Raw genomic sequence first — 72,089 nt, 5'->3', positions numbered from 1 at the left:
AAGCTTAAAGTATAAAATACAATAACACACAAGGGTTACGTGGTTCAACCTAACGGCCTACATCCACGAAAGAAACCCTAAAGTACTACATCAATAATATATTATAGTGTAGTACAAATCCTGTGTTACAATGAATCATAGCATGTGTATATATACTAGACTAAACCCTAGACTAATAGACTTCTAGTACAAGTAGAAGACTTGGCTTACACACAAAATAGAATGGCGCCTGTTAAATATTAGTATTGATACACTATGTTGAATATGCTAATATGGATACGGATGCAAAAGCATGAAGTATAGAACATAATAATACACGAGAGTTACGTGGTTCAACCTAACAACCTACATCCACGAAGGAAACCCTAAAGGGCTATATCAATAATATATTATAGTGTAGTACAAATCCTGTGTTACAATGAATCATAATATGTGTATATATAGTAGACTAAACCCTAGACTAATAAACTTCTAATACAAGTAGGAGACTTGGCTTGCACACAAAGTAGAATTAGGTTTGGGCCTATGCTAATGGGCTAATATACTTCTAACAGCCCACCCCAGACGAGTTCGTGTTCGCAAATATTGCGGCATCGAAATTTAGTTTGAACACTAAACCTGTGGGTGGTCTCCACTGCTGGACAAACTCCGTAGACACCAAGGTAGCAAGCAAAGCTTGTTTGTCCTTGTAGTCGGCCAAGAATTCTCTTGTTCGCTGAGTGAGAATAGAAGGGTGTTGTAGTTTTCCTCCATGCATGGCCTAGTTCCGTTGATTCCAAATTGTCCAGCATTGTACCCAAAATAGCTCCAGCTCCTCCTCTGTCAGTCTTTGTGTCAATTTAACAACCAACGGGGTGAAATCCGAGTGCCTAGTGATGCTCTTCTGTATCTTCCTAATACTCCTTGCCCATATGTCTTGCGCTACCCCCACACTACCACAACACATGAGCCACCGATTCGGATTCCAACTTGCAAGCCTCACACCGTCCATCTTCCACTACTTTACAACAAGCCAAGTTTTCTCGGGTTGGCAAAGCATTTTGACATGCTCTCCACCCAATTACCTTGATCTTATTTGGAACCTTCATTTTCCACAAATGCCGCCAAACCAACCCATCCAAACCTGCCCTTGAGCTTTCCCCCTTATTACTTTCCTGTCTTGAGATTTCTCTAGCAACATGGTAACCTGACCTCATAGATTACTCCTCGTTCTTCGTGTGCAGCTAGATAATTAGATCAGAGGCTTGTCTTTGACTTAATGGCATGCAAAGGATTGCATTCGCATCATCTCTATGGAATTTGACCTCAGTTAATTCCCTATCCGATTCCTTAATTCTCCAATCAATAATATCAGAAACCCTCCACTCCCATTCCTCCTCCAATGGTGGGTGGATAACCATGTTAGTTGGATTGTTTAAAATCCACTTGTCTTTGGTTACCCTTATTGAAGAACCATCTCCCACCTGCCAACAACAACCTCTTATAAGTAAAGTTTAAGCTGCCATTAAACTTTTCCATACAAAAAAGCTATTTGGGGTATCCGAAGCTTCTAAAAAGTTGCATCGTGGGAAGTAACGTGCCTTGAAACATCTATACATTAATGAGTCTTGTTCTTGTAGCAATCTCCACCCTTGCTTTGCTAGCGTTGCCAAGTTAAAACTCCTCAAATCTCTAAAGCCCATACCCCCTTCCTTCTTAGGTTGAGACAACACATTCCAACTCTTCCAATGGATTTTTTTTCTCGTTCCCAATTTGACCCCACCAAAACTTTGCACACATTGCATTTAATTTGTTACATAGCTTGACTGGCAATTGGAAAACTCCCATTGTATAAGTTGGGATGGATTGGGCCACCGCCTTAATCAACACTTCCTTTCCTGCTCTAGAGAGTAGTTTCCCCTTACACCCTTGAATCTTCTTCCAAACTCTATCCTTTATGAAGGAAAAGGTACGATATTTTGCATGTCCCACCAATGTAGGTAGTCCCAAATAAGACTCAAAATGATCTACCGCCTTCACCCCCAACTCACTTTTGATAACCTCTCTTTGTACCCCCATTGTGTTGCTGCTAAAATAAACAGAGAACTTCTCAAAATTGATGCATTGACCAGAAGATGCTGCATACAATTGTAAGATGTCTGAAATACACCGCACCTCCTCCTAAGTAGCTCGGCAAAACAACAATGAATCATCAGCAAATAAAAGATGGGAAATTGTAGGTGCACTCCTTCCAATAGAAGCCCCATGAATTCTCGCTTCCGCCTCTGCTTTAGCCAGCAAAGCAATAAACCCCTCTGCACATAATAGGAATAAATATGGAGATAAGAAGTCTCCTTGATGAAGCCCCTTTGATGGTGTGATATTACCAAATGCCTTGCCATTTATACAGACAGAATAGGATGGGGTAGAAACACAGGTCATAACCTGCTCAATCCATGCATCCGAAAACCCCAATTTGGCCATCATTTTTCTGAGAAATTCCCACTCAACCCTATCATAAGCTTTACTGATATCCAGTTTCAGTGCTAGCATCCCTTTCTTCCCTATTTTCCTGCAATGCATAGAATGAAGCGTCTTATACGCCACAAGCGCATTGTCCATTATGAGGCGTCCCGGAACAAAGGCACTTTGTGTATGAGAGATTAGTTGAGGGAGTATCTGTTTCAACCTGTTAACCATAACATTGGAAATGATTTTGTAAATAACATTACATAGGCTAATAGGTCTATAATCTGACATTTTTTCAGGCGACTTAACTTTTGGAATAAGTACAATATGAGTATAGTTTAATCAGAGTTCATATTACCAGTAGTCAAAAAATCTAGAACAGCAGCAACAACATCATCACCAACAATATGCCAATTTTTTTGGTAGAAAATAGCATTCATACCATCTGGTCCAGGAGCCTTTGTTGGTCCCATTTGGAACAGCGCCGCTTTGATTTCATCAACACTGTACTCCCTAGATAATATCTCCTGCATCTCCACATTCACCTTGTGTTGCACTGCTTCTAGGCATTCATCCAATCTTTTCACATGCACCTGATTTAAAAATATTCTCAAAGTACTCCGTCGCCACACCAGGAATATCCTTAATTTCTTCCACCCAATTATTATGCTGGTCCTTGACACCTTGAATCATATTCCTCCTCCGCCATTGTGAAGCTTTGGAGTGAAAATATTTGGTGTTTTTATCTCCATGTTTCAACCACGATATCTGTGATCGTTGGGGCCAATATATTTCCTACTTAAGCAATAAATCATCAAGTTTCTTGCTAGCTTCCAAAATACTCTCACCATTCCCTTCTGTTGCCTCTTCCATGCTGAGTTGTTCAAGCTTCTTTTGTAGTTTCTTAATTTCCTCAGCCTCGGGTTGAGTTTTGGTGGACCCCCAGGCAGCCAATTCCTCCCCACACTTATTGATCTTTTCCTTTGCTCTGTTTAAATCCGTATGGGTCCCTCCTGCATTATGCTATGCTTCCATAATTGTTCTTTCACAATCTTCCCAAAGAAGCCACGACTCTTCAAACTTGAATGCCCGTGACATCCTACTCTTATTTCTCCAATCCTTCTTTATTTGTAAGTCAATGGACGGTGGTCTAATACATGAGAGAAAAAATGAGTCATCGTGCCTGTCGGAAATTCACCTCGCCATCCAGCATTTGCCACTACCCTGTCCAATCTCTCCCTTGTGTTTGCTGCCCCTGGCTGTTTATTGTTCCGTGTGTATTTGTATCCAATAAAGCCCAAGTCAACAAGGTTGCAAGATTACAGTGTCTTGCAAAACTCATCCATTTGTTTGAATGAAGGTGGGAACCTGCTTTGTTTTTCCGAAAAATGTAGTATTGCATTAAAGTCGCCAATACAACACCAAGGGCCCTGCACTAGTGAAGAAAGATGAGACAACATCGCCCAATTCTTGTGTTTTTGGCTTGCCTCTGGCCAACCATAGCAGCACGTTAACGTCCATGCGAACCCATTCTCTTCAACCACCTTTGCGAGAATATGGTTTTCCGTATAGTTTATTATGTCGAGTTGAACCTGTGTCGTCCACAAAAGCACCAACCCACCCCCAGAATTCGGTTTCTTCACTATCACCTTATTTTGAAATGGTAAATCACCACACTTCTTATCAAAACCTTCTCTGTCAAGCCGTGTCTCTATCAAAAAGCACACGGTAGGAGCTTGATCCCGCACTAGTTTGTGGAGGCTACAAACTGTCCAAGGGTTCCCAAACCCTTGGCAGTTCCATGATAATAGCCCCATTGTGCTCGGCAAGGGTGCTCCAACACCCCCGCCGTTTCACTCATCTGTATCTCAGTCTGTCCTCTACCTCTCTTGTTTTCCTTACTTTCATCTGTATCACAGTGTTTTAACACCACATGAAACATTGTAATTTATCGCTTTTTAATTTAAACGTGGCTGAATTTTAGATAAACATTTTTCTTAACGTGGCAGCACCTCCTTAAAGGCTTTGCTATTATATATAGTACTAGTCGCTAACCCGTGCGATGCATGGGATAGTTAAACAAAATTTATACACATTCACTTTTATTGGTACAATCATTTGAAAATAATTCTAACTAATACCCAAATGTAAGAGACACATTTTTTTTTTGAGAAACCGGAAAGAAACTTGTCATTAAACATGCATGGAAATCCTGTCTGCATTTACAAGCTCTGTTACACTACAATGAATTTCCTCTAACCATACTTGTGGTTCATACAAATTTTTCGCTAGCTTAGCGAGTTTGTCTGCAACTTTGTTTCCCTGGCGCTTGGTGTGAGTGAAGGTAGCCGACCTGAATACTGCTGCTAGGGATCGTGATTCATCAATAATGTGTCCAAATCCTGCCATGCAAGGTTGCTCTGCTGTGAGGAGTTTAAAGACAACCTCTGAATCGCCTTCGAAAACCACATCCTGCAGCCCAAGTTCCCTTGCAAAAACGATTGATCTTCTGCAAGCCAACGCTTCCAAAGCTGCTACCGTTGGAGGCAAGTGGATTCGTTCTGATAGCGCTGCAATGACTAAACCCTCTGAATCGCGTATAACCACACCCAGACCAGCAGCAGCGATGTCCAGAAAAGTGGCGCCATCGAAATTTACCTTATAGACTGAGGGCGACGGTGGCAGCCAGTGAGTTGGGTGATGCACCGGTAACTGAGGTCTCGGATCTTCTTGGACTGAATGAAACTCCCTTAAGCGCTCCACGGCGACTCTGTAAATTTTCTCAGTTGGCAGAGAAGGTGAGCCCAACCTCCTTGCGTTTCGATCATGCCAAATACTCCACCCGATAAAGGCAAATAGCTCAGCGAAATTCGGAATTTTCTGGGCAAGGATTCCTTGCAGCAAGTCATGGAAACTAGCAAATTTTTCGTTCAAGAATTCTCTGCATTTTTCCAGCTCCCACCAAACTTGTTTGATCATTTGGCAGCCCCATATTGCATGGATTCCATCTTCAATTTCACCTCCACAACGTTCGCAAGTTGTGTCTTGAATGATGTTCCTCTTCAGCAGGTTCTTTTTTGTTGGAAGGGAGTCGTTTGCCGCGCGCCACAAGAAGTGACGAATTTTGTTTGGCACATTCAGTGACCAAAGCTCCTGCCAGAAAGGCTTCTGATCAGCTGGATTTGAAGTGCCAGGAGCCGCTGCCTCTGCTACCTGTAAAAGTAGTCGGTATGCTGACTTCGTGGTGTAATAACCATTCGCCGTTTCAGCCCATATCAACCTGTCCTCTTTGCCGTTAAAACTCAAAGGTAGACTAAGGATTGCTTCAGCTTCATGTGGCAGAAATTCCTCACGTATCCGATCCTCCATCCAGCATCTATTTTCCTCGTCAATAAGAGCACATACTCGAGTGTTGTTTGGGAAATTTTTCTGTGGAGACACCACTCGGCTAGAGAACAAATCAGGTAGCCACTTGTCCCCACGGATCCTGACAGAATGTCCATCTCCAATTCTCCATTTTGATCCCATCCTCACCACCCCTCGTGCTTTTAGAATGCTTTGCCAAGCATATGAACCATTCTCCTTTACCCCCTCATCCAGAATTGAACAATTGGGGAAAAATTTGGCCTTAAACACCTTGTAGAATAGAGAGTCTTTGTTATGGATCAATCTCCAAACTTGCTTGCCTAGCATAGCAATATTGAAGAGTTCAATATCCTTGAATCCCAACCCTCCATGGCTCTTTGACTTGCATAATTTTTTCCATCCCACCCAATGAATTTTTCGTGCTTCCCCCTTATAACCCCACCAAAATTTCTGTATTAAGGATTCAATATCCTTGCAAAGACTTTTTGGGATTTTGAAGCATCCCATGGTGAAAGTGGGCATAGCTTGAAGGACCGCTTTAATTAACACTTCTCTCCCGCCTTGTGATAGTAACCTTTCTTTCCACCCTTGCATCTTATGCCAAATCCTCTCCCTAATGTAGCCAAAACTTTGTTTTTTTCCTCTCCCCATAAAAGAGGGTAAACCGAGATATTTTTCATAATTAGTAGTGGTTGCCACTCCTAGCAAAGTCTTGATTTCCTCTTGCACATGTGGATCCGTATTGGGGCTAAAGAAGAGTTGAGTTTTTTCTCGGTTTATTTGTTGCCCTGATGCTTCTTCATACTGTTTCAAAATCTCCATGATAGAACTAGCCTCTTGTGAATTTGCCCTACAAAAGAGCAAGCTATCATCGGCAAAGAACAAGTGTGAAACTTTTGGACCTGTACTACAAAGGGAGACTCCTTTGATTGTGCCTGAAATTTCTGCTTGTTGGATAAGTGAATGTAACCCTTCTGCACACAAGAGAAACAAATAAGGTGACAGTGGATCTCCTTGACGGAGTCCCCTATTAGGAGTGAAATTACCATGGGGTTCACCATTAACCAACACAGAGAAGGAGACAGATCGAATGCAGGAACTAACAAGTGTAATCCACCTATTATCAAAGCCCAATTTTTCCATTACTTTTTCTAGGAATGCCCATTCCACTCTGTCATATGCTTTGCTCATATCGAGCTTAATGGCCATGAATCCGGATTTCCCTTTTGTTTTTGTCTTAAGGTGATGAAGGGTTTCAAAGGCTACAAGGATGTTGTCTGATATAAGTCTATCTGACATGAATGCACTTTGGGATTCTGACACCAATTTGGGGAGAAGTTTCTTTAAGCGATTGGCTATGGTTTTAGAGACAATTTTGTATAATACATTGCAAAGACTTATTGGCCTAAAATCAGTGGCTTTTTCTGGAGATTTTATTTTTGGAATGAGTGATATGTAAGTATGATTGAGACTAGCAGGCATATTACCCGAATTTAGAATTGCTAGGGAAGCATCAATGACATCATGACCAATAAAATTTACACATTGATTTACTATTTAAAGTAGCCTTTTGAAAAATTTACACATATTGTGCAACTGAGCCTTAATATCTCATCAAAAATAAAAACATGGAAATTCAAAACATGGAAAGAAAATAAAAATTACAATAATTAATTCCATTATCTTTTATGCAATACTTTGTAATTGTACGGAATTAAGTCAACTCAATTTAAGTAGTTGTAATAAAATTGGCTTCTACTATTCTCTATTCTATAGAGATATGAACATATTGGATTTCTCAAACAATTACCGGTATTGCAATAAAATGATTTATTATTGAAAATAAGAAATAAAGAAAATCTGTCTATAGCTTAAGAAACACAATATACTAAAATTAAAGAGATAAAATTTTTAGAGGACAAAATATTATAGATAATTTTAGAAACAGATTATACACTTAAAAGGGTTAGTAATTTATAACACTTACCCCCCACTATTAGTATACAGACACCAAGTGCAGTCGTCGTAACCTTTTGAAAGAACCTTCCCCAATTGGACCCTATCAAAAAAAAAAAAAAAAAACACCCAATTAACAAAATTGATCCAAAAGGGTCTAAATCCCACACAAAATCAATTCAAAAAACAAAAATATGAGACAAAGTAATTACTTTCCGCTGCCAATGAAATCGTCTTTTGTATTGCTGTTCCAAATTGTAACACTTATCTCTCTAAGGCCTTCAATTAACGAAAACACAAACTTCTCTTGGAATACCGGAGTATTATGACCATCTATACACACACACACACACAAAAACAAAATCAGCATAACTCACTATTACTCTATATAAGCCTAAAAAATATAAAGAAAAATTAAAGGGGTTGAATTTTTACGTTTGGAGAGAGAGAGTTTGCAGAAACTGTGACTTTATATTTCTTAACTTGAGAAAGAGGTAAGATTGCTAGGGTTTTGAGGTGTTATAATGTTTTTATTTTTATTTTTTATTTTTTAAATATTGTGTTGACGTGAAAAATTGTGGTACCAGCAGAGACTTCGGTTATATATATATATATATATATATATATAGATTAGATTAGATTAGATCTCTTCTTATTCTTTCTTACATTGGGTTTTTTTTCTATAAATCATTTGAACAAAAATGGCTAAAGGTATGTTTTATTTTCTTAATCTGCTTTAGATTTTTTGCCCCCAAAAAAAAAAAAAAAAATTCAAATTTGGTTCTCAGGTGGCCATGGAGGCTCGGTCCTACATAGCCCCCAATCTTGCTAAATTCAAAACACCTGTTTCATTTTATAACAAACCCAATCAATGCTATTCATAGATAGAAAAATAACAGGTGATATTGCTAGCAGATTTACAGTTATTTACCATTGTTCAGTTCTCTATATGTGTATTCGCCAGTTGAAAGTAAATGGTAGTCGCCTGTAATTTAGATGCAGTTCTCATAGTATTAGTAAACATGGGGTTGGTCTACACATCTCTTTTTTTACGAGCTCTACATATCTTCAATTATCTGTTATATTACAATTTTCTTTTCTTTTTTTTTGGAGAATCTATTATATATTACATTAGATGTCAGAAGTCTACTTACAACATACTGTAGTTGGATTTCGTAGCAAAATAAATTGTTCAGTTTAAAGTAAGTTTACATACAAATTTGTGTGTAACAAACATAGAAACTGAATCACATATGGGCCCAAAAGAGCTCTGACCCCCTAACTTGTATAACTGGATCCCTCCGTCCAAAATCAACCCAAACAGATCTACATTCTGCACAAAGCATAAACTGCACTGACTGGTTGAGCAGCGTTGATGTTTTGAAAGTTGAAAGACACATAGAGAGTGACTGTTACTGTAGGACTAAATGAAATTTAGAAAGAAGAAGAAGATGGAAATGGAACGAAGAAAGAGATCATAAAGTGGAGATGAAGAGGGGGGAATCAATAGTAGCTTTTTTTTTTTTTTTAGAAGAAAGCATACAAGAATTATACCTTCAAAAAGAGTAAGCATTTCAAATTCCTAACTAAATAAGGGTGGCCTAAGTCTAAACTAAAACTTTAAATTTAAATATTAGGAACTGAGATACCATGCACATGATTCAATCAAATTCAACGAAAATTTCACCAATTTATTTGTACTTATCCAAGGGCACTATCCTGATTTTCTTAAACGTTTGGAAAAGAAAACCTTAAGTTTTTGCAGGAAGTTGTCTCATTTCTTATGTTCAATATGCGTGAAGTTCATGTAGTTTCTCTATTACTTCAGACATTTAGCATAATGTTCATCTCCATTTAGCATAATAGGCAAATGGGGGAGAGGTACCAACTCCCTGATTTTCAAGAAGGTTAAACACCAAAAAATCCAAAGAAAAAATTTAATTATCTTCATTCATCACTTCTGATCTCTTCTTTAGATGAGCCTAAGATGAAACTAGTTCGGAACAATATCACAGTATTGATATGTGGGATTCGTCCATTGAAAGACTTCTTTTGTTACTAATGTTACAATTACCATTCATATTATAATAAGTCTTTTGTCAAAATCTAGTTGATTATTTGTTATATATAATTACCATTAACATTAAGGTATTTTTTTGGTAACTCTAATTGATAGCTTTGATGAAATATGTATCTTAATTATTATATAACAAAGTTGATAGTAAATTATAGCTAAGCCAAAAAAATTAGTTATTATTTTTGTTGTTGTTAAATATTTGTTTTTTATGTTTAGAAGTCATTTTGCATATTCAAGCATTAAAATAGGGTTAAAATTACATATAAATTTTATTCTATAATACTTTCAACATTTTTAGCTTTTTTCTATCGTACTTTCAGCAAAAAGCTAAAAATAATGTTCTGAATTCCAAACAGTCCGTATGAAACGAACCCTTAATATAGTAGTCAAAATTAGCCATTCAAGAACGGATTTCGTACTTCAGCAAAAAGCTAAAAATAATGTTCTGAATTCCAAACAGTCCGTATGAAACGAACCCTTAATATAGTAGTCAAAATTAGCCATTCAAGAACGGATTTCGTACTTTCAGCAAAAAGCTAAAAATAATGTTCTGAATTCCAAACAGTCCGTATGAAACGAACCCTTAATATAGTAGTCAAAATTAGCCATTCAAGAACGGATTTATCGCAATAAATCATCCTAGAACGTAACATATGAACATTAGAATTTGACTTCGTGTTTTTAATTACGTTTCTCACGGTTTAACAACATCCAAAAAAAAAAAAAAGTGGTACCCATAAATGCGTACATATTGTGCCTATTTTACCCATAAATGAGGAAGCTCTAGTCTTTAAAGCTCTCAAAAGTTTTATTTTACACAAACACATTGTGTAAGATGAGTGTCAATATCTTTTGTAACACCAATCGCAAATTCAAGCATTGTGTTTGATTCAGGATCATCGACATTCAGTTTCTCATATTCCAAAGTCCAGCGGACCAAGCTCCCCTCACCCTTTGGAGTGGCTTGAACAACGAATTTGAAACTCTTGTACAACTCCATGAGTATTCCTCCAATCACCTTGAAAGTGACTGAATGGTTTTTGTCATCAATGGCTTCCATTACCTCCTTAGACATTACAGCTTTCCCATCTGCCACCGACTCAAACAAAAACAATCAATTGTACAAACATCAAAAAAAGAAAGACAAGATATAAACACCACCCTCTTCATTATAGTTTACTAATTATATTTTACTGTTTTCTGTCTTATCACACGGGAGACATTTTTTTATTTTACCTGGAAGGAAAAGCATGTATTTACAAACAAACAACATTACAAAAGCACGTATCTCTTGGTAGTTGACAAGTGAGAACACAAAATTCTCAAAAACCCACTTGGCCAGACAATGAGCAACAAAGTTCCTTTCCCTAGGAAACCTAAACAAAACTACTTTACAATCTGACTTCTGTCAATCAGTGCTTTAACGTCCTCTACTAGCTGCAGATTTTTCCAATTTACCTACTTGATTCGCCCATTTTCTGTCTCAATTTAAGTTTTTGCATCTTCTCAAACACTACTTGTAAATGCATTGTCGAGACTCGAAAGTAAACTAGTAAGTTAAGTGGGGATGGGAGAAACAAGTATGGAGAAGAGAAGTTTTAGTAATGGGCCAGCCTAGTGGGGTTTAGGAGAAGTGAGTGTGGACACAATAGTAGTGAAAAATGTGGAGAAGGGTGGAACTAGCTAGGTTCATGCTAAGTTAAAACAGGAGAGGAAGGATTGGCTTTCCAGGATTGTCAGTTGAAGAAACGAGCTTTTGGTAAAGATGGTGGAAGGCTCAGAATGGAGAACATATAGTGGATTAATTCAAATAAGTTGCTTGCTTTCTCTCTCCCTGGATGGATTGATTCAATTGAGTTTCTTGATTCAAAATATCTTGTTGGGGCAGGCCTAATCATATTCTGCTCCTCGTTAAAGAAGTAACATACTATAATTGATATAGTATAAAATATAACACATAGGTGAGAGTAATTCTTATATTTTAAAATGATACATTGATACTAATTAGTATCAAAAATATTATATTATCCTTGAGCAAAGTAATTCATATATTTTCATGCATTTAATTCCAAAGGCAAAAAATAAAGATTAAAGAAAAATCCTTGAGAACAAAAAAAAAGGATTAATCGATGACTACTAAGGCAGTGAGAGAAAAATATAATATTGATAAAATGTACACGAATAGTGTTTCTTATTAGTCTTTATCAAAACTATTCAATATTATGCTTTACTCACCGAAAATACCAACAAACAAATGGCCCTCTGATTTCTTTTTTCTTTTTTTTACTAATATTATTATTGATAAAATTAGTAAATTAACTTGGAAAATATAAAAGAAATAATATGTTATCCAACCATAAAGTTTAAGAATTTTATAATTAAGAATGCATAATTATTAATAAGTTTAATCCAAATATTTATTTACACAGAACGAGAGAGAGAGAGCCTTGGACCTAGTTGATTTCATTGGGTAGCATTGAGGATCTAGATGCAGTATTGCATCAAGTTGATAACTGTTATAGGTAATGCCTTCAATATGGTAGCAGCACTTGAGTTGGCATATTAATCAACTAAAATTTTCTTCCTTTTTAAAAGAGGGTTATAGTATGGGCTAGTTGACTATTTTCATTTTTTTATGTCTTTTGGTCAATTTAATTTTTGAGATGAAATTAACTGTAATTTTTTAAATTTAACTTCAAATAATAACTACATAATATAAAAATTTTACAAATATATATATATATAATAAAAAAAAATTAGGGGCCAAGGGGCATAGCCCCTATTGTTCCAAATGTAATTTTGTCCTTGTATTTATGGTTGAACTCTATTGCACATTCAGATTTAATTAATTAAAATTTTAATAAAAAAATTTCCTCTCTCTTTTCCAATGGATTCTAGAGTTCTTCTTAGGGATTCAAAGGTTATTCTCTTAGAGAGAGAGAGAGAGAATCATCTTTTAATCAACCACGGGATTTTTTTAAGAGAAAAAAATATTTGGAGTTGTTATAATGCTCCCTTCTTCAACAGAGTTATTATAGAAACTATAAAAAAAATAGAGTTAGAAAGGTTGTTGGAGGGTAATTTTTGTGTGTTTACTCTCTAATAATGGCTTTAAGGAACTTATTGGATATGCTCTTGTGCAGCCGTGGAATTTTTTAAGAAGAGAAAATGGGTCAAGAGAGGAACTTTAGTAACTCTAAATTACTTTTTACATTTTGGAGAGACTATTAGAGCTGATTTTTGTGAGTTTGTTCTTCAACAAGTTGACAATGACTTCTTTCTCCAAAAAAAAAAAAAATTGACAATGACTTTAAAGAGTATAATTTAAAACTACCAAAACTTAAAATTTAAATATTTTATTAATAATATAATTACTAATCTTTAATTTTCTTAAAATTTTATATGCATAAAAAATATAATAAAAAAATAAAATATAAGAGTGAATTTATCAAAATTCAAATCTAATAAAAATATATAAGAGAAGTTTAAAATTTTTCCTTTCAACTTTCGATCCAAAAGTAAACGTAAAAAATTAGAAATCTTTGGCCAAACCTTATTCTTGACCCAAAAAAAAAGTAAACCCCTTCCATTTATTGATTTTTTTTTCCGATTTAGTTTCTAGAAAACTAATTAAAAAAATATATAAAGATATGTCAGCTCACCCCAACAACACATTACAATTCCTTTTTTTCTTTTTTTCCACCAAGTCATCAACACAATATATAGTAAATCTTAGACATACACAGTTGATCGGGCTAGCTATAAGCATTTGTAAGGGCAAGTATTAAATAAAATGTTTAAAGTGTTCAGGAATTCATAAGACATGATCAACAAATATTGATTGACTTACCGAAGATAAAATAACAGCAAACGACACAGCCCTCTTGTCCCCATTCACCTTCAACTAAATCAACACTTTGTATAAAGTTAGGGCAAAATTTCGGTGCCTCAGCTACTCGCTTGCTGTTAACCTCATAAAACTTATACGCAGAGGCCTTGAAACTCAATTCTGATCCTCTAAAAAAGTTAAAAGGAAGAAAGAGAGAAATTAATGGCTCATTTGGTTTCAACAGAGATAGTGCATTTTATAACATGTGAGTGAGTTAATTAATCGGTGTGGTGAGTAAAAGTCATCAAGTCGTGTTCTGTCACATCCAAGTAAATTACATCTAGTCCTTCTTCTTTGAAGATGGCTGAGGCTTTTCCTATTGGCTAGCCACAGAGTAATAATTTTTACCGACATAGCGGTCAAATATGTCACAACCATTTTCAGTGTACTCTTCGAAAAAGTGGATTGAAACAAGTTATGTTTTTTTGTACTGGCGGTCAAATATGTCACAACCATATTTGACTGTCTTTTTATTTATATTTTTTTTTACTTATTATTTATTTTTAAGTCCAAACATTTTGACACTGGGATTTTTTAAATTCCAGAGGTAGCTATTTCCTTTCTATTTTATTTTGAACCTGTTTTAAGTGTATAAGTTATTGAAAGTAGCATGCTAAGAATCCTAAAATGACTAAAATGATATTTAGTTTTAAATAACACATCAAGGAAAAAATAAATGGGAAGAAAAAAAAAAGATATTTTTAGTAATAATGATCAATTTTCCTTTCAAAAGAAAAAAAAATAGTAGAAACCGTTTCGATTGTAATCATATTCATATATATGTTTTAGTAGTGTTTTATGCTACTATCAAGAAACTTATTGAGATAGATGAAACCTTATGATCAATAATATATATGTATATTAAAGGATCGGAGTTTTCAAGCATTATTTGTTAGTACATTTTAAATTAAATTACATTAAAATTTAAATTAATTGAAACTTAATAAAAATATGAGTTATAGTAAAGTTTGTTAAAGAGAGAGTTAATTTGAATATGGTGTGTGAGAGTGAGTAAATTCAACAATTTTTTTAAACACTTGAGAGATTTAATGTATTAGATTAAACAACATGCTTTTTAACATTTTTTTATTGTTCTGTCCAAAACATCAATACCAAGCAAAACACCTAAAAAGTTTTGGTTACAATATGGTAGCATCACTTGAGTTGGCATATTAATCAACTAAAATTTTCTTCCTTTTTAAAGGAGGGTAATAGCTAGGTATGGGCTAGTTGACTTTTTTTCTTTTTTCTTTTTTAATGTCTTTTCGTCAATTTAATTTTTTAGATAAAATTAACTGTAACTTTTGAAATTTTACTTCAAATAATAACTATATAATAAAAAAAGTAGGGGCCAAGGGGCATAGCCCCTATTGGTCCAAATGTAATTTTGTCCTTGTATTTATGGTTGAACTCTATTGTACATTCCGATTTAATTAATTCAAGTTTTAATAAAGTTTTTTTTCTTTCTCTTTTCCTGTGGATTCTAGAGTTGGGGATTCAAAGGTTATTCTCTTAATATAGCCATGTTCTACTTCTGATGATTTCTAACATTTTTAAATTTTCCGAGGGTATTTAAAATATATATGTATATATATATATATATAAATATATATATATATATATATATCATGGCACATTTATGGCAATGATAGAACGAGTTGGGGATCGTCTAATTTAAATTTTTATGTTTGCATTTTTTTTATGTTAGTGTTTATTATACTTTGAAATTTATCAAATTTACATTAGTCTTTACAAATCTTTTAAAATTTCTATATAATTTTAAATTTATCAAACCTATCTCAATCTTGAAATTTATCAAATTTTTGTGATTTGGAATGAGTTTAGCAAAGCCTAAAACTTTATTTTTCTAATTATTTATTTTATTTTCCCTTCTCTTTAACTTTTTTTTCATCCATATGTTTCACTTTCCTATTTTTCCTACCTCCTCTTCGTCTAACCTAGTACAGTTATCTCTAGTTCTCTCTCTCTCTCTCACACACACTAAGAGAGAGAGAGAGAGAGAGAGAGAGATTCATCTTTTAATCAATAAAGGGATTATTTTTATGAGAAAAAAAATATTTGGAGTCGTTATAGTGCTCACTTCTTCAATAGAGCTACTATACCAACTCTTTAAAATAAAATAAAAAATAGAGTTAGAGAGGTTGCTGGAGGTGTTTTTTGTGTGTTTGCTCTCTAAAAATAGCTTTAGGAGGCCTATTGGAGATGCTCTTATTTAGTCAGGGAATTTTTTAAAAAGAGAAAATGGTGTGGATGGTGAATAGTGCTCACTTGGTCAAGAGAGGAACTATAGTAACTCTAAATTACTTTTTGCATTTTGGAGAGACTATTAGAGTTGATTTTTGTGGGTTCGTTCTTCTACATGAAGATGACAATTACTGTAAATAGCATCATTTAAGAACACCAAAACTTGAAATTTAAACTTTTAATTGATAACATAATTATTAATCTTTAATTATCTTGAAATTTTGTAAGCATGAAAAATATAATAAGAAAATATAATATAATAGTGAACTTATCAAAATTCAAATCCAATAAAAATATATAGGAGAAGTTAAAAAAAAAATTCCTTTAAACCTTTAATCCAAACATAAACGTAAAAAAATTTGAAATCTTTGGCCAAACCTTATTCTTGACAGAAAAAAAAAAAATAAATAAATAAATAAATAAATAAAGAAGGTATACCCCTTCCATTTATTGATTTTTTTTTTTTCTATTTTAGAGTCTAATTAGGATCTGCTTATTTTGCTGAAACTGAAAATTTTTTACTTAAAGTATTATAAATAAAGGTAAAAATTAGCTGAAATAATACAGTGAACTCATGAATAGTACCAAAAAGTGCAGTGAGACCTATAAATAGTAGTAAAAATAAGTTGAATAGTAAAATAAGTGCAGTAAACTCGTGAATAGTACCAAAAAGTGCAGTGAGATTTATGAATAGTTATAAAAATAAGTTGAATAGTAAAATAAGTTGGATTTTTAATTTGGAACCAAATGCACACTTATGGCCTGTTTGGAAGTTTAAAAAATGAGGGGAAATAGAGTAGAGGGAGGGAGAGTAATTCAATTACCTTGTTTGGAAGTTTTTTAAGGAATGAGGGGGAGGAGTTTGGAGGGGTTTCAACTACCTCTAATCCCTCATTTTTAATTCCCCCAAATTGGTGAGATTTGGAGGGAGAGTAGAGTGGATAAATTTCCCAATTTATCCTTTCTAAATTAATAATAGACCAATGTTGCTAGTCCATTTTCAAATAGGGGTAAATTTGCCTATTTTAATCATTTCCTCTCCTCTCCATCCTAATTTTTAAAACATCCAAATAAGGCGGAGGGGAACCATTCCCCTCTACTCTCCTCCCTCTCTAAACTTCCAAACAAGCCATTAATTTCTAGAAAACTAATTAAAAAATAAGTATATAAATATATGTCAGCTCACCCCCAACGACACATTACAATTCCCCTTTTTTTTTCCCACCTAATCATCAACACAATCTTTAGTAAATCTTAGACATACACAGTTGATCGGGCTAGCTATAAGCATTTGTAAGGGCAAGTATTACATAAAATGTTAAAAAGTGTTCAGGAATTCATAAGACATGATCAACAAATATTGATTGACTTACCGAAGGTAAAATAGAAGCACATGACAGAGCCCTCTTGTCCCCATTCACCTTCTACTAAATCAACACTTTGTATAAAGTTAGGGGCATGTTTCAGTAGATTAGGTACTCGCTTGCTGTTAGCCTCAAAAAACTTATATGCAGAGGCCTTGATCTCTATTTCAGCTTCTACCTTCCCAAATAGAGACATCTTTTCGTACGTATCTTGAAACTCACTTCTGATCCTCTAAAACAATAAAAAGGAGGAAAGAGAGAAATGGCTCATTTGGTTTCAACAGAGATAGGGCATTTTATAGTTGTTCAGGGGTTCAAATGAACCCCTGACTTGAAAGTAAAAATATTATATATAAAAAAAAAAAAACATTTTTTTATTAGCTTACTTTCTTTTTAAAAATATTTTTGAGCATCTAACTTAAATTTTGCACATCCTAATCACAAATAAGTCCAACTCAAAACTAAACAATAACACAAGCCAATCCAATCCAAAACTAAAATAACGCAAAACAGTCCATCCTAAAACCAAACAACAGCACAGATCATATAGATCTCTCTCTCATGAATCTCATCTCATCCCAGCTAATTATCTGACTATCTTGGTATCTTCAACTCTAAGAATAAAGAGTGAATATTTGTAAGTTGCGAGTGTCTATTTTATTATAAATTTTTATTATATGTGTGAGTGTACTTAATATTGATTATGAACATTTTTTTTAATATTTTTTCTGTGTGAATTGTGATGTGCACGAATGTGTGCATTTATGGTACAAACATGATATAACTTTATATAATTTAATTTTTAGGAAAAAAAAATGTTTATAATGATTCAAAATATAAAAACTCGTAAAAAAAATTGTAAAATTTTATGTATGTTTTTTTTGTTGTTAACTTGATATAGTCAAGTTTTATTTTAATTAAATTTTATTTTAACTTATATTTCTTGACGAACTCTCTTCCTTATCGAACTCTGGATAAAATTTCTAGAGCCTGAACATGCGAGAGCATCAGCACCCCACAATGCTAAAGCCAAATGTTAGGAAAATTTACCATTTCAAGCCTTAAAATCCTCTCCATCAGAAAATGCTACTGCCAACTATTGTAAATTTTTTTGCAATAGTGCTACAGTGCAATTCTATCTTTAGAATTGCACTGTAGCACACTTCTAAACCAAAATAATATTTATTTATTCACATTTCTGACTTCTTTCTCTCTCGTCTCTTCTCTGTTTCTCATCTCCATTCTCTCTCCACAATGGCCTCTCTCTCTCTCATCACATCTCTCTCTCACAGTGGGCTATTCTGACGTGGGTCATGGGTCCGGCGTGGAGGTGAGGTTGGGAAGTCGAGATTGGCGTGGTATGGTGGCGATTTCTGGGTTTTTTGGGTCCAAATCAGCGTGGTATGATCAGCGGCGTGTTTAAGCTTCTTCCGGCGTGGCTTGCGACGTGGTTTCCTCTCAACAAGTGCAGGCAAGCCGAGTTGTACCACCCATGGAAGTGCGAGACTGAGCGCCAGAAATGAACCCCACCGGGAAATGCGAGATTGGGCTATTCAATGGTCATTTTCAACCTCGCCGAAAATGAAGGCTCCGGTGGAAGTTGCAGATAGAAATTTAGGATTTTTTGTTTGTGGGTTTTGTTGATTGATGCGTTTTTGGTTGATCTATGATGTTTTGGGTGTTTGAGTTGATGGTTATTGTCGGAATATTTCACCACCTCGCCGGAAATGAAGGATTCGGTGGAAGTTACAGAGGGAAGAGCTGAAAATGAGCGAGAGGAGAGAGATGGGAGAAAAAAGAAAAAATTTTGATATATATTATTTTATTTTGTAAATATATTATTTTAATGAGTAAAAGAAGGAAATAGAAGTTTGGGATGTGGAGGTATTGTAAAATAAGATGGTATAATGATAAAGTGAGTTTTTAGAATGGTAAAATAGAGTAGCATTAGCATTTCCCAATGCTAATGCTCTTAGGTGAGTAAATCGGTATGGTGGCCCGTCAAGTCGTCAAGTCGTGTTCTTTGAAGACGGCTGAGACTTTTCCTCTGGGCTGGCCACAAATAAGTCATAATTGAAGGGGGACACTGTTACCGAGATAGCGGTCAAATATGGCACAATCATATTTGATTGTCTATTTCTTTTTATTTTTAAATCTAAACATTTTGACATTGGTATTTTTTTAATTCCAGGGGTAGCTATTTCCTTTCTATTTTATTTTGAACCTGTTTTAAGTGTATAAGATTATTAGAGCATTTACATCAGCTCTTGGATAATTGTGTATAAATGTGTAAAATACACATTTTGATCATTTTTATACATTTTGAAGCAAAAAACACACTACATCAGTCTTTGTAAACTCGTGTAAACCCATGTATAATTTTCAACGAGCTACAGTACCCATGTAAATTTACACGGGCATTGTAGCATGTGTATATATTATTTTACTAATTTCCGTTCACACCAATTTTTCTCTCTCTTCTCTGTGCACAACAACCTCAGCTCCTCATCTTATTTTCCTCAGATGCACACAAATACATCCACACAAATAAATCAACACAGAAACACACCCACACACAAACAAACCCACACAGACAAACCAACAGAGAGATATGGGTCGCCGATGAAGAAACGATATGGGTCACTGGAGCTTGGTTCGTGGATCGGCCGGTGAAGAAAGGATCTAGGTCGTCGAGCTTGGTTCGTGGATCGGCCGATGAAGAAAGGATCTGGATCGGCCGGTGAAGAAAGGACTCGGTGAAGAAGTGATCTAGGTTGGTAGTTTTTAGAAAGAAAGGATCTGGGTAGCCAGTGAAGAAAGGACCGATGAGGAAGTAATCTGGGTCAGTCGTTTTTGGGAAAGAATGAGAGAAGGGAGAAAAGAGAGAGACAGAGAGAGAGGTCTTTCTTTTTTTTTTTTGTTGAATAGAGAGAAAGGTCTTTCAGTTTAGGAAAAATGAATAAAGAGAGAGAGTGAGAGTGCGCGTATAGAGGTAGGTAATTGAGAGAAATAATAAAAAAATGAGAAAGGTGAATATTTTATTAAAATATCTTGTAAAATAGAAGAACTGATGTGGGTGTTTTATATAGGTGGTACTGTAAAATAGAAAAAGTAGGTTTTTTCGTGTAAAATAGACAGAAAATTTAGAAGAACTGATGTGAATGCTCTAAGGGGGTCACCACATTGGCGCCCAATAATACCTCAAAGGATTAGTCCATAGGATAAAAACCTGAGGACACCTTGGGAAACCCAAAAAAAAAAATAAAGACTATATGTGTTTGAAAGTAACATGCTAAGAATCCCAAAATGACTAAATTGATATTTAGTTTTAAACAACATTTCAAGGAAAAAAGAAATGGAAAGCAAAAAAAAAAATCAGTTTAGTAATTGTCATCAATTTTCCTTTCAAAAAAAAGTTAGCAAAAACCGTTTCTGTTGAAATCATTTTCTTATATGTGTTTTAGTAGTGTTTTATGCTACTACCAAGAAACTTATTGAGATAAATGAAACCTTATAATCAATATGTAAAATATGACTTGGATTAGGAGTTCGACTCTTTGTTGGATTTGGATAAGGAAGGAATTTTATTTCTTTTGAGTTACTGTTGTTTGAAGTTATCAAGTTCTATTAGAAGTCTTGTCTACTATTTGATTTAGAATTCCTTTTGGAATAGGAGTGATTCTCCTTTTGTGCATGAAAATGAAGTCTAGTTTTTCTTAGTTTTGAATATACTAGCCGACTCAAGTCTCCTATATAAGTATAGTATTGCTACAGAAAATTAGAGAAAAAGAGATGAGAGGGTGTGAGAAAAAGAGACTTTCTCTTGTTTTGGTTCTTTGATATTTGTGACTTGCAATTTGGAATAGTAAGAGAGGTTTGTTACCGCTTGGTTTTGGTTTTGGTTTTGGTTTTGGTTTTGGTTTTGTGGTTTGATGATTTGCTCTCTCTTGATGCATTGCAACTTTTTGGATTTGCTTTGTGGCTCTCTCTTTGATAATTTTGCGCAATTGGTATTTGGTACTTGGAATTCATATTTGGTATTTGTGAACCTTTTGGTTTTGTATTTGTGAGAGAGAGTTATTTTGGTGTATTTGGGATTTGGGTTTGTGAGAGTGCCTCTACACCAATTTGTATTATCCCAAATTTGTTATAGTAAAATTTGTTCATCGTCACCCGTGGATGTAGACTATAGCCGAATCACATAAATCTTGGTGTTTTGTGTCTATTTTCTTTGGGATTAATTTTCTTCATTCCTATTGATTAGTTTGGAGATCTTTCTCAAGCCTAAAATATTTTCACAATCAATCTTAGTAATTTGAGCTTCCACTATTTAATAACACAATAATATGTATGTATATTAAAGGATCGGAGTTTTCAAGCATTACTTGTTAGTACATTTTAAATTAAATTACATTAAAATTTAAATTAATTGAAACTTAATAAAAAGATGAGTAATAGTAAAGTTTGTTAAAGAAAGAGTTAACTTGTACATAGTGTGCGAGAGCGAGTGAATTCAACAATTTTCCTAAACACTTGAGAGATTCAATGTATTAGCTTAAACAACATGCTTTTTAACATTTTTTTATTGTTCTGACCAAAACATCAATACTGGACAAAACACTTGAAAAATTCCAGATATAGCCTAGCATTTTATTGTTGTACATTTTAAAAGAGTACTGTGACCAAAACATTTTATTTTTGTACATTTTTATTGTTCTGACCAAAACATCAATACCAGAAAAAACACTTGAAAAATTAGTTATTATTGTTGTTGTTAAATATTTGTTTTTTATGTTTAGAAGTAATTTTGCATATTCAAGCATCAAAATAGGGTTAAAATTACACATAAATTTTATTTTATAGTACACTTTTAGCTTTTTTCTATTATACTTTCAGCAATAAATTTTCAGTAAAAAGTTAAAAAAGTTGTTCCCAAACGGACCCTTAATATAGCAATAAGAACTAAACTTTCAAGAACAGATTTATCGCAATAAATCATCCTAGAACATACATATATGAACATTATAATTTGACTTCATGTTTTTAATTACGTTTCTCACGGTTTAACAACATCAAAAATGCCAACTCACTACTGTTGGCCTAGTATGGATCATGTTGTTAGCTAACTTGACTTTTTCTTTATATGGTATCAAAAAAAAAAAAAAAACTAGTTATAGATATAGTAGGAAGCATTATTAATTTCATGTATCCAATATAGATAACATGCTACAGGAGGCAATTGAGGAAGCTCTAGTGGTACCCATAAATGAGTACATATTGTGCTTATTTTACCTATAAATGAGGAAGCTCTAGTCTTTAAAGCTCTCAAAAGTTTTATTTTACACAAACACATTGTGCTTATTTCTCAAAAAAAAAAAAAAATTACGCAAGCTATAATCTTTCTTCCGAGCTATTCGTGGGTAAGATGAGCATCGATATCTTTTGTAAGACCAATCGCAAATTCAAGCATTGTGTTTGATTCAGGATCATCGACATTCAGTTTCTCATATTCCAAAGTCCAACGGACCAAGCTCCCCTCACCCTTTGGAGTGGCTTGAACAACGAATTTGAAACTCTTGTACAACTCCATGAGTATTCCTCCAATCACCTTGAAAGTGACTGAATGGTTTTTGTCATCAATGGCTTCCATTACCTCCTTAGACATTACAGCTTTCCCATCTGCCACCGACTCAAACAAAAACAATCAATTGTACAAACTTCAAAACAAGAAAGACAAGATATAAACACCACCCTCTTCATTATAGTTTACTAACTATATTTTTCTGATTTATTTTACCTGGAAGGAAAAGCATGTATTAACAAACAAACAACATTACATAAGCACGCATCTCTTGGTAGTTGACAAGTGAGAACACAAAATTCTCAAAAACCCAGTTGGCCAGACAATGAGCAACAAAGTTCCTTTCCCTAGGAAACCTAAACAAAACTACTTTACAATCTAACTTCTGTCAATCAGTGCTTTAACGTCCTCTACTAGCTGCAGATTTTTCCAATTTACCTACTTGATTCGCCCATTTTCTGTTTTAATTAAGTTTTTGCATCTTCTCAAACACTACTTGTAAATGCATTGTCGAGACTCAAAAGTAAACTAGTAAGTTAAGTGGGGATGGAAGAAACAAGTATGGAGAAGAGAAGTTTTAGTAATGGGCTGGCCTAGTGGGGTTTAAGAGAAGCGAGTGTGGACACAGTAGTAGTGAAAAATGTGGAGAAAGGTGGAACTAGGTTCATGCTAAGTTAAAACAGGAGAGGAAGGATTGGCTTTCCAGGATTGTCGGTTGAAGAAACGAGCTTTTGGTAAAGATGGTGGAAGGCTCAGAATGGAGAAAATATAGTGGATTGATTCAAATAAGTTGCTTGCTTGCTCTCTCCCTAGATGGATTGATTCAATTAAGTATCTTGATTCAAAATATCTTGTTGAGGCAGGCCTAATCATGTTTTGCTCCTCGTTAAACAAGTAACATACTACAATTGATATAGTATAGAGTATATAACACGTAGGTGAGAGTAATTCTTATATTCTAAAATGGTACATCGATATTAATTAGTACCAAAAATATTATATTATCCTTGGGCAAAGTAATTCATATGTTTTCATGCATTTAATTCCAAAGGCAAAAAATAAAGATTAAAGAAAAATCCTTGAGGAAAATAAATAAAAAAGATTAGTCGATGTCTAAGGCAGTGAGAGAAAAATATAATATTGATAAAATGTACATGAAAAATAGTGTTTCCTATTAGACTCTATCAAAACTATTCAATATTATGCTTTACTCACCGAAAATACCAACAAACAAATGGCCCTCTGATTTCATTTTTCTTTTTTCTTTTTTTTACTAATATTATTATTGATAAAATTAGTAAATTAACTTGGAAAATATAAAACAAATAATATGTTATCCAACCATAAAGTTTAAGAATGCATAATTATTAATAAGTTTAATCCAAATATTTATTTACACAGAACGAGAGAGAGAGAGAGAGAGAGAGAGAGCCTTGGACCTAGTTGATTTCACTGGGTAGCATTGAGGATCTAGATGCAATATTGCATCAAGTTGATAACTGTTATCGGTAATGCCTTCAATATGGTAACAGCACTTGAGTTGGCATATTAATCAACTAAAATTTTCTTCCTTTCTAAAAGAGGGTTATAGGTATGGGCTAGTTGAATATTTTCATTTTTTTTTTTTTTATGTCTTTTGGTCAATTTAATTTTTGAGATGAAATTAAGTGTAATTTTTGAAATTTAACTTCAAATAATAACTATATAATATAAAAATTTTACAAATATATATAATAAAAAAAGTAGGGGCCAAGGGGCGTAGCCCCTATTGTTCCAAATGTAATTTTGTCCTTGTATTTATGGTTGAACTCTATTGTACATTCAGATTTAATTAATTAAAGTTTTAATAAAAAAATTTCCTTTCTCTTTTCCAATGGATTCTAGAGTTCTTCTTGGGAATTCAAAGGTTATTCTCTTTTAGAGAGAGAGAGAGTCATCTTTAATCAACCAAGGGATTTTTTTAAGAGAAGAAAATATTTGGAGTTGCTATAGTGCTCTCTTCTTCAATAGAGTTACTATAGAAACTCTAAAAAAAATAGAGTTAGAAAGGCTGTTGGAGAGTAATTTTTGTGTGTTTACTCTCTAATAATGGCTTTAAGGAACTTATTGGATATGCTCTTGTTCAGCCGTGGAATTTTTTAAGAAGAGAAAATGGGTCAAGAGAGGAACTTTAGTAAATCTAAATTACTTTTTATATTTTGGAGGAACTGTTGGAGCTGATTTTTGTGGGTTTGTTCTTTAACAAGAAGTTGACAATGACTTTAAAGAGCATAACTTAAGACCACCAAAGCTTAAAATTTAAATACTTTATTAATAATATAATTATTAATCTTTAATTATCTTAAAATTTTGTATGCATAAAAAATATAATAATAAAAATATAATATAACAATAAATTTATCAAAATTCAAATCTAATAAAAATATATAAGAGAAGTTTAAAAATTTTCCTTTCAACTTTCAATCTTAACGTAAACGTAAAAAAAATAGAAATCTTTGGCCAAACCTTATTCTTGACCAAAAAAAAAAAAAAAAAAAAAAAAAAAAAAAAAAAAAAAAAGTAAACACCTTCCATTTATTGATTTTTTTCCTATTTAGTTTATATAAAACTAATTAAAAATATATATATATATATAAAGATATGTCAGCTCACCCCAACAACACATTACAATTCCTTTTTTTTTCCCACCAAGTCATCAACACAATCTATAGTAAATCTTAGACATACACAGTTGATCGGGCTAGCTATAAGCATTTGTAAGGGCAAGTATTACATAAAATGTTAAAGTGTTCAGGAATTCATAAGACATGATCAACAAATATTGATTGACTTACCGAAGATAAAATACCAGCAAACGACACAGCCCTCTTGTCCCCATTCACCTTCAACTAAATCAACACTTTGTATAAAGTTAGGGCAAAATTTCGGTGCCTCAGCTACTCGCTTGCTGTTAACCTCATAAAACTTATACGCAGAGGCCTTGATCTCTATTTCAGCTTCTACCTTCCCAAGTAGAGACATCTTTTCAATGTTTCTTGAAACTCACTTCTGATCCTCTAAAAAAATTAAAAGGAAGAAAGAGCGAAATTAATGGCTCATTTGGTTTCAACAGAGGTAGTGCATTTTATAACATGTGAGTGAGTTAATTAATCGGTGTGGTGAGTAAAAGTCATAGAGTCGTGTTCTGTCACATCCAAGTAAATTACATCTAGTCCTTCTTCTTTGAAGATGGCTGAGGCTTTTCCTATTGGCTAGCCACAGAATAATAATTGTTACCGACATAGCGGTCAAATATGTCAACCATTTTCAGTGTACTCTTGGAAAAAGTGGGTTGAAACAAGTGATGTTTTTTTGTACTGGCGGTCAAATATGTCACAACCGTATTTGACTGTCTTTTTATTTTTATTTTTTTTACTTATTATTTATTTTTAAGTCCAAACATTTTGACACTGGTATTTTTTAAATTCCAGAGGTAGCTATTTCCTTTCTATTTTATTTTGAACCTGTTTTAAGTGTATAAGCTATTGAAAGTAGCATGCTAAGAATCCTAAAATGACTAAAATGATATTTAGTTTTAAATAACATTTCAAGAAAAAAATAAATGGGAAGAAAAAAAAAAGATTTTTTTAGTAATAATGATTATATTCATATATATGTTTTAGTAATGTTTTATGCTACTACCAAGAAACTTATTGAGATAAATGAAACCTTATGATCAATAATATGTATGTATATTAAAGGATCAGAGTTTTCAAGCATTAATTACTTGTTAGTACATTTTAAATTAAATTACATTAAAATTAAAATTAATTGAAACTTAATAAAAATATGAGTTATAGTAAAGTTTGTTAAAGAAAGAGTTAACTTGAATGTAGTGTGTGAGAGTGACTGAAATCAACAATTTTCCTAAACACTTGAGTGATTCAATGTATTAGCTTAAACAACATGCTTTTTAACATTTTTTTATTGTTCTGACCAAAAAATCAATACCAAACAAAACACCTAAAAAGTTTCGAATACAGCCCAACATTTTATTTTTGTACATTTTAAAAGAGTACCGATACTGGTACGATATAAATTGACTTCCTTGATTGGTTCACATCCAAATCCACTGCTAACATTACATTATTATCTACCATTAACAATATGTCACATCATTAATTGTGAAAATTATTGTGATTCTAGAATTATTGCTCCTTAATGTCAGTGTTTTAGATTTTTCATTTAAATCTAACCATGTGGATATATTAATAATATTGCACAAAAGGGATTATTTTTAACTACAATTAAATTCAATTGTGTGATTCATTGACCAATACAAATATGTAATTGAATCAACTAAAAAATCTAAAACACAACTAAGGAAAGTACAAACTTTTTTAAACTTTAATTTTCCAGTATGGATTTTTCAAATGGTTGAAAAAAAAATAAGCAAATTAATAATAATAATAATAATAATAATAATAATAATAATAGACAAAGTTTAACTACAAAATTGGTTATAGATAAAGTTACAAAAAGCAAAAAGTAGTTTGATGAGTGCTTTGAAGATTTTTAAGTTCAAAAAGTCTTTTAATGCTTGCTCCAATTCCAAGAGAATAACCACTTGTATGATTAAAAAATAAAAAGTGATACGCTTCAAAAGCAAAACCTTATTTCAATTATTATTTATTTTCTTAGTTTCATGTTACTCCTAGTCCTACTCCTAAGTATGTTACTATTCTTCTTTATTATATATTTTTATTTAATTGATATTACATATAAATATAATAAATTATTATTAATATGACAAAAATGTATGATCACTTATATAATTATATTTATTTATGCATTTAATATTGTTGTCTTACCGATCTTTAAACTTTTAATAATTTTTTTAGACTATTGTACAATATAGTTGTATTGTATACTGAATTGTATTTAGAATACTAACTTAGATTATTATATATAATATACAAGAAAAAAAATTAATGATTTTATTTTTTTATTCCCCACAACAAAAACTGTGGTCACGACCCATTAAATTTAGATCTAAGGTCCTAAAGTTCTAATTCTACTTGTTTTAGCCAAATCACCATCTCATAGCCATCCTCAACGAGTCCAAAATAATTATACATAATTCATTTGCAGACTTAAGTGGCAGGCCTCATTTCCTAAGCTAGAAAGTGGAAACTACTTTTACCAAATAGATAGATAGACTTCAAGTCTTCAACAAGCAAATGACAGAATGAGATGAGAGTTCTCAGCAAAGAAACAAGAACAGTGAGAGAAATTGCTCACTGGTCGTTGACTGGAGGCTGTAGAAGACAAGGATTGAAGCTGTGACTGGCGTCGGACGACTTGTGGAGGCAAACATTTGAGTTATTACAGTGTGCACACTGCGGCTGTGTAAGTGAAAATTTTAGTTTTTTTTTCTTTTTTTTCTTTTTTCCTATTTGGAGGGATCTTGTAAAAGGAGATTTTTTTTTTAAAAGAAAGATTATTGATTCATTGAAGATTAAGTAATTCTTATACTGCTATTTCTTTTTGGTTTTGTGTATCAATTGATTCTTCTTTTGCCTTCTCGGATTTTCTTAACAATGGCAAGGTGTTGTAATTTTTTTTTTGGTTGCTTTTTAAAGCTCTGATCTGATCCGTGAGAACCGTTTACGGTTTTTAAAACCGGGCAGTTCGACCGCGGTTCACATGGTTGGCTGACTTATTTATTTACGCTGGTTTTGGAAGGTGAAAGAACCACTTTAAAAAACAGTTCATGGTTAACTGAGTCGAACCATACGGTCCGGTTCAGATTTTAAAACCATAGTAAATCATAGGGAATAAAATATATAGAGAAAAGAACAATGATAAATTATTGTAAATCTGTTAGCAATATCACTATTTATTTTTCTATCTATTATGAATAAGTGAATAACATTGTTTGGATTTGTTATAAAACGAGATAGGCGTTATGAATTTAGCAAGATTAGGGGTTGTGTAGGACCGAGTAGCTTGGCCACTTGAAAACTGAATTTGATTTTTTTTTTTTTTTTTTTTCTTATTTCTCTGATGCTCTAAGGTGCCGTTTGGATTTAGCGTTTTCCATTGAATCCAAAGCTGCGTTTTTCCATTTTTTTTTTTCCCTCACTTCATGCGTTCCAGGGACATAAGCACTGTAGCAACATTGTAGCAGAATTGTTCATCACTGTTTACGCACTAAAAAATATAAAAAATGGGTCCCACGATACTATTCACACATTTAAAAATTGTTTTGCTACAGTACTTTCAGTTTTCAGTTTCAGCAACAATAAGTTCAATCCAAACGGACCCTTTATGTACCTCTGCGTTTTGGTTTCAAAACAGGCGTTTCAGCTTCTATCAAGACCACATAAAATTCAAATTTTCACTAATATTTGTTATATTTAATTATTAGTTTTGTTGATATTTGTGTACCACGGCAGCTTTTGACTTCATCAACGTTTTAATATTTTATGTTAGATTTAAATTTGATACAAGTGGTTTATGGAGTGTTTGGTTCTTTAATTTTCATAACTTATATCTCTATTTTTATAACTCATAATTCAAAAATAGTGGGACCTATAGTTAGAAGTCCCTTTAGCACCACCATAACTCTATTTCCATAACTCTGTTTCCATCACTCAATTCTCTGATTTTTGAGTTATGAGTTATGGAAAAGAAAATACATTTTAACTATTTTCAGTTTCCATAACTCATAACTCAATGGTATTTCAGTAAATAACACTACATGGAGAGACCCACTGTCAAACTTTAGTTGCAACTTCAAATCATCTCTTTTTTTTTTTCTTTCTTCACTGGGTTTGGTGCATGTGTTTCTTCATCTTCTTTTTTTTTTTTTTCCTTTCACACTAGATGGCTTCTTCTTCTTCTTCTTCTTCTTCTTCTTTCTTTTCTTTTTTTTTTTTTTTTTCTTCTTCTTTCACTGGGTTCGGTGATCTGATCTGGGTTTTTTTTTCTTTTTTTTTTTTTTCACTGGGTTCGGTGATACAAAAAAAAAAAAAAAAGCACCAAGTGACAAGTATGAAGCCCATAAACAGTGTGAAAAATATTGAGTGATGACAAGTGAGGGATGGTGCCAAACGGGTAGGATATTTTGAGTGATGAGTGATAAGTCACGGAAATTAAGTGATTAAAAAAAGGGATCCAAACACTGCCTTATTATTTGTTTACTTCAACAATAGTTTTGATACTTCAACCATGTTTCTTTTGCTAAATAATTATTGGTTGATATTGTAATCAATTGATTGCACATTTATATAAAGTGTACAATATTGAATATATTTACATATAAAATATATATATATATATATAATATTATACACATTTATTTAGTTTATAATGTAGATGTTATGTAAATATTACAATGTAAATTAATAATTTTCTTTTTGATAATTAGTAGATCAACTATGATATTGTTATATGTTTTGTTTATTATATTTGCTTAGGATTTCTTATTTTTTATTTATTTTATGAAAGTTATGATATTAAAAAATACATTTGAAAGACAGAACTCTATATTTACTTGGACTGTTTTAGTCTCTTTTTTTTTCATTTTTTACTAATTTAATATATTTATTTATATTTTAAATATTTATAAAATTAATTATTACATCATTACAATTCGACCTCGGTCCAACCTTAAAAACCTTAAACCTCTCTATTTTACGGTTCATTAAATGGTCCAGGTTTCAAAACTAGATTTACCTGTTCTTCTCATAGTACTACCAATTACTAAATGTTGTGGTTGGTCTACATATCTTCAATAACGTCTTGTTATAGTTATTTAGTGTTTAGAAGTATTTTCAAGACTACAGTTCAAGTTCAAATCTGAGTTGTTTGACACCTACTAGCCCAATTGAGAAAGCTAGATCTTAACAAAACAAATTGTTTCACGACTAATTGAAACTCGAGATTACTGAAATGTGATTTCCACACATTAAGTGATTAGGGTTTTGTGCAAATAAGTCAAAAATATTTAAGCAAACCCTAATATATGAAAATAGACTTTAGGAGATGTTCTCGTGATCATAAGGTTTTTTTTTTTTTTGCCTCCTACTCTCAAAAGCCTCTATGGTGATCAAGCAAAGCATATTTTAAATCAATGGTGTTGAAATTGTTGCAATACCATTCATCACAAGTGAAGCTAAATCTGAATCTTCAAGTGGGTACTTGAAGCTGCGGATAGGAAGTTCGCATGTAACATCTCTATAGCTAAGGAAGCTTGTGAACTCATAATTGCGTTGGGTGACTTTAGTAATGCTTATTAGGAATAAAGTTATTTAGTTCTTATAAAATTCTAATCAGTTAGTGGGTTTATTTTACCTTGGGATTGATATATTAAATCCTCTAGGGTTTTTCCTCAAAAAAAAAAAAAAAAAATTCTCTTGAGTTTTTATTGTGAAATTTTATTCCATTGATTTTCCTTGGGATTAAAATAAACTTCCCTTTTATTTCTGCTTAATTTGTTTATCTTAATTGATATTGGTGATGGTTGCATTAACCAAAGGCAGTTCATAATTGATTTAATTAATAACCTGGTGGTAAAACTGGTTAGTAACTGTTTTAAAAGAGGTCTAAAAGTAACAAATTCATAGCATAATAAGTTGTCTTAATTATAGTAGCATGATGATATTGTTGATTTGTTATTATCAACGTAGAAAAGGATGGATGGCCGAGTTAGAAGGGTGGGCTTTGTTCTCTTTTATTTTTTTCCCAACATTATGGAGCCAGATAACGACGGGCAGCGGTAAGAGGAAGAGTTTGTTAAGTGGAAGAAAAGTTCTATGTGTAGATGTGAGAAATAGAGCATGAGAGGAGACCGTCAATGGAGACGGCTTAATATCATGAGGAGAGAAATTTCAGATGTTTTTTGGTCCATTCTAAAATAACCCAATTTATATTATTTAAATTATTTTCGTTTTATTTATTTAGTCCAAGAAAAAAAAAAGTACAACCCAAGGTTCAAAGGTAGTTAAAAAAAAAAACTCAACACTTTATAATAAATTAACTTTATTAAAATGACAAATATTGAAATTTATGGGATGTTACATAGAGGCTATTCCTAAATTCTTCCTAGCTACTGTTTGTAAATTTCAGCATGCTATGTTATTATTTTCTCTTTTGATTAAAAATAATAATATTTGCCAATGTGCTACGTAAGACCATTTATTTTTATTTTTAATTCATTTGGTCAGGGACAAAACTAGGATTTGAACATAGGGGGGCCAAAGCATGAACCAAAAAAATTTCATGTGACATGGTTTATTAAAAATAAAAATAAATCATGGTAGATAAAAAATTTCACTTTATTACCTAAATATTTAAGTCAAGAAGGATATAACATGAATCAAAAAAGTTGAAAGTTATAACATGATATTCTAACCTTTTTCGAAGAAGAAGAAGAGAACTTCAGATCTCCAGATTTTGGGTAATTAGAATTAATATGTAGATTTTATCATGTTGACCAACTCACCAATATGATAATCCCATACTTTTGGATGCAACTGAAAATCACACTACTGAAGTTTTTCAAAACTTTGTTTGAGGATTTAAAAAAATTGAGATATCAATATATTAAGAGTTGGCAATGCTACATCATCAATATTGGCTTCTAAAAGAATTTTGGCATTTTATCTTTTGAAAAAATATAAATATTATAATTCACTTTCTCATAGTTTATAAATCAATTTAAAAAATCATATAAATTGTTGTGACCCCCCGTAAGGGAATTTTTTTTCTATGAGATTTTTTTGGTTATGAATTATTGAATTATGATATTTGTGAATTGGGGATTTTTTTTGTTCATCCTATATACTATTTAAATTTTTCAAAAAAGTTTCCCCCTCAGCCCCTTAGTGGTCCGTCCCTGCATTTGGTCATTACAAATTTGACCAAAATGAAATTGATTGATTAAATTGGCAACTAATCTCCCTTTTTTCATTTTTATTTTTTATTTTTTTTTATTTTTATGAATAACAAACTTTTATTAACAAAAGAAGAAAACAGAAATAACACAGCAACAGAATACAGTAGAGAGCAGCCTCTAGAAGATGTCACGGGAAAAACTTGGGGTTGGGGGGCAATTAATCTCCCTAATAAGGAAAGGCAATTACAAAACATTCTTGATCATTGCATTAAGAGCATTCTCATCAAACATGTCAAAAAATATAACATTTAGGATCTCAAAACACTACTTTATTTATTTTAACATTCCACTTTATAATATACCCAACATCAAAGTTTTTTTTTTTTTGCCACTTCATTAAAATATTATTTATTTTAATCAAGTGTGAGAGAGAAAGTGGTGGAGAGAGACACAAGCTCACAGTACAAGAGAGAGTGAGAGAGAGAGAGAAAAAGAAAAAAATAATAATAATAAAACTTTAGCATCTTGCTACAGTAGGGTGTCAAAGATGACACTACTGTAGCAAAGAATAGCATGCTTGATGTGGATGATACTTTAAGGGAGTGAGAGCTAAAATTAGGATTTAGCATTTTTCACATCTTTGATGTGAAGAGGCAATTACAAAACACTATTGATCATTGCATTCACAATTTCACTTCAGTAGTAAGGAAATATTCATAGCAAAACAAAATTATAGTCATAATTATCATGATTAATACCCAGCTTAGTTTAGCAAGTGACTCTGGGAAAATTTCACTCAAACTCGGAAACTCTATTGGAAAATTGATTGGAATACTAACCATTAAGGAGACTTAGTTTGTAACCCTCTCTCAAGCCTATATAAGTTCTCCATCCATCTTGCTTAGCTCATAAAGAAATCTGATTTGTGCAGCCCCACTTTTACATCTTAAAAAGGAAAAACAAATTATTATTGATAAACCATCCCTGAAACTTATATTCCCATTCATGGGTTGTGACTGGTGAGTGGCTTTGGAAGGTGTACTATTACAAGGAGGTGCATCCATTGGCAACAAGCTTGAAGGTTGTTGTTCTAGGTATATCAGCGAGAAGCATATTCCTATTACAATAATTGTAATTTTCAAAAATGAAAAATCCTCTTCTAGCTGTTGTCGTTTTGTCACTAGACATGTGATTGTATTGGAAATAAGGCTATTATTGGCTTGGTATTTTTCATTTGTGTGCTCATAATTTTTGGGATGTTATCAGTTTGTGTCACTTTTGTGTAATGGAAATAGGCAACTTGGGTCATGTAATCTTAGATTTTGGGCACGCTTTATTTTAGAATTTCCTATTAGTGGTAATCCTTCACTCAACAACCACTATCTCAAAGTAATCCTTCACAACTCCAACAAAATTATACACAATTCATGTACAACACTTAAAACATCAGAGAAATTAAAAAGATGTAAAATTATCTCCATCAGGAGAGTAAATGTGGCCCACATATATTTTATTTTAATTATTTAATTAGTTATTTTATTCAGATTTATTTTTATTTATTTAATGATAAGAGTGATAGATAAAAACTCATCCTATTAGAGTTTCATTTTTTAATAGACATTTATAATTTTGTTGGGTAAAATAGATGTTTTTTTGGTGAACAATCATATACTCTTGATAGAAAAAATATAAATAGATAAACAAAGTTAAATTAAAGGGGTCCCTAGTCTAACCTTAAAAAAAAAAAACAAAAAAACAAAAACATGCATTCTCCATCAAAAGGGTTTCTAAGGAATTATTATAAGAATCTCTTCTTATTCTTTGTTCTACACTGGGACTTTTTTTTTTTTTTTCTATAAATCATTCGAACAACAATGGCTAAAGGTATGTTTTATTTTCTTAATCTGCTTTAGATTTTTCGCCTAAAAAAAAATCGAATTTGGTCCTCAAGTGGCCATTGAGGCTCGGTCCTACATAGCCCCCTATTGAGGGCCATTTGTGAGAATCCAGGTGGAAAGAAAGAAAGCCCAATAACAAGGGCAACAAAGAATTGACAAAGCAAACAGCAAAACCATTAGGCTCAAGCGGCAGAAATAATGGATCATAGGCCCAAGAAATAAACAAATGGGTCTTGAAGAGACAAGTGAGCTTGAAGAAGCCTGGAAAGAGAGAAATAGCATCCCATGGGCAGTGTATGAGGTAGAAAAGCGAGAAAGGGCAGCCGCAGACCCAAAGTAATGCAAACTAAGAAAGTAAGGGGTTTATGGCAGACCCATAAACCCCAAGGATGAGAATAAGGTTATTGGGCCAGGAAAGCCCAATGAAGTTAGTAAAAAGCCCATGACAATGTAGAATTAGCAAAAGGGCCGAGGAAACCCAAAGAAAGCAAACGGGCCGAGGATGCCCAAGGGAAAGCCAAAAGGGATATAGGAGCCCATAAATAAAAGCAAACCAGTGACCATGCCAAGCCACTGGGAGAAGGAATAAACGGCTAGCCTAAAAGAGGCCCAATAGGATTAAGTTATTACAGCAGGAATAACAGAACGACATTATAAGAAATAAGGGAAACCAAGGAATAGGCCAAAGAAATGTAAGACCCATCATCAAATAAAACCCAGCTCCTGAGAGGAGCGGGAAAACAAAAAGCATTCCACATAAGAGGTCAAAAAACACTGACAGCGAGCCTTTAGACCACAGTAGACGAATGGGCAGCAAGCAAGTTTTGGACACGTATGGAATGAAGGCACACGCAAGGCCCAGGCACCACTAGCCTGTACCCAGCCAATACAGAGCATGGTGAGGTCGGGGGGTTAGAGAATCAGAGGGCGTGGTTTGGTGGTGGGGAGAGGGCAAAAATCTATTTTGAAGTTTCCGGCTCAGGCACTTTCGGGGAGGTGTCCTGCTGGGATAGCTTACTACCCAAAAGAGGCAAGCTGAGTTGGAACCATTAGGTGCATGCCATGAGAGTTAGGGAGAGAGAAATAACCCAGACCGTAGCAGGAAAGGGTGCCACGACAGACTAGCAAACAAAATACTCTTCCTTGTCTGGCGATGGGAGGGCGACACATAGACGGAACAGTGATGGTCGGCCAGTACACCCAGACCAGACAAAGTGAGTTAAGGGTTAAAACAATAAAATCTGGTCACGGCAGGCACTATAAAAGGAGGGTCTTGCCAAGAACAGAAGGAGGAGGAACAACGAGAACTTTGACTAAGAAATAGAAAACTTAAAAGAAATAGCAAAGAAAATGAGTGAAAAGAAAGAAAGAAATAATGAGAATTAAAACGGTAGGCATAAACCGATAAATTGATCCCTTCTCTCCCTCATGAAATCTGGCCCTCTGTAAAAAAAAACTCGAGAGTAACTACGCAAAAAAACCACTCAGACCCATTTCCCTCAAGGTGGTTAATCTCCACGGTAGGACTCTTTCTTAAGAGATTGACTGCTTTGAGAATGAATGTTTTTCCCTTTGTGGCTCTGCTCCTGCAGATTGGATTTTTGGTCGATTTCCCTTAATATTCCGACTAACCCATGCGTATTAACATTTGATATCCTCTGTTATTTCTTTTTCTCTTCTACAAAAAAGAAAACAATTAGTATTGCTGTTGTAATTGATTTTAAGGGCTGTTTGGTCAATTCCCCATTAAGTGGCTAGATATTTTTTGTTTATTTTATTGTTATTATGTCTGCCTGCCACGATTTGTCTGAAACAGTTTTGCCTGCCATGAACATGTCCCTAGTAGACTTGGCCTAGTTTGCACACAAGTCGGACCAACTTAAGCTGAATCTAGGTTGATCCCAACTCTCTTATCCAGAAAATTTGGGCTTAGTGCAGCAGGAGGCAGCCTAACACCACTAGCACAGCCCACCCCTTTACACCCCCAATCTTGCTAAATTCAAAACGCCTATTTCATTTTATAACAAACCCAATCAATGCTATTCATAGATAGAAAAATAACAAGTGATATTGCTTGTAGATTTACAATTTTTTACCGTTGTTCAGTTTTCTATATATGTATTCACCATTTGAAAGCAAATAGTAGTCGCCTATAATTTACATGCAGTTCTCATAGTATTAGTGTGAGGGGGTGGGCCGTGCTAGTAGTGTTGGGCTGCCTCCTGCTCCACTAAGCCCAAGTTTTCTAGATAAGAGAGTCGGGACCGGCCCAGTTTCAGCTTAAGTTTATTCGGCTTATGCGCAAACTAGGTCAAATCTGCCAGGAACGTGTTCACAGCAGGCGAAACTGTTTCAGACAAATCGTGGCAGGCAAACATGACAATAATAAAATAAACAAAAATATCTAGCCACTTTAATGGGGAATTGACCAAATAGTCCTTAACATCAATTACAATATCAATACTATTTGTTTTCTTTTTACGGAAGAGAAAGAAAATGAATAACAGAGAACATAAAATGTTTATAAACATGGGTTAATCGAAATACTAGAGGAAATCGACCGTAAATTCAATCCGTAGGGGCAAAACCACAGAGGGAAGAACGTCCCTTCTCAGAGCAGTCAACCTCTCAAGAAATGGACCTGCCGTAGAGATTAGCTGCCCTGAGGGAAATAGGTCTGAGTGGTTTTCTGCGTAGGTATTCTCGATTTTTCTTACAGAGGGCCGAATTTCATGAGGGAGAGAAAGGATTAATCTACCGGTGCATGCCCACCTTTCTAACTCTCACTATTTCTTTCTTTCTTCTCACTTCATTTTCTTTGCTATTTCTTTTTAAGTTTTCTATTTCTTAGTCCAAGTTCTGTTGTCTTTCCTGTTCACAGCCAGACCCTCCTTTTATAGTGCCTGTCATGACCCGATTTTACTGTTTTAACCCTTAACTCCCTTTGTCTGGTCTGGGTGTACTGGCCGACCATCACTGTTCCTTCTGTGTGTCGTCCTCCCATCGCCAAATAAGGAAGTGTATTTTGTTTGCTAGTCTGTCGTGGCACCCTTTCCTGCCACGGTTTGGGTTATTTCTCTCTCCCTATCCCTCATGGCATGCACCTAATAGTTCCAACTCAGTTTGCCTCTTTTGGGTAATAAGCCATCCCAACAGGACACCTCCCTGAAAGAGCCTGAGCCGGAACCATAAAAATAGATTTTCCCCTCTCCCCACCACCAAACCATGCCCTCTGATCCTCTAACCCCCTCCCCCCCTCCCGACCTCACCATGCTCTATATTGGCTGGGTATAGGCTGGTGGTGCTTGGGCCTTGTGCGTGCCTTCGTTCCATATGTGTCCAAAACTTGTCTGCTGCCCATTCGTCTGCCGTGGTCTGGAAGCTCGCCATCCGTGTTTTTTTTACCTTTTATATGGGTTGTTCTTTGTTTTCCTGCTCCATTCAAGAGCTGGGCTTTATTTGAGGATAGGTCTTACATTTCTTTGGCCCACTCCTTGATTTCCTTTATTTCCTACAATGTCATACTGTTATTCCTGCCGTAATAACTTAATCCTGCTTAGCTTTTTTTAGGCTAGCCATTTATTCCTTCTCTTAGTGGCTTGGCATGGCTACTGGTTTGCTTTTATTTATGAGCTTCTATGTCCCTTTTGACTTTCCTTTAAGCATCCTCGGCCTATTTGCTTTCTTTAGACTTCCTCGGCCCGTTTGCTTTCTTTGGGCTTTCTCAGCCCTTTTGCTAATTCTACACTCCCATGGTTCTACACTCCCATGAGCTTTTTACTAACTTCATTGGGCTTCCCTGACCCAATAACCTTATTCTCATCCTTGGGGTTTATGGGTCTGCCATAAACCCCTTACTTTCTTAGTTTGCATTACCTTGGGCCTGCGGCTGCCCTTTCTCGCTTTTCTACCTCATACACTGCCCATGGGATGCTATTTCTTTCTTTCCGGGCTTTTTTGAGCCCACCTGCCTCTTCAAGACCCATTTATTTATTTCTTGAGCCTGTGATCCATTATTCCTGCCGCTTGGGCCTAATGGTTTTGTTGTTATCTGTTATATTACATTTTTTTTTTTTTTTTGGAGAATCTGTTATATATTACATTAGACGTCAAAAGTCTACTTACAACATACTTTAGTTGGATTTCGTAGCAAAATAAATTGTTCAGTTTAAAATAATTTTACATAAGAATTTGTATATAACAAATTGTGTGTAACAAACATAAAAACTGAATCACAAATGGACCCAAAAGAGCCCTGAACCCCTGACTTGTATAACTGGATCCCTCCGTCCAAAATCAGCCCAAACAGATCACAGCCCAAACGGATCTACATTTTGCACAAAGCATAAACTACACTGATCGGCTGAGCAACGTTGATATTTTCAAATTTGAAGGACACATAGAGAGTGACTGTTACTGTAGGACTAAATGAAATTTAGAAAGAAGAAGATGGAAATGGAACGAAGAAAGAGATCATAAACTGGAGATGAAGAGGGGGGAATCAATAGTAGCATTTTTTATTTTTTGAGAAGAAAGCATACAAGAATTATACCTTCAAAAAGAGTAAGCATTTCAAATTCCTAACTAAATAAGGCTGGCCTAAGTCTAAACTAAAACTTTAAATTTAAATATTAGGAACTGAGATACCATGCACATGATTTTATCAAATTCAATGAAAATTTCACCAATATAGTTGTACTTATCCAAGGGCTCTATCCTGATTTCTTAAACGTTTGGAAAAGAAAACCTTAAGTTTTTGCAGGAAGTTGTCTCATTTCTTATTTTCAATATGCATGAAGTTCATGTAGTTTCTCTATTACTTCAGACATTAAGCATAATGCTCATCTCCATTTAGCATAATACCCATAAGGGGGAAAGTTACCACCTCCTTGGTTTTCAAGAAGGTCGAACACCAAAAAATCCAGAGAAAAAATTTAATTATCTTTATTCATCATTTTTGATTTCTTCTTTAGATGAGCCTAAGATGAAACTGGTTCGGAATAATATCATAGTATCGATATGTGGGATTCGTCCATTGTAGGACTTCTTTTGTTACTAATGTTATAATTACCATTCATATTATGGTAAATTTTTTGTCAAAATCTAGTTGATTATTTGTTATATACAATTACCATTAACATTATGGTATTTTTTTGGTAACTCTAATTGATAGTTTTGAAGAAATATGTATCTTAATTATTATATAACAAAATTGATAGTAAATTATAGCTAAGCCAAAAAAATTATTTATTATCATTGTTGTTGTTAAATATTTGTTTTTTATGTTTAGAAGTCATTTTGCATATTCAAGCATTAAAATAGGGTTAAAATTACACATAAATTTTATTTTATAGTATCTTCAACACTTTTAGCTTTTTTTCTTTTTTTATTGTACTTTCAACAATAAGCTTTCAGTAAAAAACAATAAGCTTTCAGTAAAAAGTTATTCCCAAACGGACCCTTAATATGACAATAAGAACTAAACATTCAAGAACAGATTTATCGCAATAAATCATCCTAGAGCATAACATATGAACATTATAATTTGACTTCGTGTTTTTAATTATGTTTCTCACGGTTTAACAACATCAAAAATGCCAACTCACTACTGTTGGCCTTGTATGGATCACGTTGTTAGCTAACTTGGACTTTTTCTTTATATGGTATAAAAAAAATAAAATAAAATAAAATAAAAATAAAAATAAAAATAAATAAAAAAAATAAAAAAACTAGTAATAGATATAGTAGGAAGCATTTTTAATTTCATGTATCCAATGTAGATAACATACTGTAGGAGGCAATTGAGGAAGCTCTAGTGGCACCCATAAATGAGTACATATTGTGCTTATTTCACCAATAGATGAGGAAGCTCTAGTCTTTAAAGCTCTCAAAAGTTTTATTTTACACAAACACATTGTGCTTATTTCTCAACAAAATAAAAAACGCAAGCTATAATCTTTCTTCCAAGCTATTCATGGGTAAGATGAGCGTCCATATCTTTTGTAAGACCAATCGCAAATTCAAGCATTGTGTTTGATTCAGGATCATCGACATTCAGTTTCTCATATTCCAAAGTCCAGCGGACCAAGCTCCCCTCACCCTTTGGAGTGGCTTGAACAACGAATTTGAAACTCTTGTACAACTCCAAGAGTATTCCTCCAATCACCTTGAAAGTGAGTGAATGGTTTTTGTCATCGATGGCCATTACCTCCTTAGACATTACAGCTTTCCCATCTGCCACCGACTCAAACAAACACAATCAATTGTACAAACATCAAAACAAGAAAGACAATATAAACATCACCCTTTTCATTATAGTTTACTAACTATATTTTGTTGTTTTCTGTCTCATCACACGTGAGACATTTTTTTATTTTACCTGGAAGGAAAAGCATGTATTAACAAACAAACAACATTACAAAAGCACGTATCTCATGGTAGTTGACAAGTGAGAACACAAAATTCTCAAAAACCCACTTGGCCAGACAATGAGCAACAAAGTTCCTTTCCCTAGGAACCTAAACAAAACTACTTTACAATCTGACTTCTGTCAATCAGTGCTTTAACGTCCTCTACTAGCTGCAGATTTTTCCAATTTACCTACTTGATTCGCCCATTTTCTGTCTCAATTTATGTTTTTGCATCTTCTCAAACACTACTTGTAAATGCATTGTCGAGACTCGAAAGTAAACTAGTAAGTTAAGTGGGGATGGAAGAAACAAGTATTGAGAAGAGAAGTTTTAGTAATGGGCCGGCCTAGTGGGGTTTAGGAGAAGCGTGTGTGGACACAGTAGTAGTGAAAAATGTGGAGAAGGGTGGAACTAGGTTCATGCTAAGTTAGATCAGGAGAGGAAGGATTGGCTTTACAGGATTGTCGGTTGAAGAAACGAGCTTTTGGTAAAGATGGTGGAAGGCTCAGAATGGAGAAAATATAGTGGATTGATTCAAATAAGTTGCTTGCTTTCTCTCTCCTAGCTTGGATGGATTGATTCAATTAAGTTTCTTGATTCAAAATATCTTGTTGAGGCAGGCCTAATCATATTCTGCTCCTCATTAAACAAGTAACATACTACAATTGACATAGTATAAAATAGAACACATAGACAAGCGAAATAATTCTTATATTCTAAAATGGTATATCGATATTAATTAGTACCCAAAATATTATATTATCCTTGGGCAAAGTAATTCTTATGTTTTCATGCATTTAATTCCAAAGGGGGAAAAAATCCATGAGAACAAATAAAAAAATTAATTGATGACAAGGCAGTGAAAGAGAAATATAATATTGATAAAATGTACACGAAAAATAGTTTCCTATTTGACTTTATCAAAACTATTCAATTTTATGTTTTTCTCACCGAAAATACCAACAAACAAATGGCCCCCTGATTTCTTTTTTCTTTTCTTTTTTTTACTAATATTATTGTTGATAAAAGTAGTAAATTAAATTGGAAAATATAAAAAAAAAATAATATGTTATCCAACCATAAAGTTTAATAATTTTACAATTTTTTTTGAGTTAAATAATTTTATAATTAAGAAGAATGCATAATTATTAATAAGTTTAATCCAAATATTTATTTATACAGAGAGAGAGAGAGATTTGGACCTAGTTGATTTCATTAGTAGCATTAAGGATCTATAGATGTATTGCATCAAGTTGATAATTGTTATATGTAATATATTATAAACTTGTTTTAAAATTCTATTATTATTTTCGTGTGTATTCTAATAAGTATTATTATGTATTAAAAAATAAAAAATAAAAAGGTTGATAACTGTTATCAGTAATGCCTTCAATATGGTAGCACCACTTGAGTTGGCATACTAATCAACTAAAATTTTCTTCCTCTTTAAAGGAGGGTTATAGCTAGGTATGGGCTAGTTGACTTATTTCTCTTTTTTTTTTTTATGTCTTTTCGTCAATTTATTTATTTATTTATTTTTTTTTGAGGGTGTTTGTCAATTTAATTTTTGAGATAAAAGTAACTGTAACTTCTGAAATTTAACTTCAAATAATAACTATATAATAAAAAAAAGTAGGGGCCAAGGGGCATAGCCCTTATTGGTCCAAATGTAATTTTGTCCTTGTATTTATGGTTGAACTCTATTGTACATTCAGATTTAATTAATTCAAGTTTTAATAAACTTTTTTTTCTTTCTCTTTTCCAGTGGATTCTAGAATTGGGGATTCAAAGGTTATTCTCTTAATATAGCCATGTTCTACTTCTGATGATTTCTAACATTTTTAAATTTTCCGAGGGTATTTAAAATATATATCTGTATATATATATATATATATATATATATATATATATATCATGGCACACTTATGGCAATGATAGAACGAGTTGGGGATTGTCTAATTTAAATTTTTATGTTTGCATTTTTTTTATGTTAGTGTTTATTATACTTTGAAATTTATCAAACTTACATTAGTCTTTATAAATCTTTTAAAATTTCTATATAATTTTAAATTTATCAAACCTATCTCAATCTTGAAATTTATCAAATTTTTGTGATTTGGAATGAGTTTAGCAAAGCCTAAAACTTTATTTTTCTAATTATTTATTTTATTTTCCCTTCTCTTTAATTTTTTTTCATCCATATGTTTCACTTTCCTATTTTTCCTACCTCCTCTTCGTCTAACATAGTACAGTTATCTCTAGTTCTCTCTCTCTCTCTCACACTGAGAGAGAGAGAGAGAGAGATTCATCTTTTAATCAATAAAGGGATTATTTTTATGAGAAAAAAAAAAATATTTGGAGTTGTTATAGTGCTCACTTCTTCAATAGAGCTACCATACCAACTCTTTAAAATAAAACAAAAAATAGAGTTAAAGAGGTTGCTGGAGGTGTTTTTTGTGTGTTTGTTCTCTAAAAATAACTTTAGGGAGCCTATTGGATGCTCTTATTTAGTCGGGGAATTTTTTAAGAAGAGAAAATGGTGTGGATAGTGAACAGTGCTCACTTGGTCAGGAGAGGAACTATAGTAACTTTAAATTACTTTTTGCATTTTGGAGAGACTATTAGAGTTGATTTTTGTGGGTTTGTTCTTCTACATGAAGATGACAATTACTGTAAATAGCATCATTTAAGAACACCAAAACTTGAAATTTAAACATTTGATTGATAACATAATTATTAATCTTTAATTATCTTGAAATTTTGTAAACATGAAAAATATAATAAGAAAATATAATATAACAGCGAACTTATCAAAATTCAAATCCAATAAAAATATATAAGAGAAGTTTAAAAAAATTCCTTTAAACCTCTAATCCAAACATAAACGTAAAAAATTAGAAATCTTTGGCCAAACCTTATTCTTGACACAAAAAAAAAAAAAAAATGATTTATTGATTTTTTTTTTTTTTTTTCCGTTTTAGAGTCTAATTGAAATCTGCTTATTTTGCTGAAATAGAAAACTTTTTACTTAAAATACTATAAATAAAAGTAGAAATTAGCTGAAAAGTACAGTAAACTCGTGATGAATACTACTAAAAAGTGCAGTGGGACCTATTAATAATAATAAAAATAAACTGAATAGTAAAATAAGTTGAATTTTTAATTTGAAACCAAACACACAATTAGTTTCTAGAAAACTAATTAAAAAATAATTATATAAATATATGTCAGCTCACCCCCCACAACACATTACAAATTACAATTCCCTTTTTTTTTTTTTTTCCCACCAAGTCATCAACACAATCTTTAGTAAATCCTAGACATACACAGTTGATCGGGCTAGCTATAAGCATTTGTAAGGGCAAGTATTACATAAAATGTTAAAGTGTTCAAGAACTCATAAGACATGATCAACAAATATTGATTGACTTACCGAAGGTAAAATAGAAGCACATGACAGAGCCCTCTTGTCCCCATTCACCTTGTACTAAATCAACACTTTGTATAAAGTTAGGGGCATGTTTCGGTAGATCAGCTACTCGCTTTCTGTTAGCCTCAAAAAACTTATATGCAGAGGCCTTGATCTCTATTTCAGCTTCTACCTTCCCAAATAGAGACATCTTTTCGTACGTATCTTGAAACTCACTTTTGATCCTTTAAAACAATAAAAAGGAAGAAAGAGAGAAATGGCTCATTTGGTTTCAACAGAGATAGGGCATTTTATAGTTGTTCAGGGGGTTCACTGACTTGAAAAAAAAAATATTATATATAAAAAAAACATTTTTTTATTAGCTTACTTTCTTTTTAAAAATATTTTTGAGCACCTAAGTTAAATTTTGCACACTCTAATCACAAATAAGTCCAAGTCAAAACTAAACAATAACTCAGGCCAACCCAATCCAAAACTAAAACAACGCAAAACAGTCCATCCTAAAACCAAACAATAGCACAGATCATGTAGATCTCTCTCTCATGAATCTCATCTCATTCCAGTTAATTATCTGACTATCTTGGAATCTTCAACTTTAAGAATAAAGAGTGAATATTTGTAAATTGCAAATGTCTATTCTATTATAAATTTTTATTATATGTGTAAGTGTGCTTAATATTAATTATGAACATTTTTTTTAATAATTTTTTTTGTGTGAATTGTGATATGTGCGTATATGTGCATTTATAGTACAAACATAATATAACTTTATATAATTTAATTTTTAGGAAATACAAAGGGTTTGTAATAATTCAAAATATGAAAATTTGAAGAAAAAAATTGTAAAACTTTATGCATTTATATATATATATATATATAAATTTTTTTTTTTTTTTTTGGGTTACTAATTCTTGATATAGTCAAGTTTTATTTTAATTAAATTTTGTTCTAACTTATATTTTTTAATGAACTCTCCGGATAAAATTTCTAGTCACTGAACGTGCGAGAATTAGGTGAGAAAAACGGTATGGTGGCCCGTCAAGTCATCAAGTCGTGTTCTTCGAAGATGGCTGAGACTTTTCCTCTGGGCTCGCCACAAATAAGTCATAATTGAAGGGGGACACCGTTACCGAGATAGCGGTTAAATATGGCAAAATCATATTTGACTGTCTTTTTATTTTATTTTTAAATCCAAACATTCTGACGTTGGTATTTTTTTTAAGGATTTTAGTAAACCAATTTTAGAAAAGTTTTATTGAAAATTGAAAAAAATTTGACAATTTTTTAAATTCTCAATAAAACTTTTCTAAAAATAGATTTATTAATGTGTGTCTTTAAGGGCACATATTAACCGAACCTTTTTTTTAATTCCAAGGGTAGTTATTTTGAATTTGTTTTAAGTGTATAAGACTATAAGAGTCCCCGTGTTGGTGCCTAACAGTATCTCGAATGATTAGTCTTGGGATAAAAATCTAGGGACACCTTGGGAAACCAAAAAAAAAAAAAAAGACTATAAGTTATTGAAAGTAGCATACTAAGAATCCTAAAATGACTAAATTGATATTTAGTTTTAAATAACATTTCAAGGAAAAAAGAAATGGAAAGCAAAAAAAAAAATCATTTTAGTAATTGTCATCAATTTTCCTTTCAAAAAAAAAGTTAGCAAAAACCGTTTCTGTTGAAATCATTTTCATATATGTGTTTTAGTAGTGTTTCATGCTACTACCAAGAAACTTATTGAGATAAATGAAACCTTATGATCAATATGTAGAATATGGCTTGAATTAGGAGTTCGACTCTTTGTTGGATTTGGATAAGGAAGGAATTTTATTCCATTTGGGTTACTGTTGTTTGAAGTTATCAAGTTCTCTTAGAATTTTTGTCTACTATTTGATTTAGAATTCCTTTTGGAATATGAGTGATTCTCCTTTTGGGCGTGTAAATGAGTCTAGTTTTTCTTAGTTTTGGATATCGTACCTGACTCAAGTCTCTCATATAAGCATAGTACTACTATGGAAAATTAGAAAAAAGAGATGAGAGGGTGTGAGAGAAAGAGACTTTCTCTTATTTTGGTTCTTTGATATTTGTGAGTTGCGATTTGGAATAGTAAAAGAGGTTTGTTACTGCTTGGTTTTAGTTATGTGGTTTGGTGATTTGCTCTCTCTTGATGCATTGCAACTTTTTGGATTTGCTTTGTGGCTCTCTCTTTAATTTATGCGCAATTGGTATTTGGTACTTGGTATTCATATTTGGTATTTGTGAACCTTTTGGTTTTGTATTTGTGAGAGAGAGTTATTTGGGTGTATTTGGGATTTGAGTTTGTGAGAGTGCCTTTACACCAATTTGTATTATCCCAAATTTGTTATAGTGAAATTTGTTCGCCATCGCCCATGGATGTAGACTATAGCCGAATCACATAAATATTGGTGTTTTTTATCTATTTTCTTTTGGATTAATTTTCTTCATTTCTATTGATTAGTTTGGAGATCTTACTCAAGCCTAAAATATTTTCATAATCAATCTTGGTAATTTGAGCTTCCGCTATTTTATAACACAATAATATGTATGTATATTAAAGGATTGGAGTTTTCAAGCATTACTTGTTAGTACATTTTAAATTAAATTACATTAAAATTTAAATTAATTGAAACTTAATAAAAAGATGAGTTACAGTAAAGTTTGTTAAAGAAAGAGTTAGCTTGTATATAGTGTGTGAGAGTGAGTGAATTCAACAATTTTCCTATACACTTGAGAGATTCAATGTATTAGCTTAAACAACATGCTTTTTAACATTTTTTTATTGTTCTAACCAAAACATCAATACCGGACAAAAAACTCGAAAAATTCCAGATATAGCCTAGCATTTTAATTTTGTACATTTTAAAATAGTACTGTGAGGTATTTCACAATTCGCTCCAATACTAATGGGCTTGGTTTGCGATCGAATGCTATAAAAGATTTGTGCCCCCTCATCCTTCACCATTTGGTCGTTGGATGGATCGGTAAGGCACATGGTCCAACAAATGGTATCAGAGCTCGGTCATAGGTTTGAGTCGTTGGAGCCGCATTGTGAGGGATTTCACAATTCACTCCAATACCAATGGGCTTGGTCTACGATTGAATGCTATAAAAGATTTATACCCCCTCATCCTTCACCAATTGGTTGTTGAATGGATCGGTAAGGCACATGGTCCGACAAGTACCGATACTAGTACGATATAAATTGACTTCCTTGATTGGTTCACATCTAAGTCCACTACTAACATTACATTATTATCTACCATTAACAATATGTCACCTCACTAATTGTGAAAATTATTGTGATTCTAGAATTATTGTTCCTTAATGTCAATGTTTTAGATTCTTCATTTAAATCCAACCATGTGGATATATTAATCAATATTGCACAAGAGGGATTATTTTTAACTACAATTAAATTCAATTGTGTGATTCATTGACCAATACAATTATGTAATTGAAACAACTAAAAAATCTAAAACACAACTAAGGAGAGTACACACTTTTTTAAACTTTAATTTTCAAGTATGGATTTTTCAAATGGTTGAAAAAAAAAATAATCAACAAGAGAAAAATAAAAGACCAAGTTTAGCTACAAAATTGTTTGTAACCTAAGGTTACAACTTTACTCAATATCATTAACATTACTGCATATTTTAAAAATCTAACCGTTAAATTGCATTTTCTTTACACTTTTAATACACGTCAAATTTTGTGTTAATCAAATATTAATTACTATATGATCAATAAGATTATATTTTATGCATAATTTTAAACTACAAAAACATGCAATTACACAATTTATTAATGATATAACTATTGATATTTAATTTTCTGAAAATTTTGCAAGTATAAAATATATAAGAAGAAAATATAATTGAATGGTGGATATGTCAAAATTCACCTACAATAAAAAGATATTGAGTAAGGTTGTAGCATAAGGCTAAAACCAATTCTGTAGCTAAACTTTGTTCAAAAATAAATGCTTAAGTACGTACTTTTTCAAACTTTAATTTTCCAGTATGGATTTTTCAAACGATTGAAAAAAATAAGCAAGAAGAGAAAAATAAAGGATAAAGTTTAGTTACAAAATTTGTTGTAGTATAAAACTACAACCTTACTCAATAAAATAAACATTACTATATATTTTGAAAATCTAACCGTTGAATTGTATATTCTTTACACTCTTAATACACATGTCACCTTTTGTGTCAATCGGATGTCATTTACTATATGATTTATGAGCTTATATTTTATGCATATAAACTGCAAAAACTTGCAATTTAAACAATTTATTAATGACATAGCTATTAATTTTTTATTTTCTAGAAATTTTACAAGTAAAGAGAATATAAGGAGAAAATGTAATTCAATGATAGATTTATCAAAATTCAAATCTAATAAAATGATATTAAGTAAAGTTGTAATCTAAAACTACAACCAATTTTGTAGTTAAACTTTGTTAAAAAATAAATGCTAAGTATGAACTTTTTCAAACTTTAATTTTCCGGATTTTTCAAACGTTTGAAAAAAAATAAATGCTAAAGTATGCACTTTTTCAAACTTTAATTTTCCAGTATGGATTTTTCAAACAGTTAGAAAAAAAAAAATTAAGCAACAAGAAAATTTTAAATGTTAAAGTATATTGTTGTGATGTGACTTAGAGAGAGAGAGAGAGAGAGAGAGAGAGAGACGCCTTAGACAAAATAGGCAAGGATTTTTAAACGGGTAAACTACAATTTTGGTAATTTAGTCCGAAAATTTTCAAATATGTCAATTTAGTTTATAATTTAATCTCTAAGTCCATTCCTTAAAAAAATAATTAAAAAAAAAAAAAAAAAAACTCTTAGTCCGTAAAGTTCTTCTTGGATGACAAAGACGCCTTAGAATATCAATGAGCTTTTCCTAAAAAAAAATTATGTGTATATTTTTTTGAGGAAAAGGTAAATGAAACTTTATTACTGAACAAAACAAAACTAAACAACATTCTCCAAGTCCCGTGGAAGTTCTTCTATCCACACATCGATGTCAGCAGATAAAACTGCTCGTCTAGCAAGGGCATGAGCTAGCTTATTGCCCTTACGATTGACATGCATAAAATTACAAATAAAAGACGAAGATAACAGTCTTATCTCATCAATAATATGTCCATACAAAGTCTGCACTGGCCTAGTATCGATAATGGCTTCAATAACTTTCAAAGAGTCACCTTCAATCACCACATTGTGAAGGCTGAGTTCCTGAGCAAAGCAGATGGCTCTTCGAGCTGCCAAAGCCTCCACCACATCAGCCGAACCTGGGAGCCGCACTTTCTGACTTAACACAGCCATGACAAGCCCAGCCGAGTCCCTCACAACCACCCCTAAGCCAGCGCACCTCTGTTCCAGGAATAAAGCGCCATCAAAGTTTATTTTGTAAACACCTGAATCAGGTGGCTTCCAACGCAAATCCATACTCCGGGCAGCCATCCGTGGAGTCACCGATTGTACATCCCGAAATTCCTGCAAAAGCTCTGAAGCTCGGTGCATCAACAAATTCGAACCCCAAGTTTTCTGCCCCTCCCTTACCCTGTTTCGCCTCTCCCAGATACCCCAAGCAGCCATAGCGAACAGAGCAATCAGATTAGATGAACCATGCGCACATAAAAACTGAAACAGATCACCAAAGTTAGAAAAATGATGAGCTCGAAGAAAAGAAAACCGAGCATCTGACATCCAAATGGGTTTTACTGCATCACAGAACCACAAGGCGTGAATCTCATCTTCACCATAGTCACCACAAGCATCACAAATACCAGAACTTAATACCTGTCGCCTGTGCAGATTACATTTAGTGGGTAACACCTCACGAACCGCGCGCCACAAAAAATGTTTCACTTTGTTAGGGACCTTTAGCTTCCAAATACCATTCCATAACCCCTTTCCCGCCTCCACATCCGACGAGCTAGGCTGATTCTGATGCTGAAATGCTGCCAATAAGCAATACGCGCTCCGGACTGAGTATACACCATCATCTGTGTGAGGCCATATCAGAGCATCAGCTGCCTCATGATTGCTAACGTGGATGTTTTTTATGTGTGTGTGTATATATATATATATATATATATATATAGACTTGTAGTTTGTCTATGTCCCTCAAGTCTATATATAAGCATAGTTGTTAAATCGTGAATCAATTTTTTATTTTTCTATATCGTGTATCGTAAGATACACAAACACTTAAAAAAAATTATAAAAATACATATATAAATGACATATTTATTATAAATTTAAATATATGGAACTAATGACTAATTTATTTATCGCTTATGTAATAATATTTAACAAGTTAACTAAATAAATCAAACTAGCATGTGTTTATAATTTATACATTTAAATTGCTTAAATTCAAAAGTGATATATTATAAATGACCCAAAAATAATAATTTATTTTCATCATATTGCTTAATAAACTTCATCTAAGTCAATGCTATTATCATGTTTATCATTTTACAAACTTATTTCTTTATTAAAATTTTCTTCATCATTATTAACATTTACTATCTCTTCTTATTTCTTTTTATTTTAATAATTAAAAAAAAAATTCTTGACATTCTAATTTCTGGACTTATAACAATAATGACAAAATAAAAAATAATTATATTGTCAATTAATAACTTATTCATAGTATAGATAATAAATTTGCAAATATTAAAGTAAAGTGTAAGTGTATACTGTGTAGTCCAAATTTTATAGGAGAAGGAGAGGAAAAAACTTATGAATATGTTATTTTATTAGGCCAAATAAAGTAACCTAATAATTTTTTGTTAAAAACAAGTCTAACAACTTGTTAGATTCAAATAAAAGTACAAATTTTAACAAAAAATCACATTTTAAAGTATTTGTCTATATATCGTATGATACGTATGATTTTACGATACGATTCATACGATACATACACTGTATCGTACGATTCATGAGCACTTACGATACACCGATATGATACGAAACTTTTTACACATGATACGATATGTATCGCATATCGTACGATACTGACAACTATGTATATAAGTAGTTACTACAAATATCTAACAAGGAATAATGTGCAAAACGTGCTACTTAATCAACAAGAATCTCAAAACATGTGGAAGTCTCCTATGTGAAGCGACAAGGCAATAGGCTTGCACATCTTTTTGACTAAGTGTGCCAAAGAAATAGATAGTTTTGATAATTATGTAATTTGGATAGAGGAAAATTCATTGCTGATTGAGATCGTTATTTCTCATGATATAATGAATTTCTCTTCTAAATAAAGTTACTAGATTTTCATTAAAAAAAAAAAATCTCAAAACCTATAGCAAGCCACACACTGGGCGGCCCTACAGCCAACCGACAAGGGGGCCAAAAAAACAAAAAATTTATATATATATATATATATATTGACCTCCTAAAATCAAAATTTGAACACTCTAATCCTAATTTTTTTTTTTTTATCTGAGCTAAAATAAGTCTAAATATGATCATCTTAGTGTTACTTTCACAATATTATTACCACAATAATTTTGAGAAAGAGTTTTAACCTATGACATTCGCTCTTGATAATAACTCTTTATCATCAAACTAAAACACAAATCTGTTTTTGGTGTAGACAGGGATTAAATTCCAAATCTCCTATTCAACCATCAAAGACTTTATTAATAGAGCTAACTAGAATTCACTTTTACAATAAAGGTTAAGTGGCAAGTTTTAATTGGTTTTTATTTAGACCCACAATTAACATCATTTTTTTACATATCTTTAACAACTTGCCAGATAGATTTTGTTGTGGAAGTGTTGTGTCAATAACTCTACTCTTAATATTGTTCATTCATTAAAATAAGTAGAAAAAAAAAAATCTCTCTAGACTCTGACTTACTTTGTCATTGGCCATGAATGAAACTGTTTTTTCCTGCACTTTTCTTCTTCTTTAGCAAAAAGTAGTTTGATGAGTGCTCTACAAATTTTCAAGTCCAAAAGGTCTTTTAATGTTTGTTCTAATTCCAAGAGAATAACCACTTGTATGGTTAAAAATAAAAAAGTCATACCTTTCAAAAGCAAAAACTTATATCAATTGCTTTTTTTTTTTTTCTTAGTTTCGCGTTACTCCCAGTCCTACTCCTAGGCATGTTACTATTCTTCTTGATTATCTATTTTTATTTAATTGAAATTACATATAAATATAATAAATTATTATTAATAAGAGAAAAATGTATGATTACTTATATAATTATATTTATTTATGCATTCAATGGTTGTTATCTTACCGATTTTTAAACTATTAATAAATTTTTTAGACTATTGTACAATATAGTTCTATTGTACACTAAATTGTATTTAGAATATTAACTTAGATTATTGTATATAATATGAAAGTTGTATATACAAGAAAAAAAAATTTAATCATTTTTTTTTTTTTTTACTCCCCACAACAAATTTCTATCTCTAACATTATTGACTCCCTTAAAAAAATAAAAAATAAAAAATAAAAAATAAAAAAACCCTGGAGCTGTCATGCCATTGGCCACACACATAACACCCCCATAAGGAAAGCATTTAAAATAAATTATTATCCCATGCGGTTCCAAAGACTTTGCCAAAACCATGATTTTAAAAACTAGAACGGTCAAAAAATCATTTTTGTCCTTGATTCTTGGTTTTTACCGGTGTTTGGCCGGATTTTTGGGGTTTTACCAGATTGGATTGGTGACCAATTCCCAACTGAACCAGTTTGACCAGCTAGTCTGGGGACAAAATGGGCTTCTGTCATTTTCGGGCAAATTAATTAACATTTTGCCCCTTTTCCCAAACTAAATAGGGAAATACCCCTCTTTGGAAAATCGAGTTTTTCAAAATTGATTTAAGTCCTATAATGACGTTTTCAAAGACCTATAGTGACGTTTATAAAGACCTATAGTGGCATTTTGTAACTTGATATCCATGAAATCGAGTTATAGACAATTTTATTGCCTATAACTCGATTTTATGGATATCAAGTTATAAAACGTCACTATAGGTTCTTAAAATGTCACTATAGGTCCTTAAAAACGTCACTACAGGGCTCTAGAATTTTATTTTTTTTTTAACTCGATTTTGAGAAACTTAATTTTCAAAAGAGGGACATTTCCCTATTTAGTTTGGGAAGAAGGGCAAAAGACTAATTAATTTGCCCAAAAAGGGCAAAAGCCCATTTTGTCCGCTAGTCTGGTCTAGTTTTTAAAACAATGACCAGGACCCATTAAATTTAAATCTAAGGTCCTAAAGTTCTAATACTACTTGTTTTAGCCAAATCACCATCTCATAGTCATCCTCAACGAGTCCAAAATAATTATACATGATTCACATGCCAGACCTAAAGCATCAGAGAAATAAGAAAAAAAATCAAATTCAGTTTTCAAGTGGCCATGCGGCTCGGTCCTACACAACCCCCAATCTTGCTAAATTCATAACACCTATCTCGTTTTATAATAAATTCAAACAATGTTATTCACTTATTCAAAATAGATAGAAAAACAATAAGTGATATTGCTAACAGATACAATAATTTATCATTGTTCTTTTCTCTATATATTTATTCCCTATAAATTTACATGTTCTTCTCGTAGTACTACTAATTACTAAACGTTGTGATTGGTCAACATATCTTCAATAGCATCTTTGTTATAGTTATTTTGTGTTTATAAGTATTGTCAAGACTACAATTCAAGTGCAAATCTGAGTTGGTTGACACCTGCTAGCTCAATTGAGAAAGCTAGATCTTAACAGAACAAATTGTTTCTCGACTGATTGAAACTCGAGATTACTGAAATGTGATTTCAACACATTAAGTGATTAGGGTTTTGTGCAAATAAGTCAAAAATATTTAATCAAACCCTAATATATGAAAATAGACTTTAGTAGTTGTTCTCGTGATCATAAGGTTTTTTTTGCCTCCTACTCTCAATAGCCTCTATAGGTGATCAAGCAAAGCATATTTTAAATCGATGGTGTTGAAGTTGTTGCAATACCATTCATCACAAGTGATGCTAAATCTGAATCTTCAAGTGGGTACTTGAAGTTACGGACAGGAAGTTTGCATGCAACATCTCTATAACTGAGGAAGCTCGTGAACTCAAAGCTGCATTGGGATTGATATATTAAATTCTTTGGAGTTTTTATTGTGAGATTTTATTTCATTGGTTTTCCTTGTATCCCCATATCATTATGTACTGTTTTATTTCACTTAATTTGTTTATCTTAATTGATATTGGTGATGGTTGCATTAACTAAAGGCAGTTCATAATTGATTTAATCAATAACCTGGAGGTAAAACTGGTTAGTAACTGTTTGAATTAACTTTTAAGAGAGGTCTGAATACTAACAAATTTCATGGTAAAATAAGTCGTCTTAATTATAGTAGCATGATGTTATGGAGCCATATAACGACGGGCAGCGGTAAGAGGAAGAGTTTGTTAAGTGGAGGAAAAGTTCTATGTGTAGATGTGAGAAATAGAGCATGAGAGGAGACCGTCAATGGGGCTTAATATCATAAGGGGAGAAATTTCATACGTTTTTTGGTCCATTCTAAAATAACCCAATTTATATTTTTAAATTATTTTCCTTTTATTTATTTAGTCCAAGTACAACCTAAGGTTAAAAGGTAGAAAAAAAAAAGTTCAACGCTTTATAATAAATTAACATTATTAAAATGAGAAATATTGAAATTTATGGGATATTACATATATAGAGGCTATTCCGGAATTCTTCCTACTGTTTGTAAATTTCAACATGCTATGTTATGAATATGATTCAATGAAATCTTATTTTCTCGTTTGATTAAAAAATAATAATATTTGCCAATGTGCTACATAGGAACATTTATTTTTGATGATGCCGAAAAATCAACAGTAAGTCACACGGTGCTCACCTACTCAAAACAACACCTGTACAACACAAAAAGAGAAGACCTAGAAGAGAGCACCGGTGTAGTGCCGGTCAAATACCCTCCGAAGGTCAAGTTAAAACTTCTCACAACTCTAGAGTGCCAGAGTTAGAGTGAATTATGCGTATCTTGGTTTAGAAGTCTTTTCCTTATAGGAGTCCTTATGAGGGGGCACAAGATATTTCCTTGTATACGCATGCATGAAGGCCAAGTTTAGATTATGTCAAAACCGTCAGTCTCATGCATACCCTTCAGCTTAATGTCGTCAGCTTTTCATCTTTGCCCTAGGTTGACACCGTCAGCTTGGAGTTGTAGACTCCATACTGTTGCCATATGTTAGTGGATACAAGGCCGATGGGTTGTCTGGAACGTCGCTCTATATCAGTGAGTATATTTATAATTTTATCCTTATCAATTTTTATCTTTAATTCATTTGGTCAAATTGCGAATTTGAACAAAATGAAATAAATTAATAAATTAAATTGGCAAGTAATCTCCCTTTTTTTTTATGAATAACAAACTTTTATTAACAAAAGAAGAAATCAGAAACAACACAGCAACAGAATACAGTAGAGAGCAGGCTCTAGAAGATGACACGGGCAAAACTTGGGGTTGGGGGGCAATTAATCTCCCTAATATGGAAAGGCAATTACAAAACACTATTGATCATTGCATTCACAGTTTCACTTCAGTAGTAAGGAAATATTCATAGCGATACAAACTTATAGTCATAACTATTGTTAAGGATACAGCTGTAGCTACAGCTGTAATTGCCGAGGATAGCAGCTGATGCATATTTGAATTTGTAAATCATATTTTGAATAAGATATGATAAGATAGAATTAGGCTTGTGATGAGATAGGATTAGGATACGGTAGAATCACTTTTGAATTTGTATCTTAGTGAAGTATATCCATCCGGATTGGTATATCTGATTGTATTTAAATTTGAATTGTAACAAACTCTTATATATACGAAAATGCCTTGAACCGTAAAGGTAAGGCTTGGAAACATTTTTCAATTATCTGATTTTACAATTATCATGATTAATACCCAGCTTAGTTTAGCAAGTGACTCTGGGAAAATTTCACTCAAACTGGGAAACTCTTTTGGAAAATTGATTGGAATACTAACAAATCCATGTACATCCCATAAGGTTTTCCTATAGAGTGGGAAAGAGATCTTAGAATATTAATGAACCTTTACCCAATTTTTGTATCTGTATGTATGATGGAAATCTGATGTAATATATTGAGATTTTTTTTTTTTTTTTTTTTTTGTGGGACAAATGAGGGTATCCAAACCCCTTTGAGTATCTAACTATTTCTTTTGGTGTATACAATTCCTCCGTCTCACACGCATCAGATTATTATAAGAAAGAATTCCATGGGAGTGACTTTAAAATGTTAGCAAGAGGTTTCGATCCCAAGATCTCGAGGATATAATAAGGTCTTACAAACCATTAAGGAGACCTAGTTTGTCACCCTCTCTCAAGCCTATATAAGTTCTCCATCCATCTTGCTTAGCTCATAAAGAAATCTGATTTGTGCAGCCCCACTTTTACATCTTAAAATGGAAAAATAAATGATTATTGATAAACCATCCCTGAAACTTATGTTTTGCATCCATGGGTAACAAGCTTGAAGGTAGTTGCTCTTGGAATATCATCACCAAGAAGCAGATTCCTATTACAATATTCCAATTTTTGAATCTGAATGTATGGGGAAATCTGATGTAATGGAAGTAGGCAACTTGGGTCGTGTAATCTTAGATTTTGGGCATGTTTTGTTTTAGAATTTCCTAGGCCTGGGTTCAAGGTGGAGACATTTTGGGTTTGTAAAGGTTTGATATCCCCACAATTCAATTCAGGTTGGACGATAATATCCGAGTCCAACAACCAAAAGCCCAAACTCCACATATACTACTATTCTATTATTGTCTTGTAAATTGGGTATTTAAATAATACTCTCTTTTTTTTCTTTGGAATCAGTAAGCAATAAAAGTTAATAAAATCAAATTTTTATGTTTTATTTGTATAGAAAAAATTTTAAGTACTACGAAAACAAAGTGAGTAAGTGACCGTACTATGAATTGGTGGATCTCACAATATATTTAATTAGTATGACACATATTTATGTTGGAGGATATAATAACTGTTGTTGTATATGTAAAATACTATATAACTAGTCGCTAACCCGTACAATGCACGGATTAGTTGAACAAAATTTTAAATTTTAATTTTGTTTAAAGTTATGATCACTTGAAAAAATAAGTTACAATTTAGGAGGGAAATAAAATACTAACACCAATAATGTTAGGCATGCCATGCCTATTATCAATGACATCCTTTCTTTAATGACAACTAAGGTCTCAATCATTTTTTAATATAATATAATCCCTCCCATTACTCAATTTGTTTGCAAAATCAGGGGTTTTTTCTTGCCATATAAAATGCAACCAAAAAACCCAAAAATAAGAAAATAAAAACTATAGAAGTTTTTACATAGAAAGCAGTAATTAATTACACTTAGAAATGACAAGGCTTCTTCCAATACTTCCCAGCAGCACCAAAACCTTACTTTACACTCAGAATGGGTGTGGTAAATGTTTGGGCTATCAACCTCTCAAGGATTTGGAAATAGAGAGGTAGTAGTTGAGGAAAATCACAATAGATTGTGTAGAAAATTGTGGGTATAACAATCTCTAACTCTCAAATGTTGTGGCTAGGGTTTTCTCTCAGAAAAGCATTCCACTCAATATGTGGGTAATGTGGGTATATATAGTGTGTGTAGGGATTTGGTGTATCAGATATGACAAATTAGCAAAACAGAATATTTCGCGAGTATCTCGCGGGAAGGCCTTACCTGCGAGACACTTGCGAAAACCAGCTGTCACCATCTGTCATGACTTTTCACATTCCAGTCATGTGTTGAGTACATGTTTCACTTCGCGGGAAGGCTTCTCGCAAGCTACCCGCGAAAACTTCTTTGTTCTGCACTTTGCCTTAAGTCTTCACACTCTCTCTCACATACAATTCTTACAAAGAAATCCCACATAAAATACATGGTACATAAAATTGAACAAAATTATAATTAAATTTGATACGAAATTAAAGCTAATACAAAATAGTTGTAAATCACAACTTTACCGTATATAATATGATGTGATTACTATATGATATAATCATTTTCATGTTACCAGTTATTATGTCGTTGGATGCATTATATAAGTAATAGATATCAAATGATCCCTAAGCCCAAAAAAAGAAAACACACGCACATATATATATATATATATATATATATATATATTTGATCGGCAAAATCTTGTTTTTTTTTCCCCAATTTTTATATTAGCAATGCTTGAAAGCTCTGATATTTTAATATACACAGTTATTATTGATCATAAGATTTCATTTATTTCAATAAGTCTCTTGGTAATAGCGTAAAACACTACTAAACATATGTATGAATATGATTAAAACAGAAATGGATCTGCTAAAATTTCTTTTTTGAAAGGAAATTTGATCATTTTAACTAGAAATTTTTTTTTTCTTTCCATTTCTGTTTTCCTTTTTTTTTTTCCCTTGTAGTTAGGTCATTGGAACTGTTTTTTAAAACTAAATGTTAATTTTGTCATTTTAGGATTCTTAGCATGCAACTTTCAATAACTTTATGCACTTGAAACAGGTTCAAAATAAAATAGAGAGGATTTTTTTTTTTTAAAAAAAAAACAGAGAGGAAATAGCTACTCCTGGAATTAAAAAATAAAAATAAATAAATAAACCAATGTCAAATGTTTGGACTTAAAAATAAAATATAAAAAATAAAAAGATAAAGTCAAATATGGTTGCGGCAATGGCCTTGGTAGACGGATAAGAGAGAGTAGATTGGTCCAATTTGACTGCTATGTCCGTGACAGGTGTCTCCCTTCTTTTTTATTGGACATCATAATTCATAGGACACATGCCTGGTTTCCTGTCAGACATGTGAACATTATGAAATTCACCTCACCATTTATTTAGGAATACAAAGTTTTTCAAAAAAATTTATAACAATTGTTGAGATATTATGATGTAACTCAAATTCACACAGGACAGAGGACTAGGAGGATTTAGGCCCTGTTTGGTTGCTAAGTGAGTATTAACTCATCATTCATTACTTAAATCTCATCATTCATTATTTATCACTTATTTTTCATAACTCAAAAATTCTGAAAACACCTATCAAAAAAAAAAAAAAAAATTCTGAAAACACTCCCGCCCTTGTTTAACAACCAAACTCACTTTTGTTTTCTGCCTAAAAACTCACATTTTTATAGGTTTGAAAGGTCATTTTATTTATTTTATTCACCATAAGGCCAAATTTAGGAGATAGAGGAAAAAGAAAAGGGAAAAAAAACTATTGGAAAGAGTAATTATGCAATACAATATTTGGCATTATTATTATTTTTCTTTTAAAAAAAATGTTATAATACGATGATCCATTTCACCATTACATAATTTAGTTTCATTTTTTTTTCATGTATTCATAAAATTCGCTTTATCATTTTACCCAAACTCATATGGTTATGCTTCTACAAACCTTCTCTCTAATTTCTAATTATCAAGGTCATCTCATGACTTTTATTTTTATTTTTATTTTCTTTTTCTTTTTGAGATGATTTTAAGATATGACGTCTGCTCTAGTTGAGCTAATTAGAACTCACTCCCATAACTTTATAATGAAAATATTTTATTTGACTATGGATGACCATAAGCCATATTTCATGGAGATTATATTGTTTAAATTTCTCTTATATATGATTTTTCTTTTTATGGTATTCAAAGTATTTATTTTGGAGGCATATATGATACATGGGGCCTAGGGGAAGGTCTAACATAGCGGAAGGCCAAGAGTTTTGTGAGTGTTCAGCACAATTTTGATAAGTAGATAGTGGAGAAAGGGGCGTCAAATTTGAATCACATATATGAGACACTGCTAAGAAAGAAGAATACCATGTTTTTGTATCTTGGTAATTGTGATAAAGAAAAGTGAGTGTTTTGAAGAGTGTGAGATAAATAATAAAAAAATAATGATGAAATAATATTTAAATGAAATAGGATTCAAAATAGAAAATCTAATGTGGATGAAAATGAAAAGTAGTTAACTAAAATAAGAAAAATAGATTCATAATAGAAAAAATAAAATTGATAAGCTAATACCAATACTCATATTATAGAATCACAAGTTTCGTAATTTTTTTTTTTAACTTCCCAATGTTGTATATTGTTTTGATTCAATATCACTGAAATACAAAATTCCTATATCAAACTCGCAAATTAATCACTAACATCACTATGTCTAATCTAAACTTAGAATGCAAATGACTTCCCAATTTTATTTATAATTTTGATTCAGTGTCTAATCTTATTTGTGGTGATTTTAAGACCCTATATTATGTGTGTGTGAGAGAGAGAGAGAGAGAGAGAGTACTATTAAATGTTGTGACCAAAATAATAAAGTCAACAAATCTTTCTACTCCGAAATTTTGGGGTTAATTGCACTATGAGATATTTGTACTTTGCACCACCAAACTACAAAATTTTGCAATTAACAACCCAATTATAAAAAATCTAGCAATTTGCACCCCCATAGTTCATTTGGATGTTAACTCCAATGTGCGACCTTTGGAAAATGAAATGACAAGATGTCCTCAAATTTACCGAGTCACCCTCACCTTAAAAATGAATAAATTAAAAAAAAAAAAAAAAAAACCCTTATCTCAAAATCCTAATCTTAACAGTAATAACTGTAATTGATGCCCAAAATCCCTTTTACTCATTTTTTTTTTTCAGGCCAAAGCATGATGAAACATGGCAAAACAGAACGGTTTGATTGTTTTGTCTCTTCTACAAATGCGATGTTTGATAAACTTTAAAAGTGCTATATAATTTAACATTGACATTATTATTGTCTTGAAACCTTAATCTCAACCTCTACCATGCACTCTGCATTTTTTCTCTCAGCCTCTAGGCTCTTCTCCTTCTTTCTGTCTTTCTGTTTCCTCTAGTGTAGGGTGAAAATTACTAAATTTATTATAAATGGGGTGTGATTTTTAAATTTTTATAATCCAGGGCACAAAGTGCAAATACCACCCCATAGTTTAGGGTAGATTTGTAACCCTTGAATCTAACATGAAATGTGATAAATAAAGGATAATTCAGTCACACTTGTTTTCTTTTCTAACAACAGACAAATAGTAGACAAAGTTAAAAAGGTTATGGAAATTGCCCCATCTAAGTAGGAAATCTTTTTTCTTTTTCGTTGCTAATTCTAAAACAGTGAAACTTAATGGAGGAGAGCAGCCATTGTTTTTGTTCTCCCTACTTTTTATTGTTGACCAATTGATTTTTTGGCATAAAGAATTTGATGCATACCTAAGTCGTGGTCCGTTTAATGTTTTTTCATTTTAATTTTCTTTCTTTCTTTTTGGTATGGTCCCTTACCCTACTAGGTATTGATTGATTGATTGATTTTTTTTTTTTTTTTTTTTTTTTTTTTTTTTTTTTTTATGGGAGATATTGATTGATTATGTTGTTGACAACTTTTGGTGAAATCATGACTAGGTGAGACCTCCATCATTGAAGATGTAACACTTTTTCTCAATAATTTGATTTTGATCCTTACTTTGATGTGAATGGTGGTGGGTCGAATGAAAGGGACCGTAATGTTATTTCAGACCAGTGATTTATGGGTTTAAATTTTTTTACCAACATTGTTAATCTCTATATGCATCATCATCAATAAACACCAAAAATATGCATGATCAATGATTAGCTGGTCAGCGAATTGATCAAGGTTGCAGCCTAAATGATGGGAGCTAGTTCTAAGGAAAAAAAAAATAACAAATACATGATTTTATTTTATTTTTTATTTACATGATTCCCATATTAATTTTTGTCCATTTAGATCTTACATTTCGATTCTCAAAAAAAAAAAGATCTTACATTTAGGCAACTTTTGCCAAAGTTGGTGTATTAGTCAAAAGATGATATATATAATGTTGAGAACAAAAAGAGGAATTACAAATTGAAATATTGCAGATAATCTATTGAGTAATGTTAGGATTACAATTTTTCCTACAACTTTTGCCACGACTAGCTTATGTGGCAAGTTGTAAGTGATGGAGTTGTGAAGCCACCACTCACAACTTGCCACGTGAACAAGTTGTGATAAAAGTTATAAAAAAAGTTATGATCCTAACATTTTCCTAGTCTGTTAGTTGAATTTTGAGGATAGGAATTAGGATAACCACGTTGACATTTTTTTAATGCTGATAGGGCGCATACGTTTTGTTCGGAATCGTACTTTTTAAGGCAAGTTCGTAAGATTTATAGTTATCAGCTTCGCTTAGCCTTGTTATTATATTTATAGCTGTTTTGGTTTGAAATTGTAAATTTTTTTTCTATTAACAGAATCGTACATTATAAGACTTATGGCTGTTTTTCGCAAAACTTGGGGCGAGAGGAACGCCCAAATCTTCGGAAAATTATTGTGTACTCCTGGAATACCATAAATGCGTACTCCCTCCTCTCACATGAATGGTGGGTCTCACTAATTAAATTCATGGTGAGACTTACCATTCATGTGAGAGAAAAGAGTACACATTTATGGTATTCCGGGAGTACCTAATAATTTTTCCAAATCTTCTGTCCCACTTTTTCTGCTCCACTCTATGCTCCACCAATAAAAACTTGCCACATATTCACCTAACTAATTAAATACTACCATTATTGACTTATTAATACTACCATTATTAATTAATGGTAGTAATTAATTAATTAGGTGAATATGTTGCAAGTTTTTATTGGTGGAGTATAGGGTGAGCAGAAAAAGTGGAATAGAAGATTTGAACTCGATATTATGAGCTCAAATCTTACAATTTGAGAATTTATAATTTAAAAAAGAGAGATACTACGTCTACAACATTTTTACAACAAATCATAGGTGGTTAGTTGTTATTGGTTCAAATTTGAAACAAACACTAAGATTACTTTTTTGCCCTAACAATAACAACCAGTAACAACCTGCCAGGCTGCCACTTAGGATTTGTTGTAAAAATGTTGTAGACATATCATTTCTCTTTAAAAAATAGGCGAAACTACACAGTAAGTCCCTAAAGTTTACTTGCTGAGCACAATTGGTCCCTAAACTTTTAAATAAGTGCTATTGGTCTCTAAAGTTTTAAAAATGAGCATTATTGGTTCCTTTGTTAACTTTTGTTAGTTTTTTTACTTATGTGTCAAATGGAACAATGATATGTGTCTTTTTTTTAATGACATGGCAACTATTTTCAATATTAAAAAATTACTTGCCAACAAACACACCACCCTCAAGTCAGCCATTGTTGCCGACGCACCTCTGGCTCAGGCCAACACTTAGTCCCCCTCCTCGGCTCACCTCCCCAAGCGCTCCTCCTCGTTGTGGACACCTCCTGCGACCTCATATGGATTATCTCTAATAAGTATCATCAAACAAACTCAATAATTTCTTCAAATGGTACCCAGATTCCAATCTCAAATCAATATTAGACGAAAATTTGCTCAAGATCTAAGCTTGAATTACAAAACCCATTTTTCAATAACCCCAGTTGCAACAAAATAGATGGTGGAAACCAAGAGGTGGGTTTGTTAGAGAACAGATTTAAGCTCACGAAACCACAAAACAAAGAGGTGGGTCTTGCTCTAATTTTTTTTTTTTGGGGGGCTAACTTGGTCTTGCTCCTAATTGATGGTGGCTAGTTTAGTATATTGAACAATAGCAATATTAATAGACGGTGTAGAACAAGATTCGAAGGAATAGGAAATGATTGGGCTTTTGGCTTTTATTTTTGGGGCCAAACAAGAAATGTGCAGTAAGCAAAATTGGAGTTGTAGGGATTGGGTCCAGACACTGCCGATGTAGGTGACAAGGAGGACGGGTTGGGGTGGAGACCCAAGGACGAGGGAGATGAAAGTATTGGCCGGATCTAGCAATAGCACCGGAGACTATGGTGGGCTTGAAGCGGTGGCAGTCTAAGGAGAGAACTTGGTCTGAGGTGAGTGGTGTTTGCTGACATGTAATTTTTTAATACTAAAAACAGTTGCCATGTCATTAAAAAAAGACACATTATTATTCTGTTAGACATATAGGCAAAAAAACTAACAGAAGTTAACAAAGGGATCGATAATGTTTATTTTTAAAACTTCAAAGACCAATAGCGCTCATTTAAAACTTTAGAGACCAATTACGCTCAGTAGGTAAATTTTAGGGACTTGCACTGTAGTTTTGCCTAAAAAATAAGCGCATATTTTAGAAGAAGTATACATTTTATGATTTTAATAAGACTAAATTGCAAATTATATCCCTAAAGTATGGGAACATTTAGATTTTACACGCTAAAATTTTAGAATTTGAATTTTATCTCCTAAAATTCTATTTTGTTTGCATTAGCAGCCCCTCCACTCATATTTTCAGCTAAGTACCACATAAACTTACTATGCATATTTAGTTTGTTCAATAAAATGCTACCACATCATTTTTGTAGCCTAAAAATTAAATAATTAAAAATGACATGGTATAATAGAAATGAGGTGACATTATTTTATTTAATGACCTAAACACACGTGGTAAACTTGTGTGGCATTTAACGAAAAATATGGATGGAGGGGCCAAGGAAGTCAATTCCATACCGTACTGGCCAGTGCACCGGTACAAATACCTCTTGTTTCTTACTGGAAAAAATATTGGCCGTACTGGCGAAATCCGGCTGTTTCGGCCGGTTAGTGGATACTGGACCAGTACCTTTTCTCACGCCACATTAAACTTCTGTCTCTCTTTGCCTCCTCTTTATCACATCGGTGACGACGAAATACTGATTAGAGGTGAGGAGAGGCATCGGTGATTCATGCACAAGAACTTAGTTTGAAGTGAAGAAAAAAATAGACTGGACTGATGCTTAAAGAATTAGACTGATGTGAATCATGTGATACTGTGAGAGAGAGAGAGAGAGAGAGAGAGAAAGAGAGAGATCTGTAACTAATGGGGAAGAAATGAAATAAAAAGTGAATAGTGAAGGCAAAATTAATTTGAAAGAGGAAGAGGTAATGTGTGGTTGTAAAGAGATAGTGTATGAAGCTATGATGTGTTGGAACTTGGAAATAGGATTATAGGAATGATAGGTTGAAAGGCAACTAGCTTCAAGCTTGCAACAGTAGAAAAAAAATAAATGAAAGAATAAAATAAATGTGGGACAAGGGAAGAGAAAACTAGAATAAAAAAAGTGTTGGGCTTTTTCTTTCTTTTCTACACGTACTCAGGGGCTGTTTGGATTGGCAAATTCCGTAATTCAATTCTCAGTTTCCATAACTCATAACTCAAAAATGGTGGGACCCATAGTAAAAAGGTTGTTGTGCAAACGATAACTCTGTTTCCATAACTCTATTTCCATCACTCAATTCTCTGATTTTTGAGTTATAAGTTATGGAAACTGAAAACACATTTTGGCTATTTTCAGTTTTCATAACTCATAACTCAATGACAATATTGTAATTAAACACACATAGGGGACCCACAAACAGTACCAACCACACCTTTTAACCACTTTTGACTTCTTCTTTTTTTTTTCCTTTCTTCTCTTGGGTTGGCTGTTCGGTTTTTTTTTTTTTTTTTTTTTTTTTTCACTGGTTCGGTCGCTTCGTGAGTTTAGGGGTACTGAAAAAAAAAAAAAAAAAAAAAAAAAAAAAAAAAAAATCTGCACCGGCTGACAGGTATGGGCCCACAAATAGTGTGAAAAATATTGAGTGATGGAAATTGGGTGATGATGCCAAACGGTTGTGAAAAATTGAGTGATGAGTGATGGAAATTGAGTGATGAAATTTTCTTATCCAAACAGCCCCATATCTGGAATGGTAATGTAGCTTTAAATGTTAGTTTGGTAGACATGATTCTTGTTGTACTAACAATATCATTAACCATTTTCCCTCTTTTTTTCTTTCTTTTTTTTTTTTCTTTTTTTTTTAATTTTGTGTATATATATATAATAGCAGTAAATCTGAAATAATACACCGATATTGATTGGTATCCGAAATATATCATATCGGTAGCCAAACCGGTACAGTCTCCGGTACGGTATTGACTTCCATAGGAGGAGCTGCTGATGCAAACAAAATAGAACATCAAAGGTAAATTTCAAATTCTGAAATTTTAGAGGTAAAGTTCAAAAACTCCCAAACTTTAGGGCTGTAGGTTGCAATTTAGCCTTTTAATAAGCATAAACTTAGTAACCTCCTAAAGTGAATTCACAAATTTGACACTAGCTATTTTAGGACAGACTAACCAGTAGCGGAGCTAGGAATTTATCTTTGAAAACGATGTTAAATGTTTTTGCTATCCATAATACATTTTATAAAAATGCATATACTGACAAATTAAAATTATTGAAACCAGAAAATAAATAGTCGGGGAAAATAATAATTGGCTAAGCAAAAAGCCTAAAGGGCCACATTTTCCGATCATACTCTCCTTGAAGCTTGAAGACCTAACTCATTGTTTAAGCTCAAATCTTACAATCTAAGAATTAAAAAAAAAAAAAAAAACAAAAAACAAAAACAAAACCCTCTAGATATAGTTAGTAACCATTTGTTTAAGCTTATTTTCTCTAGGTTATTAGGTTCAACTTTTTAAGACTTTTTCTAGATATAGCATATTAAAAATTTGCTGTAAGATATGTCATATACCCCCACAAATATAAGCAATCTATATATAATAATTGCAAACATATAATTTGATTAACTAAAAGTAAACTGAGAAAATAAATCAATATTGTAGGTGCAGTGATTAATTTTTTTTTTTTTTATTTATATTGCATGGCATCTAATCTCTTCCAATTATTCAAAATTTTTGAATTTGTAACAAAAACCCTATAAAACATGAACAAAAGTACTTACAATGTGTCTTGACTCTTCACCTAAATACCTTTTTCTTTTTATATTTTCATTTTAAATGTGGATTCCAAATAATGTGGGATATTGGGGGGATCCGTGGGTTTGGTTTCATGGAAAGAAAAGTAAGATAGTATTGGTGAAAAAGGGATGGGGTTTTTTTGGAACTTTAGGTTATGGGTAATCTCTCAAATGTAAAAAAATGAGAAGATTTATAAAACATTTTTACAAAATAGAGATTATTTTACTACTTTTTAAATAAAATATATTGTGCATGTGCGTGGGCACTTTTGAAAGTGCGGAGGGTGTGTTGATGACATTATTGCTTTATCCGGAGTAGCTTCTTCTAGGCCAATACCACTAACATGATAGGAGAAAATACACATCTCATCCTCCATAATCCACATGAAAGGATGGCACCAAGGAAGAAAAAAAAAAAAAAAATTTATATATATATATATATATATAAAATGTGAATATAGTAACTTCTTTTTTTCTAATAACAATATGATTGTACCTCATGTTATTATTTTCATTTCCTTTTTCATTAGATAGGCTAATCCACTTTGTAATCAAGTATGGATAATAGAAAGTATTTTTCATTGATAAATGACAGTATACGTAATCTATGAATTTTGAACTCATTTTTTATGAGAGAAAGAAAAGAAATGTTCTTGAAACATAGCTCATTAACAGATGAAAATAGAATATCATAAATTCATAGTACAAGCTTTAAAAAAAAAATGTACAGAGTAGTATATACTGACCAACCTACTTCCACAAAGCTTAAGCTAGAATCAGTTTGATGACAAGGACAGCTTTGTATATATGATAAGCATTAGAGCATTTCTATCAAACAATGTAAAATAGAAAAATATATCGATTTCATACATTCAACTCTCAAAATCACTCACATATAAGTTAAAAATGTGTAAATTTGCAATGTTGCTACAATGACAGTGTAAATTTACAATAACAATATTTACTTTGCATATAACTTTTTATTCTTTCTTTACATATCTCGAGACTAAAAAAAGAGAATAAATGATAGTTATTATTTGTGAAGAAAGATAAACAATTAAGAAAATTTGATATTTTAATATGATATATTGTAAAATAGATAATTTGATGTGGAGTGTTTTAAAAAATGTGTATGTAAAATAGAAAAAATAGATTCTTATTCATAGAAAAAAATTGATATTTTTTGCACATATGAATACTCTTAAGCCTAATAAATTGGTACTTCATATTTTTTGTTACATTAATAGCTAGAAGTGAAGGATTGAATGACTTGAATATGACTTGAACTACAAATTATAGCTATATTATATTATCAAGGAGAGTATGATCACTCACCACAATCCCAATTTTAAAGAATCCAAAAAATCAAAGTTAAAGATCCTAATGCTATAATCAATCACTGTTGTCAACAATCAACCAAAACATAACACGCGAAAGGCAAAATGAATGTTTTTCAGTGGCAAGATAGAGCAGAGCGAGAGCGACAATTGAAGAGACTAGGATAGCAAGGTCCACCATTCTTTGGTGATCCCGAGAGCACAAAATTTTCCTTTTACCAAAGATAGAAAAAGCAGGATCGAGGAGATTCTCAAAGGTTCTGACTTTTCACTTTTAACCATGGAGATAGAGATGAGATCCCAATACCGACCATGAAATTAAAATATCACATGTACAACATGGAAAGATTCCTTCCTAAAAGTATATACGTCCCACATCAAAACCCAAGTTTTGTTTTTTTTGTTTTTTTTTTAATCTCAATACGTCAAAACCAAGTTGCATACAAAAAACAATTCCACATCAAAACAACTCGTTCACAAGAGAGAAAAATAATAGAGATTGAAAGAGATCCCCAATTGACATTTGCTTTGTACAAAACAAAGTTTCCCAAAGATTAAATTTAGGAAAAGAAACATAAAAAATATACACATAATTACATCTACCAAAACCACCAAACCATCTCTAAAATCTAAGAGAAACAAAACATGAACATGACCACAAATAGCAAACAAGAAATTTAGAACTAAAAAAAAAAAAAAAACATCATTAATCATTTGTCTTTGTTTCCCAAAACTCTTAACATCTCACTTTATTGAGATGAACTTACTTACCCCCCTAGCAAGCTAAAAAAACTAAAACATATACTATATAAGAACACTATAAAAGAACCTTATAGTACTCCACGTCCACCGGAATTCCTCAACTCCGGTCACCGGAAAACAGCAAATTTATCGTGATCTATGCTTACCACGCTTTGTCCTTTGACCATCCTTTTTGTCCGGATTTCCGAAAGCCCGGCAAAACCCACAAGCGGAGACCTTCGGCGATGGCGGCTCGATGGCCGGAGACACCTTTCCAGTGCGGTAGCCGCGTGTTCCACCGTTGGATCGGCTGCGCTCGATGGTGTTGGTTGATCCAACGTTTATTGATGGCTTAACCTCTTTGATATCCAACTTCTCTACTAGCTCTTGTTGTTGCCCTTGTTCTTGGTCATCTTTTTGGTTCACTTTGTTTAGCTCCTCAGATATGAACCTGTCATCCCACACAAGCCCTGATGAGCCTTGCCTCCTAAATGAAACTGCAGATCTTTGCAAACCAGCCATGCCCTCTCTCTCTCTCTCTCTCTCTTTCTCTGGATCTTTCTTAGGCAATGTGAAACCTTTTTTAGTTGTTGTAACTTGTAAAGTAGACCTTTTTTGTTTATATATATATAAGAGAGAGAAGGGCTAGGAGGATATAAATAAGGTTTTTTTTTTTTTTTTTTTAAAAAAGTTATTATGAGGTCATAAAAGAACAACCGGGTCAACTTTCTCAGTTCTTTTAATATTTGTTTATGTTAAAATTGTATATTATGATTTATAAGATGGGTTTGTTTAATTTTCTTAATTATTGTATTTTTTTTAAAGATAATTATAATATACTGCTAATTTCGTAACTTGAACCCTTTCTCTCATTAACCTCAAATACTTTATATATGGAGATGTGCTAATCCAACTCCAAGGTAATCGGCTCATTATTGTATTTTTTAATTTGTTTATTTATAATTTATATGTAGTTTTCTATGAAAAGATTAATTGCAGTAGTATGGGCTTGATTGAGTGTTTTGTCCGCCACCGCTGACCTGTCCTTCATTATCTTGTACAAGTAAAAGCTAGCCACCTTATTTTGATTAATTTTATTTATTTTAGAAAGATTAATTCTTTTTTAATGATTATGGATATTCGACGTGGTTTCCAGGATAAGCAAATTCAACAAGAAGCAGAAAGGAATTTGAAAACTGGGTTTAAATTCTAAAGTAGTGATAACCTGTGATTTCGGGTTTTAGTGTAGTTAGTTGGTGGCATGTGCATTTTTGAGGTTAAAAGAATTAAAATATAAACACCGTGTCCTTTCATTTTTCAGATTCTCTAGAGTACTCTACTAATAGATTTTCTTAAATCCTAATCATTCTTTAATGATTTAATAGTCAAAATTCTGCCATGTCAGCATTCCACTAATATTATTCTTAAAATAATAAAATAATATTGCAAACAAAACAATTAAGAATATTGATATGACAGAATCTAGACCATAAAATCATTAAAAAATAGTTAAGATTTAAGGAAATCTTTTTGATATAGTACCCTAAAAAATCTAGAGGATCTGAATCTCTCTCGAATTCATGGTGAATCCCATTAATTAAATACATACTGGAATTCACCATGAATATGAGAGAAAGAAATATACTGTAACCATACTTCAAAAACTTCTAATAATTACTCTATAATTTATATTAGTTTCATAATCATTAAAGGGTCTAATTAATGGTTCATTAACAAACGCCCTTTGGGCATCCATTAACAAAATCCATCATTAAAACTTTGCCATCTTAACCCTTGACAAGTCTAGAGTTTTGATAATTGACTACGTTCTCCTAGGACCACAACTTTTTTGGCACAATTTTTGTTCTAACTTTGATATGGCTAATTGTGAGGAGTTGTCTATCATTCACACATTGACCCACTACTTGTTCTACTTCTACACCAATTACAATTAATCGCATTAGAATTATAACAAAAGTTATGACTCAAAAACTGTGTCCACACCACCACGACATGTAAAATGTTGGTCAAGGGGAGAGGGGATCATAGGTTCAAACTCTAGAGGGAGCATTACAAGGGTAAATAAGGTAGATTAGGATTTTTAACTCAACTCAAAAAAAAAAAAGTGTGCAGTGATTTTCGCATTTACTATTTAAAAGATTTTTTACTGTGTTAAAAAGAAATTTGGGAGATTTTATTTTATTTTTTAAGACAAACAATAGATTTTTTTTTTTTTTTTTTTGAAAATGAAGTGTAATGTACCCTTAAATGATTCTGTTGTAGCTAATTAATTGATGCTAAAAGATTCAGAAGAACTTTGATACGGGGATACTGAAAGATAATTTGGATAAGAAATCACTAAAAATTAGGGGAAGTTGTAACGAAAAAATTTACCATACAAAGTGTTTTTCTATTTCATAGGGAACAATACAAACTTTAAGTTTTTTTTTTTTTTTTTGGGGGGGGTGGGGGTGGGGGGGGGGGTAAATAACAAACTTTTGGAATAGCTCA

General features: G+C 32.5%; 5 protein-coding genes across 5 annotated transcripts in view; all 5 read right to left on the bottom strand.

Annotated features, from left to right (window-relative positions):
* The window catches only part of LOC115990277, a 1,232-nt gene extending 475 nt beyond the window's left edge, over positions 1–757 (bottom strand). Inside the window, exon 1 of the mRNA XM_031114124.1 lies at positions 553–757. Within this exon, the coding sequence (XP_030969984.1) occupies positions 553–757 (205 nt within the window). The remainder of the gene's footprint in view (positions 1–552) is intronic.
* A 9,649-nt stretch (positions 758–10,406) lies between these two features.
* On the bottom strand, positions 10,407–17,561 carry LOC115989085 (kirola-like). The gene is made up of 3 exons (XM_031112749.1): positions 17,520–17,561; positions 13,698–13,842; positions 10,407–10,936 (listed from the first exon to the last, which is right to left on the bottom strand). The coding sequence occupies exons 1-3, from the start codon at positions 17,559–17,561 to the stop codon at positions 10,656–10,658; spliced, it is 468 nt and encodes a 155-aa protein (XP_030968609.1). The 3' UTR covers positions 10,407–10,655.
* A 4,984-nt stretch (positions 17,562–22,545) lies between these two features.
* LOC115989086 (MLP-like protein 43) lies at positions 22,546–26,051 on the bottom strand. Its single transcript, XM_031112751.1, has 2 exons — positions 25,781–26,051; positions 22,546–23,044 (listed from the first exon to the last, which is right to left on the bottom strand). The coding sequence occupies exons 1-2, from the start codon at positions 25,965–25,967 to the stop codon at positions 22,776–22,778; spliced, it is 456 nt and encodes a 151-aa protein (XP_030968611.1). The 5' UTR covers positions 25,968–26,051; the 3' UTR covers positions 22,546–22,775.
* A 14,474-nt stretch (positions 26,052–40,525) lies between these two features.
* Positions 40,526–44,804, bottom strand: LOC115988813 (kirola-like). Its single transcript, XM_031112427.1, has 2 exons — positions 44,568–44,804; positions 40,526–40,958 (listed from the first exon to the last, which is right to left on the bottom strand). Exons 1-2 carry the CDS (start codon positions 44,752–44,754, stop codon positions 40,693–40,695), a joined length of 453 nt encoding a protein of 150 aa, XP_030968287.1. The 5' UTR covers positions 44,755–44,804; the 3' UTR covers positions 40,526–40,692.
* Positions 44,805–69,316: 24,512 nt separating this feature from the next.
* LOC115992004 (uncharacterized protein At1g15400-like) lies at positions 69,317–70,187 on the bottom strand. Its single transcript, XM_031116040.1, has one exon. The coding sequence runs from the start codon at positions 70,098–70,100 to the stop codon at positions 69,726–69,728; it is 375 nt and encodes a 124-aa protein (XP_030971900.1). The 5' UTR covers positions 70,101–70,187; the 3' UTR covers positions 69,317–69,725.
* Positions 70,188–72,089: the final 1,902 nt, after the last annotated feature.

The sequence above is a fragment of the Quercus lobata genome, chromosome 5, assembly GCF_001633185.2.
Source record: "Quercus lobata isolate SW786 chromosome 5, ValleyOak3.0 Primary Assembly, whole genome shotgun sequence".
NCBI lineage: Eukaryota > Viridiplantae > Streptophyta > Magnoliopsida > Fagales > Fagaceae > Quercus > Quercus lobata.
This window is presented reverse-complemented; position numbering and strand designations above follow the sequence as displayed.

Coding starts and splice junctions, on each gene's coding strand:
- LOC115989085 (XM_031112749.1), bottom strand. CDS start 17,561: ATGTCTCTATTTGGGAAGGTAGAAGCTGAAATAGAGATCAAG. Junction 13,843..17,519: donor AAGCTGAAATAGAGATCAAG/GCCTCTGCATAT, acceptor TTGAGTTTCAAG/GCCTCTGCGTATAAGTTTTA. Junction 10,937..13,697: donor TTGCTGTTATTTTATCTTCG/GTAAGTCAATCA, acceptor AGTCGGTGGCAG/ATGGGAAAGCTGTAATGTCT.
- LOC115989086 (XM_031112751.1), bottom strand. CDS start 25,967: ATGTCTCTACTTGGGAAGGTAGAAGCTGAAATAGAGATCAAGGCCTCT. Junction 23,045..25,780: donor TTGCTGGTATTTTATCTTCG/GTAAGTCAATCA, acceptor AGTCGGTGGCAG/ATGGGAAAGCTGTAATGTCT.
- LOC115988813 (XM_031112427.1), bottom strand. CDS start 44,754: ATGTCTCTATTTGGGAAGGTAGAAGCTGAAATAGAGATCAAGGCCTCT. Junction 40,959..44,567: donor GTGCTTCTATTTTACCTTCG/GTAAGTCAATCA, acceptor AGTCGGTGGCAG/ATGGGAAAGCTGTAATGTCT.
- LOC115992004 (XM_031116040.1), bottom strand. CDS start 70,100: ATGGCTGGTTTGCAAAGATCTGCAGTTTCATTTAGGAGGCAAGGCTCA.